At 39.4% G+C, this 72,089-nt stretch overlaps 2 protein-coding genes across 3 annotated transcripts; both read left to right on the plus strand.

Moving 5' to 3' along the window:
- The first annotated feature begins 17,688 nt into the window (after positions 1 to 17,688).
- mdm1 (Mdm1 nuclear protein) lies at positions 17,689 to 40,826 on the plus strand. 2 transcript variants are annotated; one of them, XM_052030435.1, is made up of 15 exons: positions 17,689 to 17,810; positions 19,797 to 19,911; positions 22,920 to 23,311; positions 24,996 to 25,130; positions 26,867 to 27,040; positions 28,903 to 29,012; positions 29,117 to 29,198; positions 29,560 to 29,598; positions 29,867 to 30,042; positions 30,465 to 30,740; positions 31,300 to 31,463; positions 32,199 to 32,332; positions 33,255 to 33,501; positions 36,235 to 36,303; positions 40,358 to 40,826. In XM_052030435.1, exons 1-15 carry the CDS (start codon positions 17,793 to 17,795, stop codon positions 40,471 to 40,473), a joined length of 2,247 nt encoding a protein of 748 aa, XP_051886395.1. In that variant the 5' UTR covers positions 17,689 to 17,792; the 3' UTR covers positions 40,474 to 40,826. The 2 variants fall into 2 exon arrangements, with proteins under 2 accessions (XP_051886395.1, XP_051886396.1); XM_052030436.1 differs by lacking the exons at positions 28,903 to 29,012; positions 29,117 to 29,198; positions 29,560 to 29,598 and having other exon boundaries at positions 40,358 to 40,805.
- A 14,022-nt stretch (positions 40,827 to 54,848) lies between these two features.
- On the plus strand, positions 54,849 to 56,340 carry LOC127578603 (interleukin-22-like). Its single transcript, XM_052030764.1, has 5 exons — positions 54,849 to 55,053; positions 55,147 to 55,212; positions 55,326 to 55,475; positions 55,703 to 55,765; positions 56,064 to 56,340. The coding sequence occupies exons 1-5, from the start codon at positions 54,892 to 54,894 to the stop codon at positions 56,163 to 56,165; spliced, it is 543 nt and encodes a 180-aa protein (XP_051886724.1). The 5' UTR covers positions 54,849 to 54,891; the 3' UTR covers positions 56,166 to 56,340.
- The last annotated feature ends 15,749 nt before the right edge of the window (positions 56,341 to 72,089 follow it).

Genomic DNA, 72,089 nt, shown 5'->3' on the forward strand with positions numbered 1-72,089 from the left:
GGTTTACAAATGAATAAACACATTAAGTTGATGGATGAAGCAATGTTTTTATTAAAAAATCACATTCTAGTTTTCAAATCCCCACAGGGCTTCAACCCCTTTCTGTGTGTAATCCCCCCCAGCCATCCAACCCTCTAATATCTGCACTCTGGAAATTCTGACCTCAGGACTATTGCTGATTTAATTTCTCCACCATTCAGATGCTAAGGCACTAAGCTCTGGAACTCTTTCCCTAAACCCGCTTGCCTTTTTACCTCTCTTTCTTCCCATATGACATGTTTTGAAACCTACCTACTCATGAAGCTTTTGGCCCATCATCTCATTATATGGTGTCAGATTTTGTTTGGTGATGCCTGTGGGATGCTTTACCACGTTATGAATGCCATAAGTAATATAAACTCATATTGTATTTGGAGTAAATGTCAAAGTGCTGATGACACAAAGGTAGGTAGGAATGTAAGTTTTCAAGAGGGCAAAGTGATGTAGATGGGTTAAGTGAGTGGCAAAGATATAGCAAATGGAGAATAATGTGGGAAAATATGAAATCATCCACTTTGGCAGGAAAAATCAAAAAGTTGTTCAGAGAAGGTTTAACTAGACTATTACCTGGAATGGGTGGGTTATCTCAAGAGATAGGCTCGGCTTGGTGATTTGATAGAAATTATGAGATCTTGAAGGATTTTGACAGAATGGATGAAGAGATGGCATTTCCTCTCATTGGCAAATCTAGAACTAAGTGTCACTGTGTAAAAATAAGGAGTCGCTCTTTTAAGACAGATGAGGATCTTTTTTTCTCTCAAAGAATCATAATTCTTTGGAACTTTCTTTATCAAAGGACAGTGACATGGAATCTTTATATGTTTTTAAGGCAGGGGCGATGAATATTTGTTAAATAAGGGGGCGAAAGATAATCACGGGTGAAAACCAATGCGGAATGAGATTATAATCAGCCATGATCAAATTAAATGGTGGAGTAGGCTCACTTCTGCTCCTGATTTGTATGATTGTATGTGTGAAATCAAAGGGAAGCAAGAAAACTACATAAATAATGGGGGCAACCTAATTATTGCAAAAGAAGAAATGCTTTTTATACAGTGCGATAGAATATTATACAGACATTCAAATGTAAAATACGATATAGTGCAATAGAATATTATAGAGATGTTTGGATGTATAGCACAAGCTGTGGCACTTAAATTCAGTTAATTAAAATAAATCTGGAATAATAAAAAAGTATTAGAAATAATGATCATGAAACTACCAGCTGTAATTAATGAAATACACAATGTGATCACTGATGATCCTCATAGAAGCAGTTCTGCTGTGCTTTTCCTGTTGGCCTGTATGTGGCTCTAGACCCTTTGAAATGGTCCAGGAAGCCACTTTGTGGTCTCAAGCAGTTACAAAAAATGTCAGAAAATGGACATGCTGAATATGACCAGTGCAAATATTGGCTCTGATGTAAGATCATTGATTTGACATTAACTCTGTTTGTCTCTCCACACTTGCTGCCTGGCCTGCTGGGTGTTCCGAGCATTTTCTGTTTATTTTTCAGCTTTCCTGCCTCTGCAGTTTTTTTTTTCGCTCTTTCTATAACATTAAAGCAGCTTTTGACAGTGGCTGTAAGGAGCTCTATGAAAATAAGTCGATAGAAATCAAGGAAAAATCTCCATGAACTGGAATTATATTTAACACAAAGCAAGAAAGTAAGGTACTTCTTAGGCTGGACATGACTCAGCTGCATATTGATAACCTTCCCTTCATCATAACGTCAAAAGTGGGAATGTTCACTGCTAATTGAATGGAATACAATTCCATTCATAAGTCCTAAATTGATGCTAAAAGAATGTGTCAACAGGGTAGGGGAGTCCAGAACGGAACTGAACCTTCCACATAAGTACTGTGGTTAAATGTACAAGTCAGCAGCTGGACATTCTGAGGAAAGTGGTTCATCTACTGACTCCTCAAGTATCTACAATGCACGAGTCAGTGGTGTGATTCCCCTGATGCACCGCAGTAACTCATGATGGCTTCTTCCATATCACCACGTACACGGGAAACTGCAACCTGAAAATTCTCCCCTTGGTTAGAGACTATCTCCATCACTGCTGGGTCAAAATCCTGAAGCTCCCCAAAGAACAACGAGCAAAGCGCCTTAAACGGATATCATCGTCATGAAAAGGCGTCGAACATATTTGCTCAGGTGAGAAGACAGAAATTTGACCGATTATCACGGCCATGTTGATATCACACAATGATTTTGAATCATCTCTTTTCTCTTACTAAATGAAAAAAAGGTTTGTCCTGTATTTCGTAACGAGGATGATGTCTTTAAAATGCAATCCATTACATAGTTTCAACATAACATCGTCTTTCGATAACTCCTTTCTTATGAAATCCTAAGAGAGGCGAATTTAATTCTTTTGGAGTCTATGACGCCACGTCAGATTGTGTTTGTATTATTTAGGCATTGGGAGAAATGTTTCTCCCGTCTGAGGAACTCCCCAATCCGGATGTTACTTAATGCCACCGTTTAAATTGCACGGCGATGTGCGCTTATGTGGGAAAAAAAGAAACTAGGCTTCTGAAATCCAAACTAACGCTCATTTGCCGACTATAATTATTGTTATTTGTGTGACACAAGATATGCTTTCATGATAAACTATAACAAAAATAGCTAATACTTATTACAATAACTGGTTCATCCGGATGCTCAATGTTCACAAAATATTTCCTCGGGAAAAATTCCTGACAGATTCTTTTCACACTACTTGCGTTTAGGTGATAATTCTTTATACGCGTTTTTATCAGCTCGTTTTAACAGGGAAAATATATTTTTCTTACTTAGGTTATTAACCAATTTGACACAAGCTTGGTGTTTTGGTGGATGTGGTCACAATTAAAATATTTGACATTATAAACCCTATAAAATCCAAAATAACTTTTCTTAGTTGATTCCAGCTTATCTTCCACGTTTAAAGGAAAAAAACTGCGTATTACAGTTGTGTTTTCCAACGACAATCTGGTATAGACTTATATTCGTGAAGGTTATTTGTTTTCGGAAGGAACCAGTTTTTGACCTTGCAACAAAATGTAGAACATTTCAAGATATTTTGCCATTGAGATAATGATTTCTGCATAAATCAGTTCTGTCACGTGTAACAAAAATTCATAGCATGAAAATTATTTCTAAGGTTTATTCAATTTGTTTTTTAAAGACACGATCTTCGACTTTCTGCCAAACACGAATAAAAGTGTATTACGTGACCATTAGCAATGCAATGTTGATTACTACACATAACTTACTGTAATTACAATGATGTGCATAACATTATACACAATAAATACACCAGAAATAAATATATTTCATTACTAAGTTAATAAAACGTGTTTTCGGGAAACTGTTACTGTTTCCTTGTGTCTTGAGTTATTTTCCTCATTCATCATTTCGTGGTTTCCCCTAGTGACCAGGTTTCCTTCCTGGCGTTGAACAGCGGCTCCCGATCTCCTGAAGGAGGATGAAGAGCTCCCCTACAACCTTGGCCTTACTCGCCTCGCCGAGCTGGAATAAAAGAGCGATAATAAAAATATCAGCGAAACGAATTCAGTGCAAGAAAATTAAGAATTGTTCTCCACGAGACATAGTGTCGGGAGGGTGGTTACAGAATGTCACATGAATGCTGAACTCCTCTGTTGGTTTCATCACAACGTTAAAACATAATCAGATATGTACAGGTGATTCCTGAGTATCAAACTACCAACATAACGGCTTTATGCCTATAATCTGATTTGCAGAATTCTTTGGAAATTACCTCGTCCACCTTCTGCTTCAGTTGTTCAATGTTTTTGTTGGCTTTCGTTTTATCTTCAGTATCCTGAAAAGAACACAATCCAATCATAAGAACTGGTTTCAGCCCCTGTTTCAGTCAGCGCAACTTTCGCTACATTCGATCTTGCTTCTACCACTGACCCTGGATCTGAGCTGTCTGCCCCCCTGCAGAGACATGACCATTAGACATAGGAGCAGAATTAGGGCAGGTGATCATGGCAGATTTATTTTTCCCTCTCAACCCCATTTCCTTCCCTTCTCCTGGTAGCCTTTGATGCCCTTACGAATCAAGAATCTATCAATCTGCGCTTTAAATATGCTTGGCCTCCACCGGCGTCTGTGGCAATGAATTCCACAGATTCACCACCCTCTAGCTAAAGGAATGTCTCCTCATATCTGTTCTAAGGGATGGCCTTTTATTCTGAGGCTGTGCCCCCCCGGTCCTAGACCCTCCCAGTACTGGAAACGTTCTCTCCACATCCACTCTAGCTAAGCCTTTCAATATTCAGTAGGTTTCAATGAGATCCCCCCTCATCATTCTAAACTCTAGCAAGTACAGGCCCAGGGCCATCAAACGCTCCTCGTACGTTAACCTTTTCATCCTCAGGATCATTCTCGTAAACCTCCTCTGGACCCTTTCCAATGCCAGCACATCCTTCATTAGACATGAGGCCCAAAACTGCTCACAGTACTCCAAATGTGGTCTGACCAATGCCTTCTAAAGCCTCAGCATCATATCCTTGCTTTTACATTCTAGTTCTCTCGACAGGAATGCTAACATTGCATTTGCCTTCCTTACTATCGACTCAACCTGCAAGTTAGCCTTGAGGGAATCCTGCACTAGGACTCCCATGTCCCTTTGCACCTCTGATTTCTGAATTCTCTCCCCATTTAAAACATAGTCTATGCCTTTATTCCTTCTACCAAATTGCATGACCATACACTTCCCTACACTGTATTCCATCTGCCACTTCTTTTGCCTATTCCCCCAACCTGTCCAAGTCCTTCTGCAGACTCCCTGCTTCCTCAACACTACCTGCCCCTCCACCTGTCTTTGTATCATCCACAAACTTGGCCTCAATTTCATCATCCAGATCATTAACATATAATGTGAAAAGTAGCAGACCCAACACTGACCCCTGCGGAACACCACTAGTCACCAGCGGCCAACCAGAAAAGGCTCTCTTTATTCCCACTCTTTGCCTTCTGCCAGTCAGTCAATATTCTAACCACGCTAGTACCTTTCCTGTAATACCATGGGCTCCTATCTTGTATAGCAGCCTCATGTGCGGCCCCTTGTCAAAGGCCTTCTGAAAATCCAAGTAATTAACATCTGCTGACTCTCCTTCGTCTATCCTGCCTGTTACTTCCTCAAAGAATTCCAGAAGATTTGTCACGCAAGATCTGCCCTTAAGGAAACCATGCTGACTTTGGCCTATTTTATCATGTGCTTCCAAGTAGCCCAAAACCAAACCCTTAATATCATCTTACCTACCACTGAAGTCAGGCTAACTGCCCTATAATTTCCTCTCTTTTGCCTTCCTACCTTTTTAAAGAGTGGAGTGACATTTGTGATTTTCCAGTCCTCTGGAACCATTTCTGACTCTAGTGATGCTGGATATTTAATTACCCCTTTGAAGAAGCAAGTGATATCTAGTCTAGGTTCTCCCGAGTTGGTTCAATCAGAACAGGAAACACTTACGCAAGCAGACATGTACCATTTCATCAGAATGGTGAGAAACTCCTTAACCTCTTTTAGATGCGAATATTTGGCATGCAATTTGTCAGATTTCAGAACGGTTCCAAGGTAGAAGTCAATCACCTCTTTAAGCACATAGCAACTACCAGATTCCTGCAAAATAAGTCATGGATCTTTCAGGTATTCTCCAAACAAAACTGATACTGCAAATTGTTAATTTGTGCTCGATGAGATTAAAGAGCATTACACCAATGAAATGTTTTACCTCTAGTCCTTGAAATAGGTCCTTTCCCACCAGTCTCGTCTCCGTGTCCTCGTCATGTTGTTCTGCCTGTGAAGTGGTTGATATGAATTAGTGTTATATTAAAAAGCTGGAAACAACATTAATTTCAATGCAGAGTGAAAGACAGAAACCTTTACTTACATCTTTAGACAGAGCATGGACCTTATGTCTCATCTGTCGTAGTAACTGTTCTTCTACGTGACAAACCGCATTTGAGCTCTTGGGTTGCAACCTTGGAGCACAGTTCACCAGGACTGCAAAGCAACCAAGTACCAACACAGCTACAGTCGTGAAGGAAAGCATTCTGAGAATAATCTATCAGACAGATCTGGCCCACTTGCAAATCAAAACTGTCTTACTTTCCTGCACCTCAATCAAGACTGAGATAAGGCTGACAATCAAAACTGAAAAAGATGTGTTGAGCTACAAACTTAACCACGCTATCTATTTTTCTGAATATACCACTGGTGTGCATTGTTTATATATCTATCAAAGGTAGTACAGAAATTTCCCTGAATGACCTGATGACGTATGGAGTTTACTCGCTAAATTTCCGCTTTCTAGCAGGTAATTTGTCAGGTTTGCTGACGATCGTGCAATCTAGTAAGGTCAGCGTTTCAAGCTAAAAAAAATTCTACTCAGATATTGGGTGTAATTATTTATTGACATATAGTGGTGGCTTTCCTAATTAGACATCACACCTTAGCTCAACTTTACTCAAGGCAAAAGCGCGAACATTTATTGTTAAAAACTCACGTGGCCCGACCTACCAACTCCATTAAATTTAGAGGGCTGACGGGCACATTTTTATTTGTCCTTTTTTTTTAGACAGGGTGGTTAGAAAGACATACCGAATGCTTTCCTCTCTTACCTGGGAGTGCAGGATATAAGAGCAAGGAGGCTCTGCTTCAAATTGTACACACACATGTTAAGCCCAGAGATAAATGAAAGTCAATATAGGCTGATATGGCTTACTGATAAGAAAGTGGCCAACTCAATCATCAAACGAGTTAAATGGGAAAATTTAATAGTACTTCAACCGATAAGAAATTTAAGTTACCTTCACCTTGGCTAAACCACAGCTTGAGTACTCTATGCAGTTCTCTTTACCAGATTACAGGAAAGACTTTGTAGCACTGGAGATTTACCAGGCTGATGGCAAGATCAGAAAATTTTACTAAATTAAAGATTGGATAGGTTGTTTTCTTTGGAATATGGGAGGCTGAGTGGAGACTTAATTGAGATGTCCAGGTTCCCTCATAATTTAACATAAAGTTGAAGGACCTGAGGAGTAAAAGGTCAGGTGACCATACTTAAACTAATTGGCAGAAGAATTGGAAGGAAGGCAAGGAGAATCTTTTTCACCTGGAAGGTGGTAGTGGTCTGGTAGTCACTGAATGAAAGGGAGGTAGAGGCAGAAACTCTCATCATATTCAAAGAGTGCCTGGAAGTGTGCTTGAGGAGTTTTGACTTGCACGACTGCAGACTTAGTGCTGGAAGTTGGGATTATTCAACTGGTACAGATGCAGCAAGCTGAATGGCATCCTTCTATGTTTTAATTTTCTCTGATTCACTAATTCAGTAATGTGAAAATAGGTATCTGTCTATGTTTCCTTTAGACATGGGCTCCAAAATCTGTCACAGTTAATATTTTTCAGCAAGATCATCACAAAAGCATTAGAGGATTTCCAGCTATTGGCATGGACTTTCTTCCCAAATAGCTCATTTATATCATTGCAGATACTTGAAATAAAGCAGCTTAACAATAGTGGTAGTTAGAAACATGATATACTTTTAAAGGGTTTTACCATCCTAAGTGTTAATTATTTTCAAGCCTAAATCCCTCTCTTGAATTTTGATTCATAATAGCCTGAGACAATACATGTTCTCCTTTCATCTCTTTCAACTCAATAAAACATGGGACTTTTCTACTATAAACCCAGAAGCACCTGCAGAAATTTAGAGGGGCACCTCAAACACACATATATGTTCGTGGAAGCCTGACCTTAACGTGCTTAATGATCATCAGAGCAGAGCACGCTGCTAGTACCCCTTATGAATGACAATATTTAATTGTAAAATACTTAAACTCAATAAACCTTGCATTAACAGGTCCAACACATGGCAAGAACTTGCTGGGGACTGCTAACTGAAGTCTTAAGTATCATCAGGTTCATAACTCTTCCGTGAATGCAGAAGCACCAAACCTGGTGGTCAAGTTCAGCTGGTAAATTTGAACTGGCTGAATTTTCTAGCACTTAGGCTGAGGAACCTGCCCATTAAACCTGTGCCAGATTAGACCTGGTACAAGATCTGTAATATTGATCTGCTTGGGTATAAAATCAAAATCCACTCATGGCCAATCTGAACCTGACCTGAATGCTTCTGAATGTCATAGGCATTTGGAAATGTACAAGAATCTAAAAGCTTCGAAAGGACACATTATCCAACATTTTGTTCTTGACGCAAGTGTCCTTGACTTCATTCCACACCATACAACTCAGTCCAGTTGTGTTGCCATCCCAGACTGATAAGAAGTTGAAAGGGCTATATGTCATCTGAAATGCAATAAAACCACAGAAGTATATATCCTCGCTGAACATCTTAAATTTGGCAGAGAAGAACTTCAGTCACAAATTCACAACCTCATCTGAGAAGAGGAGAATGTGACAGGGGATCTCTGAGACACTGATGACATGATCATCTTTAGGAAAGGAGGCAAATCAGGCGATGGTACCTACATGGGAAATCATTGCAGGAGTCCTCCTCAATTATGTTCTCCCAGAGGACTTTTGTCCTTATGGAAGCAAAATGGACAAAATCATCACTAATTAACAACTCTAAGAAAACTGTAAAGAGAAGCATTTTGGAGAATGTTTCTCAAAATTGGCTGCCCTTAAAAATTCACCTACATTAATCATTTGCTACATGGTGGCTTGCAAGCCATGATTCTAACTATAGGTCCAACACAGATTTAATCCCAGTTCATAATACGATCGAGACTGTGTCATTGCTCCAACACTTTTCCCAATCCTGATTTCCACAATATTGTACCTTTTAGTACATGCTGAAGTAGAGCTAAACTACAGGATGAATGGGAAATTGTTCAACCTCTGTTGCCTCCATTCCAGAGTCCAGGTTACCCCAACTTCAGGATGCAGATGGTGCTTGCCCATGCACACATTCCAAGGCCAAGCTACAACTCATTATTACGCATTTAATTAGGTGTATCAAAAAATTGGCCTTATGTTAAACATCCTCAGAAGGAAATATTTTACCAACATGTCCAAGACAGTAAAGATCCATGAAGAAATCCTGGAAAGTGTGGACCACTTTTCAAATCCCAGCAACCCCCTCTCAGTGAGGCAGGCATTGCTAATGAAATTAGTCACTGCATCCAATGTACCAGTGCAGCCTTTGGCCATGTGAGAAAAGCCCTCAAATCCAGCAGAGAGCTCATGACCTACCAAACGCCAATGACCCCACCTGCCTATACATTTCAGAGACAAGGACTACCTACAACAGACATCCTAGAGCACTGAAAAGGTACCACCAATGCTGTCTCCATATCCACTGGCAGGATAAGTGAACCAAGGTCAGCATCCTCTCCCAGGCCATCAAAGTTCCAGTTATATTCAGCTAGCTCCAATGATCACACCACATTATTTCCAAACCCAACACTAGACTCTTGAAACAGGTAATCTATTCCAAGATCTATCACAGAAAGAAAATACCAGAAGGTTGAAATAATTCCAGGATACTCTCAAAGCCTCCGTAAAGCATGTTACACCTTCACTGACCTATGGGAACTCCAGGCTCATAATTGCCCAAAATGGAATAGCACTGAGAACCTTGAATCTTTTGGGAAGCATTTTTAATTGTGGGAGAAGTGACAGAAAGAGCACACCACTTCCCTAAACTTCCCTCCCCACCAAAAACTTCTTGTCCTACTTGTGGCAGAGACTGTGGATCCCACATCGGCTTTAATCAGTCACCTCAGAGCCCACTGAACTAGGATAGAAACAAGTCATCCTTGAACTCAAGGATGCCCAAGAAGATCCAGTGTGGTGCAAACTATAGGGACTCGTGGAGTGTTTAAGAAAAGCAAGCAACTGCATGGCTCTTCAAGCAGATCGAAGTATCCTCACTGAAACACACAACCAAAGCCAGAAGTATACATTACATTTAAACCATGTAAAATAATGAAAAGTATAATTAAAGCACAAAGAGGATAAAATGTAAAAATAAAAGCAATTTTTAATTTTGTGTAGTCTCTAGCTCCAATTAAATTCTGATAGAATGAAATTCCATACTTGTAAAATTAAGTGTTCCGTACCATGAGGTTGTGTTAGTAATTACTATTTATCACACTGTTAAAAATTAATTTACACCTGAATACACCAGTTTCATCTATTCTGCATGTCTAGTGATTAATTTGTGGCCAGGTATGGCAACTTCATCCCATCACATGAATTTCAATCCTTAGTTTGAAATACTGGTATTGCAGATTTCTGCACCCTTAAATAAATATTGAAGACACTGGAAGGTGCTTTGATTTTGCTCGACTTCAACAATAGATGCTGTAAGCTTTACCATTCTTCAAATGTAAAAACACAAGTAAAACCAGTCTTAACATGATTGCTGTTCAAAGAACAGAGGCACAATGTGCTGAAAGGACAAATTCTGTGATCCATGAAAATCTGAAAGGCATCTATAAATATCACCATGATACAAATTTCACAGCATGGATTTAGGAATTGTGACAGATTACATAACTTGACTAAGTTGCATTAATAAATAAAATAAGACCATTTTTAAAACAGGCTCTGTGAAGCAGAAATTCCCCTCAAATAAGTAGAGAATATAAAACTTTAATCATTCCCATTTTCTAACTACTTCATATTGAAACATGAAATTCAAAGCCAAATATTTTTGAATTGCAGTCGCAATCACATTCACAAATTATTAGTTTTCTCCAAGCTGAGAATTATATAAAATTAATGATAAGAGCCCAGTTGTACAATGTTAAACTGTTCATTGTTATATTCTGTTATTATGTTATTTGTATGGGAGTGAGATAGGTCAGCTGGTTGAGTGGTGTCATAACAACAACCTCGTACTCAATGTCAGCAAGACAAGGAATGATTTGGAATTTAGGAAGGGGAAGTCAGGCGAACATGCACCAGTCCTCATTGAAGGGTCTGTGGTGAAGGGTGAGCAACTTCAAGTTCCTGGGTGTCAACATCTCAGAGGACCTATCCTGGGCCCAGCACATAGATAAAACCACTTTCCTCAGGAGCTTAAGGAGATTTGGCATGGCATCAAAGACTCTGACAAACTTCCACAGATGTACAGTGGAAAGCATTCTGACTGGTTGCATCATGGCCTGATATGGAAACTCCAATGCACAGGAATGCAAGATCCTACAGAGGGTGGTGGACTCAGCCAGTTCCATCACAGATACAGCTCTCCCCATCTTCGAGGACATTTACAAAAGGTGATGACTCTGGAAGGCAGCATCCATCACCAGGGACCCTGACCATCTGGGCCATGGCCTCTTCTTGTTGCTGCCATCAGACAGGAGCCTGAAGACCCACACCTCAAGGTTCAACAACAGCTTTTTCCCCACTGCCATCAGAATCGATCTTGGACTATATTTTTTTCTCTCTCAATCTTGCACGTTATGTTTTTTTTTGTTTATTTTGCAAATGTGTAAGTTATGTATGATTCACGTTGATTTAGGTTTGTCCTCGTCTTACAATGTACTGTGCTGCTGCTGCAAAAAGCTAATTTTCATGGCACTTATACCCTCTGTATGTATGCCTATGACAACAATGAACTTGAAGTTCTTAATTGTCTTATTGTCTTGTTTTGCTTTATACACACTTGAACATTTATACAGATTTATAGTCCTGATGAAAAAAAGATTGGTTGGAATATAGTATAAAAATATTCAATATTTACACTGTGAATATATAGAAGAGATTTTCTAGTGTTGAGCATTTGTTCCAGTGACTATTTGTGAGATGAATTAAGAATTCTTATACAGAATGCAGTCAATAACCAAATGTTGTAAAGCTTACAAAATAGTTAAATAACCGACTGTCACTGGATCAACAATACTACCTTGCATCAAAACCTTTCACACTTCAAATCCCACTAACACTACAGAAATTGCTCCTTTCTGTGGGTAAACTCTGTTTGAATTCCTTTAAGGTTTTATGGGTAAGGTATTAGAGTTTATAGCTCTAATTTATGGTATCAGCTCTCTATTGGAGGGTAACGTTCTCCTTCAATGGTTATGTTACTGTCACCTACCTGCTTTATCTGTTGGGATGTAACTTCTTTTCTCTTTGTAGTCTGTTCATTACTTTCTGTCAACATTTGACTCTCTAAAATTTTTGTTGCATGTCTAATGACCACATATTGACCTCACTGGAGAGTGAGGCTTCCTTTGCGGGAAGGCTATTTAGGGCACTATATTGTCTTTTAGTAGCTGAGGTAACTGTTACTTTTGGGAAAATCTGAATCTGATTCAGAGGAATTTCAGAATAAATTTTGTCAGAACATGCTATTCAAAATCCAGAAGAAATCCAGAAGAGTTAGCAATTTCTCTAGTCAACCTGGATAGATCAAGAAATGGAAAGCTCATGAAGAGATAAAGTGACCCCCTGGAATTGCGAAGAAATATGTTTCATCAGAACTCCCTATATTGAAGTTAATGTGCAGATCTTCTCTTTTCAATTTTAATAAAACAAGTCATTCTGGAAACCATTCATAGGACGAAGCCCAAATCTTTCACAACAGAAGCATATTGGTGAGAAGTAGACCAAGCATCACGTGATGTTGTTTCTTGGTACTACTATGCTAGACCCAAAACCTTAAGTTTAGGTTATGAGCATTTGAAATAATATGGATAAGTGCCCTGTGGGTCCTGTAGTGTCTGGCCTGCCAGTAGAAGAAAATACACATCTTATAAAGAATTCCACATTTGTGTCAACTGATGGAATATCCGGTTAAACAAAGTTCATTATCAAAGGTAGCTAGCTACAACTTATGAAGCGAATGCCGTGTTCTCCATAATAGCATATGAAATAGAGCAATCATATGACTGCTTATATGCTCTCCAATAAGACCATGACTGATCTTCTACACTAATTCTGCCTTCCTGTCCAACCTCCATAACTACTGATTCATTTGTTGACCAAAAATCTATTGATTTCAGTCTTGAATACACACACTGACTGAGCAACTTTAGCCCTCTAGGGTGGTGAGCCTGCTGAGAATATTTAGGATTCAATGGCCAACCCCTTATCGAGAGACTATAATTCACGTTATAGATGCTTTAGTCAGGGGAAACAGTATTCCAGCATCTAACTTGTCAAAAAGGACCCACAAAGATTTACACATCAGTATGGGCAGGCACGGTAGTGTAGCGGGTTAGTGTAATGCTATTACAGCACCAGCAACCCGGGTCAATTCCGGCCACTGTCTGTAAGGAGTTTGTACGTTCTCCCTGTGACTGCATGGGTTTCCTCGGGTGCTCCAGTTTACTCCCACATTCAAAGACATACAGGTTAGGAAGTTGTGGGTATGCTATGTTGGCACCGGAAGCGTGGCGACACTTGCGGGCTGCCCTTAGAACACTCTATGCAAAAGGTGCATTTCACTGTGTGTTTCGATGTACATGTGATTAATAAAGAAATCTTATAACTTGCACACAGGTGCATAAATATAACATACACATATGCATGCAAGTTACTCTTTTGTGTAAATATGATTGTGATATCAGCTGGTGCCACATTGGCTCACAGCATTGTCCTGGACCCCTGCTGCCAGAAGTAGGGAGAGAAATTAAAAAGGTAGCTGAAGGCATTGTTGAAGTGGTTTGACTTCTGAAAGGTTTAAACAGATGAACAATTCATTTAAGGCTATTTGTATAATAATTCAATTGAACAAATTGTAAAACTTGTGAACACATGCCAAGACTAAGTGTGAAGGCTACCTTGGTATGAATGAAGGTAAAATACTTAATAAATACTCAAAGAACATTTTCTGCCTTTGTGAGTGCAGCAGTGTTGATAAATTCCACAATCAAATCCCTACCAAAATCAACAACTCACATGATTATTCACTGGAAATTTCTTTTGCTGATATAAAAAGTTTAGAAAACAGCCCTGAATAAAACCAGATTGTTTTTTAAAAAAAGCTTCAAGAATGTGAAAAGATCGGATACTGGGCAGTACAATGTGTCAGACATTTTCAGATCTTGGCCTAGATTAGACAACTCCCAATTACTGGAATAAAATTCTCCTGTAAACATGAATTCAATGTGGGCAACCTCAGTTTGGTTATTTTTATGAACTCCCTGTACTTTGGCACTGAATGAACAACATCAATCATATTAATACAGGCAGTCCCCAGGTTATGTCAGGGTTCATTCCTGAGAAATGTTTGTAACCTGATTTCCCTGCAAGGCAGATGTGTTCACTTCTATATCTACCCATATCGTATCTATCTACATACACTTGCTATAATTCTTTCATTCATTGAATATTCACTCTAACACTACCCATAATTAAACTATTGGAATATATACTGTATCCAGACATTAATGAATACCATGAAACAATTTATGATTATTACTATCTTGAAAATCCTTAAAAATATGAGAGAATTTGCACGTTTGGATTTCCATAAGCCAGGTCATCCATAACCCTGGGGAGCCCCTGTATTGCATAACTTGGAAAGTGGAGGAATGCCACACCAGTATAATGGGGAACTATTCTGTTGCTCAGGATGAGATATAGCATTGAGTGATCTTTACACTGTAATAATGGTGTGATAGCTAACCTAATACTGTGAATGATTATGTCTAGAATGTGTAAGTGATTCACTTCATTGCACCAGTTAACTTTCACCTGAAAGTTCGAAACCAGTTTAGGACTGGAAATGAGAACATAATGTGATAAAAGCTTATGATAGATACTCAAAAATATAATATCCACCCACCACTGCAAAAATGATGCAAATGCTCTGTCAATGCTGGGTCTTGAAGCAAAATGTCTGATCTCAGGTTCTGTGGCAATAGCATGAATGGATATTGACAATTCTGTATATAGCAACTAATTGAGGGTAAGTTGTTATTAAGACTTGAGCTTAATGGTTCAGTTATTGACCATAAATGAGCAAAAGCAATCTACCTTAAGTTAATTAAAGGGAAGTGTTATTAATATGTATACTTTGTTTATTCTCACATCTGTTTTTCCAGAAATTTGACTCCCAGTATTTTCACTAAAATCTTTAATTACTACACGGGCTCCCTTTGCTACAGGTATTTCAGTAATCTAGAGGTAGATGTGATGTTAAACCAATTAAATCTTCGCAAACAAAAGGGGGACCAGGCTGCAGCTGTGCACGAGTTGCAGTTGCAATGTCCTCTCATTAAAGCTGACACTGCAGTGTATGAGCTTTTTATATCATTTAATTTTAATCATCTGCATTCACAAATAATTATGCCAACTGCTTAAGCTAAAAATTCCACAAAAATAAACCTTTTATATTAGAAATCAACTAAATTCATTGAGACTGTTACAGCATGAAAGTTAGCTAAATAATAATGTAATTAAAGTAGAGTAGTGGAGATCGATAAATATTGAATACCCTGTATTTCAATGTAGTTTCTTTTAAATCATAGGGTGTCTGCAGTAATTAGAATTACAAACAGCAAATCTATTTTGGTCCCTATTTTAGTGTCCTTCTAACGATAAAAGAGGATTACTAACATTTAAGTGCATTTTTGCCTCGACATGAATAAACCTGCTGCTGTGATTGAAGTTCTTAAAGCTGTCACTTTGAATCAACTTTAACATCATTATCTTCAGAAAAATAAACAAGAATTCTTACAGACAAAGATAAATCATCAGGTCCAAACAACCTAACCTGTTCCTGGCAGCTTTGAGTGAATATTACCATAGAAACAAAGAGTGCAGACGAAACCAGCTATCATAAGTCAGTCTGGATTCAATTACCTTGATTCTATGAAGAAACAAAGCTATTTCCAACACTGGTCAGTGAAAAGTCAACTCATGGATGTTAATTTAGTTTAGTAATTGGATATACACTCTTTTAGCTTATGTACCATGCAAGACAACATTACATAATCCCATTCAAAGTACAGTTATAACATCTAAAAAGTACATAGATGAGCACTTGAATTGTCAAGGCATAGAAGGCTATGGACCAAATGTTGATAAATGGGATAAGTATAGATGGGTGCATGATGGTCAGGATAGATATGGTGGGATGGAGGGCCTGTTGATGTGCTGTATGATTATGAAGATAATCGGCTGGATAAATAGCAGTTGCATTTTCTGTGTATCAGCATTAAATGGGTTTTGCTGAAAATGAGTGAACTGAACATATCAGTGATAATTTAGAATTTGAATAATAAGAGACTCACAGAAATGTAAAAACAGAGGCACTTCCACAGTGGGTGTAACATTGCTACTTGATACACACTGACACTGTCATAGAGGAACTGAGTGTAAAGGCCCATGGGGTCATGGTCACGGCCATGGCAAGTGGAGAGCCTGATGGAAGTCAATATATTACTAAAACTGTCAACTAATTACGACAAAAGTACCAATTGTGATCCATTTTCCTTCATTTGTGGCCTCATGAATTCTCTTCCTTCAGTTATCTTCAAATAAGTTTTTATGTAGTTTCAATACAGATGCATATTAATGAATACATTATGAGATTTATGATTGAGTTCTTCTGGTGTTGAGCTAGTTGTGGAAACAAAAGTAATAAGAGTGATCCCAGTGTGTCTGTGTGCAATGCTGCCTCTATCCCAATTACCTCAGCCCTCTCTCAGTTTCTCTCCCCATTTCCCCAGGTAATATTAAATCAATAGCTCTGTAGTTGCATTTGCAGTTTATATAAAATCAAGTATATTTTCATGTTGTAAATTGACCCTGATCATCAAATAATTGCTGAAATGAATAATGTAGTTTTGGAAAATATGTTGTCAATTATTGCCTACATCTAGCAGCTTTACATTAGCTTACTAAGATTGGTAGAGGTGGATTGAAAATATGTGTTCTTAATGAATACTTTTTATTTTAGTTTCATTGCATGAAGGGCACACACTTTTTGTATATTTAGACTAAGGTGCCTTAGAAATTAAACACAATCATTTACTAAAACATAAGATAATAGTGCTTTTCCCAAAATTATCCAAAAATTATACTGAAATTTAAGACAAACTCCGCAGTAAACATTTCAATTCCCTTGAAACTAATTTACTTAACATAAGCATCTCGCATAAAAGCATAAGTGTTGCGTACGTATATATTGCTGTTTAGCAGACGTGTAACTTTGGAAAATCAGCATGTGTGGAGTGTTAAACGCATGATTTTGAAGTGTGGTAGCACAGTTCTGAATCATTTAATAGCCTGGCACAGACCACCAAAATTTACATAATGTGGGCAGCAAAGTGTGAATCGCAGTTGAATCAGTATATTTGGTACATAATGTGACAATGAACTCAATGTTATAACTTACACTTCGTTCAAACTCTGATGCTTCAATTGATTGCTCAAGGAGGTACACTGTTCAGCCATATCACGCAATCCAGCTTCCCCCCCCCCCCCCCCCCCCCCCCCTTTCCCTTTTCCTTTTCCCTTTTCTTAATAGTGGATTTCAAGACAAACAAAGCATGGACAAGCACTAATACAACCTTGTGCCCTGGAAACCAGCCCGGTTGAACAGTGCGCCTGGTGGAAGTGCGGTCTCTTTAAGCGTGAAGCGCTCAGAAGCCAGGCTGCTGATGGTTAAGAGGCTGCCTCGCTCCTTGCGCATGCGCACGCCGGAGGACGCTGCTCTCGCCAAGGAAACGGGGAGAGAAACAGACGCAGTCGGAGGGCTGAGGTGATCGGGATAGAGGCAGCATTGCACACCGACACCCTGCATCCAGGATGCCCGTGCGATTCAAGGTAAGACCTCTGCTCTTGTTTATTAGGGGTTTTTACCATCCTGGCAGAGGCTGGTGTGGCGTCCGCCCAGACCCCAGACCCCAGGCCCTGCTCTGGCTGGGGTTCCTTCCCATCTGAACAATGGGGTGATCCAAACGGAGCCCAGCTTCCAGACCCCTTGCCCTGCAGCAGTGCTGACCGACCCTGGAACACGGCTCTGCTCTGCAGAAAAGCATGAAGTGAGGAACAGAACTTGTCATTCGCTTTAACACAGGAACTGTGCCAGAGGTTTGAGCACCTGATCTTGACAGGCTCTGGGAAAACAGCCACATATTTTGAAAGAAGTTATGAACGTCAGATAATAACCGCGGTAAAAATGAAATCGGTGTATAGTTTCTGCTTAAAAAGAACTTCCTATAATCCTGCAAAGCCATGCTTCAGTAGATGAGTATGATTACAGTATAGCTTCCCAGGATTATGCACAAACCTACAAAGGATTGAACCCAGCCACTGCAGCGCCAGACCTATATTTACACTCACCATCTGGCGTTACTTCAGGTCTGATGATAATTTTAAATTGATGTTTTGTCCCAAAGGGATTGTTACAACAGATTATACGCAAACATTTTACTTGTAAATTATACTTTATCTTTCCATTATACCATATTAAGTGGTTAAATCAGGTTGTGACTGGAAGATGGAAAAAGCAACAGATTTAAAAAGGGGTTATTACTGATACGTTTGAGGACAAATATAATCCAAGAAGCCAAATGTTGCTATTTCTAAAGCTGAGATCAAGATCATGAATGGATCAGCATTATGGAGGGCTCAGGATAATTTTGTTCTACAGATTAGGAAGGAAATTGGCATATGTAAAAACAAATTTACCAGAAAACAATTTACAAGGCAACAGAGAGAATAGTGAGTGGTGATGCAGTGGATCCAGGTTGTCAAATAGGCTTTGATAATGCTACACAATCGACTGATGAATAAGGTCATAGAATGCGGAATCAGGGGCATGTGGTAGAATGAATTCTTTACTGAGTTCAGGACAGAAAGAAGAGTAGGAGTAAATAATATCTAGTTGTTTGTGAGCTGGGTGAGCATGGCAGTTACTAAACTAAATTGGAATTTAGTACAACCATGTGACACATTATTCAGCTAGATAACTGCATAGTGTGCAGTAGTTGAGGAGATGAAGAGATCAGAGGGTACATCAAGAATCTCTGGTGGTGGAAAGTTTGGAGATGCATTTTCTTGGGAGTAGTTGGAGACTGGAGTCACATTTCTTGGGGGTGATGGAAAATCAGGAAGACATCCCTTGGTGTGGATGGGACTCTGAAAACACCTTTCTTGAAGGCATTGTGGAAATCAGACGGTGCATCCCTCAGGGTGGTGGGGAGACTAAAGATGCATCTCTCAGGATTGTTGGAAGATCAGGGGCAGTGCCTTCTTTGTAGACTGAATGGGAACCACAATTGTGCTCTGTTACAGAGGACCAAACTTTCACAAAGCAGGTGCAATAACTTCTGAAAATTGTGGCAAGTATCATGCTACAAACCCTTCAGGAATATGTCCAGACTTGGGCAGCAACCTTGTTCGCCTGTGCTAGGCCAACATTTAATTCTTAATCAGTAGCACAAAAAATTGTAAATGATTCTTTCTCTTAGTTTGTTTGTTAGACAATGCTGAATGAAAACTGCTGTCATACTATAATAATAATTCTATTACAAAAGTAATTCTTTGTGCTATGTTTTGGGGCACCCTTACATATGAAATCCATTCCTTTTTTACATCTTGTGTGAAAGATTTGACAAATTTGTTATTGGAAGATTTGCCTCTTTTAAATCTATTATTAGAATCCAGTAACCAATGTAGCTTGGTTCTTTATGTAAATTGAGTTTGAGAAAAATATTTTTGGTTTTCCAGTGATTGAAACAGAATTTGAACTTACGCTGATGTTTGATTTTTCTGTTAAATTTTATGCTATCTACTTACTTCTTTTAGGGTTTAAGTGAATATAAACATAACTTCAGTTGGAATGACTCCAAGAGATCACGCTCCAGTAGTCCTGTTTCTAAACAGAAAATACCATGGGCAGGTCTCCCTTCAGAACTGCTTGGTAAGACTTTTAATATCACAGATTCCCAAGGACCATTTCAGTTTAGTTGTTTATTTTGCATGGAAACCTCAGCATCCAAACTGTGATCTTATGCAGCAGTGTCAAGCAAGGCTGTATCGTGGCCCTATAAATTTTCCCAATCTTTCTCTCTGCAATGCTGCACCTTGCTTCTAATAAGCTTCTACTGGGCTAGAGCTAGTTTGCAGAATACATGGCAAACTGTTCAACCAACATCACCTCCACTCCAGAATTAAGATTACCCCTACCTCATTCATTAAGTTGAAGTATGTGGATCACACTTGTGTATGTGCAGGTTGAAGGCCAAGGCCATTGTCAACTCATACAGTGAAGTATATGAGAGAATAGACATTACACCTAATACCAGCAAAGCAAAGGTTCTTTACTAAACTTACCCCCACTATACAATTCTGCTCTCTGACAAGAAGATCCACAATGAGACCCTGAAAACATGGAACACTTCCTATATCTTGGAAGTCACCATCGATAATGAAATTTATCTTTGCCTTCAGTGTGACAGTGCAGTCTTTGTACATTTGAGGAAAAAAGGTATTTGAAGATCAAGTCTTCAAACCTGTCACGAGGGGTGTGCTGAGCAACAGTGTTTGCTGCCTTCTTGTATGCTTCTGAGACATAGACTTACAATAGGCAGAGGCACACCACCAATACTGTTTGTGTAACATCCTGCAAATCAACTGGCAGGATAAACCGACCAATGTCAGCATCTGTCCTAGATTAGTCATCTCTGATGGATAAGCCATGTAATTTGTATGATTAACACTAGACTTCCAGAGCAGACACTCTATTCCAAGCTAGTCCTAGCAAGGGATTACTAGATGGTCAGGGGAGAAAAAGTATCAAGGATGTTCTCAAAGCCTCCATGAAAAAGTATAACACCCTCATCGACTCATGGGCATTCCTGGCCCATAAGCACTCAAAATGGAGAGGCTGTATTCAGGTTTTGAGGATCATGATTTTTTTTTGGAGCACACAGATGTCCATTGTAAACAGCAAACAGAGCACACACCTCCCAGACTACTCACCTGCATGACCAGTCAATCAGGTCCCACATTAAACTCATCAGTCACTTCAGAACCCACAGCCCACAGAAGTGAGATGGAATCAAACTATCCAGAGTCCTGAGGGACTGACTAAGAAGAAGTACCAAGTGCATTGAAAATGGGCATCCAAGGTTATATTGTGCTGAAAACCAAAAATGTTGGAAAATATCCACAGATCCCTGAAAGTTGCCTCAAGGTGGATAGTGTAGTTAAGAAAGCTTATGGGATGTTAGCATTCATAAGTCGTCAGATCGAGTTTAAGAGCCGTGAGGTAATGATGCAGCTCTACAAAAGCTCTGGTTAGACCACACTTAGAGTACTGTGTCCAGTTCTGGTCGCCTCATTATAGGAAGGATGTGGAAGCGTTGGAAAGGGTGCAGAGGAGATTACTAGGATGCTGCCTGGTTTAGAGAGTATGCATTATGAGGAGACGAATAATAGAGCTAGGGCTTACTCTTTGGAGAGAAGGAGGATGAGAGGAGACATGATAGAGGTGTACAAAATATTAAGAGGAATATATAGCCAGCGCCTCTTCCCAGGGCACCAATGCTCAATACAAGAGGCATGGCTTTAAAGTAATGGGTGGGAAGTTCAAGGGAGATACTCAGAGGAAGGTTTTTGTACCCAGTGGTTGAGAGACTGGTTGGGGCATAGAATGCGCTGCCTGGGGCGGTGTGGAGTCAGGGACATTGGTCAAATTCAAGAGATTGCTAGATAAGCATATGGAGGAATTTAAAATAGAGGGATATGTGGGAGGAAGGGGTTAGATAGTCTTAGACGAGGTTTAAAGGTCGGCACAACATTGTGGGCCGAAGGGCCTGTATTGTGCTGTACTGTTCTATGATTCTATGATACTCATCAGGTTGGATAGCTTCTGTGGAGAAAGAAAGAGCTGCCAGAGGAAGTGCTTGAGGCAGGTACAATAATAACATTTAAAAGACATTTGGATAAGTACATGGCCAGGAGGGGTTTAGAGGGAAATGGGCCAAATGCTGGCAAATAGGACTAGCTTGGTGGGCACCGTAGTTGACATGGACGAGTTGGGCCAAAGGGCCTGTTTCCATGCTGTATTACTCTATGATTCTATTTCATTTGTCCTTTTATCTTAACCTCTTTATTTTCATAATTCATGTAAACAAATTTTACATTGATGATGAACCAAATTCAAGGGCATAGCAAACTATGAGGAAGCATGCAGGAGGTTAGCAGGCAGGTTACTACAGTAGATAGATAAATAGAAGGTGCAGAGCATTCCACAGAATGGGAACAGATATTTTGGGGAAAAGAGCTGAGAAAGGAAGTATTCCTAAATTGTAATAGTCCTAACAGTGGGGAACAGTGAGATGAAACAATGCTTATGTATTAATCTTTAAAAATAGAAAGGTCACATTAAGGCCAAATGGGATAACTGACTTCAAAAAAATGTTACACATTACAATGTCAAAAAGTCAAAGTAAGTTTATAAGACCCACTAATTAGATCATACTAGAATATTGCATGCCGTTATGGGTGTACCATCTTAGGAAAGATATTAGAGATTTGGAAAGGGTAGAGATATTATTGTAAGAGGAAGGATAGGAAACTTTGTTACCTTCTCACTTTCTTATCCATATACATTAGAATAGGGAAACAACATTTTGCAATTGTATGCTAACCACAATCTAGATAAATTTTCTGAGACATTTTGTGAATGCATTATAAGATATATAGGTGGTGATCCAAAGAAAGATGCATTAGCAGGGGTCATCAACAACTTGGTGAGAGATGTTGGGGAAAGGGTTGAAGGAGTTAAAAGTAGCTTTGACAACAAAGAGTTCTTGGAATATGCAAAGCACTGACACACTGTGATAGTGAGGAAGAATCTATAGCATGCTGTAAAATGGTTACTATAAAAAGGATTTTAAATACCTCTTTACATTTGTATTTCAGGAAGTACTAGAGAACCAAACTTTATCTCAAAGAAGCGAGTGCCATATTACAGACCTCAAGTTTCACAATCTTTTCATTGGGATGGAAGTAGTAATTCAAGAAGTACACTTCATAAACCATTACCAAATGTATCTGAACAAGTGAAATTGCAGTCTTCTGAATTCAATGGAAAAGTAATTGAGAAGAGTCAAGAGAGCCAGAAAGAATGTGAAACACCTGATGGTCCTCGAAAACCTAAAGTGCCCAGGTCACGGTCTGCAGACTGCCATTTGCACTCAGTGCAAGAACCAACTGTGGGGAAAGACAAGCAATTGGTTGCAGGTGCTCACAAAACAAAGGACAACAATAAATCTTGTAGGAAGGAAGTTGCGGATAAGGCAGTTGGTAATGATGTAAGTAGGAACAATAATTATTGAGTTGATTTATTAATTGCTTTTGGTCCTCTTTTGCAAGCTATGTTGAATAAAGCCAAAATGAAATTCTGTATTAAGATTTGTATTCTGAGTCTTTTGAAATTTTACAAAGGCAATGTTCAGACATTTTAAGAACATTTCTACCTTTTCTAATATAATAATTTGTTACACCTTGATGGAAACATTTAATCCCCTCGGTACAAGTGACAATAATAAACCAATACCAATTTGTCTACATCTTCCCATTTATTACGTGATAAGGGCCGCCAGCTTCAGTGTCTTGGCTTTGGATGATCCTAAGTAATGGATAAATGCAAAACACTTAGTTAAATTTCTGAACACAGTTACTCATGGGAACAGACTATTAAAAATGATTTATGATAGGTTGTTAGCCCTAAACTACAAATTACATTTTAAGTGTGCAGAGTTTCAATAAAGAATATTTGCTTAATATTTTGTATATTTTTTGTACTTCTGTATATATGCAATGTAATTGTGGAAATTGTTTAGAATTACATCATCGTCGAATGATACAAGTGGGAATTTTCTTCAATGCTGCCCACATTCCCCCCCCAAAATAAAAATTCTTCCAAAACAGAAAGGGAGCGTTTGTCAAATTTGATAAAGTCTTTGAATGTTCTGATTGTTTCTGAAAATGCTGTAAAAAAAATCAACCTTTTTTAAAATTGAAAATGATTTAAACAATTAAATCAATAAAATGTAAATTACCTTGTATTTCATTCATTATAGCCATTCATCTCCATTGAAAAGAATTGAGCTTGAGTTAGTTCAGAAAAGTGCTGGGGAATAGTCAGAAGCTCATATTGCACCACTGGTCTTCATGAGCTGTCCAGCAATTGAGTATAGTCGGTAAAGCCTCAGAAATACCTGTCAGAATGTTCAGGGCCTCTATTTGCTCACACTTGGTCAGAAATCTCAAAGCTCCTGACACTTATGCAAGAAAATGCTCACGTTTCTCCAGAAAATCCAGGCCTATATTTTTATTTTGGGACCAATGATTTAATGAGCCTTTAGGAAGTGGTGAACCCACTTTAATCCAAACATAAAAGCTAGTGTATGATAAATGGACTTGGAAGTTAGAGAATTTGTGGCTGATTCTCAGAGATGATGACTACTCACTCTCCATCTACTTTCAACTTCTCACACCTTTCCTGGTCCTTTTTCTTTTCTTTCCCTGTCAATTTTCTTCTGGCATTCTTGTGTTCTTCAGTTCTGTCCTTTGCTTTCTCTCTCACCTATTTCTCATTGCTAACAAACTTACACACAATTGTCTATTATGGCTGACACCATTTCATTTGGTCATCCACACTCCCCGTTAAGAATTTTTCAATTCTTGGGAGAAGAGAAATGCCTTGCCCAGACTGTTCTTTGGTAGCAAGTCCTTTAATTCTCCTGGCATATCAGGAAGGAAGGAATAGGTGCTCATGTGAGTTTAATGTCAAGACAACAGTTGTGTAGAATTTTATGTAAATAGTAGCAAAGTAATTTTAATCTCTATTTCAATTTAGCGAATAAGAACACAACTTTAGGAAACAATGAGTTTTGTTTTGCTATCTATAGTTCACTTTGTGCAGTAATTCAGTTTTCCTACTTCATTCTGTTCGCCAATGTTAAGGATGTGATTTTATTTTGTTATTTATAGGTTAGCTATGCACTCCTTAAAAAATCAGGATTGAAGACTGCACCACGGAAGAGTTTAGGGAGAAGCTCTGAATACCAACGGCAATTTGGTTGGAAAAATCAAATAGACAATTCCCCATTATTGGCTGCAGAACAGGTATTCTCCCCCTGGGGTCATATTTCATTGAGCAGTCTACTTAGGAAATATCCAGTTAACAATTTCAATTATTTAATGTAGACTACCAAAAGACAATCCAAAAAGATCTCTTAATTTAACCTGGTCTAAGAAATATGACCATTTAACTATAGTGTTAGTTCAAAAAAAAGAGTATCGTTTGTTGTTTTTAAATATCTTTAAATCTTGAGGTTAATTTTACCTTGCACATTTTAACAAAAATAGAATCAGTTCTCCAGTGAGCTGTTGTTATAATGAGTTTCTGTTGAAATGTTAAAATGTAATCTGGGAACTGTGTCAGTTCAAGCTGAGTGGAGATGCTTGATTATCCCTGGAATGTACATTCTATACCAGATTTTTGATACAATTGCAATACTTATGTGAATTTAAGGAATGTTGCCCTATAAATTGCAATAACAATTTGTTTTATATAGCATCTTTCACACAGGGAAACATTCCAAAGTGTTTCACAAGAGTAGAATTAAACAAAGATTATCACTTAGCTTCAGGAGGGATGACAAATGCTAGAGCAAAGAGTTAGGTTTTAAGGAGGATCCTAAGATGAAAGGGTGGCATGATTTATCGATTGCAATGTCTATAAACAGCTGAAGCAATGGTCACCAATTGTGAAGCAAAGGAAGTGCAGAGTTCTCAAGAGACCAGAGTTGGAGTAAAATTAAACTTAAAAAGTTGAATGTAACACTGCACTGTTTCTTTTTTATGACCAACTAGATAATAGGTTGAAGTTGGTAGTCAGGACTGTGGAGAGACTTTTATATGGAAATTTTAAATTTAAGGTTTTGGTGGATCAGGAACTTGCTAATAATCAGTGATTGGATCTTGGGGGTGCAAATCGGGATATGGCAGCAGATTATTGTCTGATCTGAAGTTTTTGAAGTTTTGCGAAAGGGAGTGTGGCTATGAGAGAATTTGAATTGTTCATTAGAGAGGTACAAAAGCCAGCATTAGGGTTTCAGTAGCAGGTAGGGTGAGGGAGAGCTGTGGAGATGGGTTATTATGGAGGGGGAAATAGGCAGATTTTATGATGGAAGTAGTTTCTTTGAGGTGCAGAGGTAAAAGAAAGTGGTGTTGCAAGGAGGGAAGGGGATAGGGTGATAAAGGATATGAGCAGACTCAATCCATGATTGAAACAATAAGATAGATGGCAAAGTGAAGAGGTTGGTTGTGAATAATGAGGAGAATTTATGGATTAAACAAGGCTGGAAAACAAAGTTGATGAGCAAATTTAGTTAAAAAGGAGGATGGAATCACGAGGGATGAGGAGTTACTCAATGCAGAAACTCGGGGAGGGATGGATTGAAAATATTTTGGTGAGAAGTTTGTGGGAAGTCAAGAATGAGGATCTTATAGTTGTTTTCTCTGTGCCCTTGAATCTTCAGTTATTATGAGTATTTTCACTTCAAGTTAAAACAAATATACAAATCTCAGTTGATAGATACTTACCATATGGAATATGTTATTAGTGGTCGTGGGGAGAAGGTGTTATAAGCATCCTGAATCAGTTGATGTAGACAAGTCTAATTAAGAGAACACATGTGGTATCGTCTAAATGAACAACATTATTACTTTGACGCACCAACAACTCTGTATCAGGCTTTCTAGTTAGATCAAATGAAAAAATGCTTTTGATAATGTTTTAACAATATTTGAATTCCATAAATTTTTTAGTTAAGCAAATGAATGTTGCCCCTCTCCAGATTATTCACACCAAAATTCAGGATATTCCTCCACTTCAAAAGGGTAAGATGACCAGTGAAACAGAATATTCAAGTCAGTTTAAAGGTATGCAACCACCTAAAGGACCACGGTTGCGTAAAGATTTTGAAGAAAAGGCTTTAGCATTGGAACTGGAAAGCCTTTCTCCACTGAAGGTAATTGTATATTACTCATAATAACTGGTTTGTAAATGGTCAAGAAAAAGAAAATTATTTGTAAATCTACTGAAAATCTCTCAGTGTGTTTGTGTCTCATTTGTTATGCTTTTGCTGCCCTTCTTCAGCAGGAAATATTGACGGGGAATGTGTTCTATAATTGATAGTTAGGCACGTGTTATTGACAATGGGATAGATTAGGAATTAAAACTGAAAATGTTCGAAATACTCAGCAGATGGGCAGCATCTGTGGAGAGAGAAACAAGTTAACATTTCAGGGCAAAGACCCTTCTGTTGACCCTTCCATAATCTGTATTTTTTTTAAAAATTCAGTTTCAGAAAAACAGAGTTAATATTTCAGGTTGGTGATTGGTCATCAAAACTTGATCAGGTAGATTAATTAAAATATATAAGGAATTCATGTTTACAAAGAAATATATTCCGTGGTACAGGATGTCAAACATACAAAGATATGAATTAGGAGTAGGACTGGGTCCCTTGAGCCTGCTCCACCATTCAGTCAGATCATGGCCAATTGGCGTGTAATCTCAACTACACCTTCCTGTCCACCTTTCACCACCTGCAAATCAAGGACCTTTCTACCTCTGCCTTAAAAATATGCAAAGATTCTGTTTCCACCATAGGAGGAGAATTCCAAAGACTCACAACTCTCATCTCTGTCTTAAATGGGTGATGTCTTATCTTTAGAGAATCCACATAGTCATATATTCTCCAATGATAGGAAACATTCTCTCCACATTCATCCTGTCAATTCTCCTCAGAATATTGGCACTCTTACTCTTCTAGGTTATAGCAGATAAAGGCTTAGCTTGTCCAGCCTTTCCTCATAAGACAACTTGCCCATCCCAGGTATTTGTCTAGTAAACATTCTCTGAACTGCTAATGCAATGGCATCCTTTTTGTTAGAAAACAAATACTGTGTACAGTGCTCCAGGTCTTGCCTCACCAATGTCCTATATAACTGAAGTATAACCTTTTATATTTAATTCTCCTAACAATAGACAATACTTTTCTCTTGGCTTTCCTAATTATTTGCTATTCCTTCATATAAACTTTTTTGCAAATCAAGAAATATGTTATCAATGCCTAGATCAAATGTGGAACCAATCTGATTTAACACTTTGGTATCTATTCTTGTAAAGAACCTCACAACTATTAAATGGATTCGAATTCCTTAATAAATGGGTCAGATATTTCTGACATGGATCCACCAAGTGCTATAATCACCTGTTGTCACCCCAAAATTGAGTTTATTTGATCTGGATATAGATAGCCTCTTTTGCTGGCCCAAAATGTCCCAGCCTCTGATTGGTGTCAGATCCTCGAATGGCACAGTTGAGAAGCCCCATCCTGATACTCCCTTGAAAACCTTCGCAGCTTGTGTAGCCTGCCGTCCCCTAATCCAGCCCAGGATATAGGAGCCAATTTCCCCAATATAAATGCTGGGGAATATCAGTAAACTCTGGAGCCTATACAGAGACAGAATAATTGAAAACTATGGCTCTTACTATCACTGCGTAATCTTGGGACTTTTGTTTTTAACCAGGGATAGATTTAAATCCTGGAGGTTTATGACACTTGCCAATAATCCATGCTAATTTTTTTTCCTTGTTTATTCTTTAAACACAAACTCCTCTCCCACTGAAATCCTGTTTTCATGGCGTCCTACTCTCTCCACAAGATAATATTTTATATGAAAATAAAGCTATTATATATAAAAATGAAAAAGAACTTTATTTTCTACAATGTTGCCTTAAAAAAATCAGTGAGTCCTTTGTTGCCTGTATCTGATTGAATTTTCATGTATTCAGAGTAATAACCTGAGGTCTGCCCTTCCTAAGTCAACAGGGTCGACCTCAAGGGACCAGAATCAAGAAACAGAGCCACAGGGCAAACAGCTTCTAAATGAACAGAATTCACAAAAAACTGTTCACTCAAACAAAGGACTTAGGTACACAACATTTACATTTAAAATACCATGTGTAACTCTAAAATATGATTTATCACATTCATTGATATAAATTATAATTAACACCATTTTGGTGTCTTTTCCAGAAATGTTAAGTCTGAATATAAGACTAATTTCAAGTCTCCTGCCCAGTATGATTATAGAGAAACAGAATATAGATCTGAAGGGGTAGGTAAATATTCACATTGAGTACTCGCTGCATGACATCAGTGCACTGTTATAATGCTAGTAAGTGCAATCCATTGGTGCCTTTTATAAAGTCAGTTCATTTATGAGTACCCTTACCTTTGCACTTAAATGCATCACTGATGATAATGATTTATAATTATTGTACCTTGTGAAGATTTGAATTAATTTCAATGCACTTTTAAAGTTGTTTTTTTAGGGGTTGTGATTTAACTATTGTGCAATTTTTTAATCACCGTATCCTGTGATTTCTTGTTGTTTCACCTCTTTTAATTTTGAATGTGTATTCTTCATTGAATTTACAAAAGTAAATTATTTTAAACCATACCATTTTTTAAAACAGGGAACTGAACCCAACCTAATTTCCCCTTGGTATGCAGAGGTAAGTTTTTTGACTAAATTTTGGATGGCTTGGTTTTTGTTTATACTAATACATATTTAGCAGGAAAAAAATATACTGCAAGCTGCTGTGCTACATTAGTAACAACTGTATTTTTTGTGGATAGAGGGATTATTATCTGAAAACAACCTGTTCTGATTTGAGTAAATTTTAAATCTACACTGTGTTGAGCACAATCCAAACAAAACAAGGTTATGTCCAGAAAAATATGATTTAAAAACTAAAATTTTCCTATGCTCTGATGTGACAGGTGAAGGAACTTAGAGAGAAAGCTAAAGCATATAAGAGGAGAGCACTTGGTACTCACTTCTCCCGGGATCATCTCATCCAGATTCTTTCTGAACAAAATAAGATGTGGGATGTGTCCTCAACATCTGATACTGAAGAATCAGTCAGTGATTGTGTCAAAGCTCTGGACCTTGCAAGGTATAATTAAGGATATGCATGATCTAGGGCAAGTTCATTAAAAAGGAATATTGATATTTACATCAACCAAGTAAAGAGCATACTTTCAGAGTTTGTTTTTAATCCATGCATTTGAGAAAAAAAAGGTCTAAGTATTTTTTTTGCCAACAGTTTATTAGTATCTTTTTTTCATTGTGTCTCGTAATGCTTTAGTTGGCAACGCTGCAAATGTTCCACTGCTTAACTTTGAAGATCCTTTAAAAATATTATTGTTAAATGCTATTACTATATATATGGACAAAAATATTGTGGCTTTATTCAATGAAATACATGTTATGAGTGACATGTGAATATTATATATCCAAGACATACAAATCATTCTATAATACTGATAACATCTACAGAATACTCCCTAGCAGTGAAATATCTGTTTATATTTATAGGGCCAGAGAAACACCCAACATTTCCAGCATGCAAAAAAATCATAGCTCTACAGAACAAAGTGCTACATTATCACCAAGGGCTACTACAAAATACAGTGAAACAGTACAGAACGGTATTTCAGATGTTCCTACTCTTCCAGTCAGCAGAAAATTGGCATGGAATAATGAGGAAGAGAAGCCACATGAAGCAGAACTAACAGAAGGTGACCACGAACAAAATTGTGAAGCTAAGGAGGTGGTTGAGGGGCATGCAGAAGTGGAAGCAGTTGTGGAAAGGTAGATGAAAATTTATATCAAATTGCACTGGAAGGGTGTTGGAGAGGGGCTGGCAAAGGAATTGGGAAAAAGGTACATAAATAAGGTCTAAACTTTGGGATAAAACTTCAGCCGAATTAATTTTTTTTATGTAGTCGAATTCACCTGACTTCTTTCAAATATGTACAAGTATACAATTTCCATGCAAGTGATCTTTATTTTTGTCTCCATATAATCGTTATAATACAAATGAAAAACACTGTGTGAAAATTTGACTGAAGATCTCAAAATTTAAAGTTGTCCCTATTGCTCCATTCCAGCTTTTCAAACTAAATGTAGCTGACAACTGTGATGTTGGAGCAGAGTTTTTGTTTTCATTAATTGTGTGGTCTATATTACTTTGGCATTCTGTGTTTTTTTTAAAAAAGACTTTTCTTCCATGGTTATTAATTGCACAATTTGGGAGAGCTGATTGTTGAAACATTTTATTTTCATGCATAAGTTCCTTTCTTGTTAATCAAAAGAACTAATTATTATAAGAGGTGTACAAAATTTATTGTTAACTTCATTAAACTTCTAGAGAAGCAGCCCCTGTAAATGGACAGGATGTGGTAACAGGAAAGTCAGACTCGAATGGACAGTCTGAGTTTGGATCTGATGCAGGTGGACGACTCCCCACTCCAAAGCTGAAGACAACTGGTGGAATCCAACGAACTCATCATGATCTGACCACACCTGCCATTGGTATGACCATTTCTTGCTGTAGTACAAATGCCCTTTTTTAGTAATGACTATACATTTTTATTAAATATTTATGCATGTAATTGTGTTGTCAAAAGTTGTATAAGTCTGCATGTGTAATAAAATGACTATCATGATACCAAATTTAAAGAATTTGTACACTATTTTGAAGTATCTCATTTAGCTTGCTCTGCTGTGTAGTGTATTTTGTTTCTGAGCCTATTCCAGCTTCTTAATTTCTTCTTGCTCACAGTGGCTGTTTCTTGCACCATGTTTCAACATCTTACTTTCTAAATCAGCATAACATAATGGCAAGCAAATGTATCCATGCTGGTTAGGATGGTCCTTAGCATAAATTTAACTAAATCTCCTCCTATGGAGAATCAGGGGAAATTAAAACAATACAGAAAGTGGAAATGTGGGAAAGAGGCAGCGTATTCTAAAGTTCTCCAAAGTTTCTTCGCATGAAAATTCATATGCGATAGGAGATTATAAGGACAGGCTAGGACTTCTAGGAGCTGGTTAAATGTTCCCTGGAATTTTAGATGAGTATAAAAGGTTTTGTGCAAAATGTAATTTCTGAAATCGTAGGTATTTGGTGTGTTGGAGGTTGGGGGGACAGGAGGAAGGAGAGGTGGGAGGGTGATAATAAAGAGAGAAATCTAAGTATAACCTACTAAACTCAGAAGACTACATGCAGGTAATTAAGTCTTAATCTTAATGATTTTGTTCTACCAGGAGGTGCTGTTTTGGTTGCTCCTCGCCAAGTCAAATCACCATCACCCATTCGTAGAAGGACTCAGCCTCCATTGGGAAAATCATATTCACCTTATAAATATTTATCAGAATCACCAAACAAAATACAGAAAAAGGTACAGAACTTCTATGTGAGGGATTTGAGAGACTACGATTCTCTTGGTTTAAATAATTTGCCAAAAATTCTGGATCTAGACTCTTCTGAGCAAAGTAATTAAAGGCATCTGGTACCCTAGGAACTGCTTTGCATTGTAGTACTACTTGCTTTACTTCCCCTTTGGGGAATGGAAGATCTTCCTTTACAAAGCCCTAAGATCTTTATACCTCCATTTTATACTTACCGTAAACCGCAGTCTGTAGTATAAACTATTGTGATGAGAAACTTGTACGGTCATTACACGTCTTAAAATCCCACTTAAATTATGCCATTTTTAAGCTTGTAGTTTGGTAAAAGTAACATGAAATTTAGATTAATAGAAAATACCATCTGATATATATGAAAATGCTTAAACATTTTATTAAAAGTGGCCCAAGTTAAGAATTAAATAACATTTGGGAAATAAACTAAAATACACATCTATAAATTTGCTTTAAGTTGGATAAAAGATGCTTGTATGCTGTCTGCTGCTATCTAATCCAAGGACTATACTTTGAAAATAAGGTGAGATAACAAAGGTTACTAATGCATTTGGTTTTAGTTAAACAGTTTTAGTTCTTCATATTCTTTTGCTTTTAAGGAAGAGTTACTTGATTACAAATCACAAGTGGGAACTCCGGATGATTTCCACTTCTTCCTACTTACCCAGATCCAGCCCAGTTGTGCTTCAGCTCTTTCTTGAGCTGAACTTAGATAACAGTAGACTTGGATTCAATCCTGTAACTTTTAGGCCTATGGGGTTCAGTATGACATTACATATCTAGTAAGTCATTGAGGGAAGGTAGTGCCTTAGGTAATTCTGTAATCTTTGTTTTTTAGTAGAACCATTATAGAAGATTTTAATAACATATAACCAAAAATGATGTTTCTTTACTACTTAGACTGAACTGCTGCGACAATCTCCAGCAGCTGGTGTTAAGACGTGTGATCCTATTCCTTTGAGGGAAGAATGCATGCCTGCAGATTACAGTACCCCATCCTATGGAATGTCTGTGCCTTCTATTCAAGCACCACTGATGTCTCATCCTGCTTTTGATCAGAATTCTGCTTCACTTACTACTTCACCATCTAGGAGCTTCCCACATCGGATACAAGGAACACTTAGACATCCGGAGTTCCAGCATAATGGTAACTTGTTAAAGGAGGACCTAAACAGGCTATTGAAATGGGCAAATGCAGATTAAATTCATTGCAGAAAGAGGAAAGGCAATATAAATCGAGGAGCTACAAATAGCTTGTACTTGGATTTCCAGAAGGCATTTGATAGGGAGCCAAGGCGAAGGTTATTGTGGAAAATAAAAACTCATAGTGCAGGAGGTAACATGTTGTTGTTGTTAAAATATTGATTGTCTAAAAAGAAGCAGAAAATAAGCATAAATTGATCTCTTTTCAGTTGACGAGATGTCATGAATAGCATGCCGCAGGGATGGATAATGGGGGCTAGTTTTTCAGAATTTATGTAAATGACTTGGATGAATGCACTGAGGGTATGATTGTTAAAATTGCTGATGGCACAAAGATAGGTGGGAAAATAAGTTGAGACTCGAACTAGGGGACATAGCCTCAAGATTTGGGGGAATAGATTTAGGATGGAGATGAGGAGAAACTGCTTTTCCCAGAGAGTAGTGAATCTGTGGAATTCTCTGCCCAGGGAAGCAGTGGAGGCTACCTCATTAAATATATTTAGGATGCAGGTAGATTTTTGCATAGTAGGGGAATTAAGGGATATGGGGAAGAGGCAGGTAGGTGGATCTGAGTCCACGGCCGAATCAGCCATGATCTTATTGAATGGCAGAGCAGGCTCGATGGGCTAGATGGCCTACTCCTGCTCCTATTTCTTATGTTCTTATTGTGAAGAAGATATAAGGACATAGAAGGATTCAGAGGGCCATTGCTAGGTTAAGCGAGTGAGTTTGAACTTTGCCATTTAATGAGAAGGGCTGAATGGAATGCTCCATATTCCTATGTTTGTATGTGACTAACATGTAAACTATGAAAATAAGATTCAACTCACACCATATGGTATATATTTAAATGAGCAATGTCTACTTCAATGGAGGTATCTGACTTGTGGGAAAGATTTCTGTTCTTAAGTTGAGGCTTTCAGTTCCCGGGCATCTGAAATGTCCTTTCTCAGGAAACGTGGTTTCCTCTCTGCTGTGGTTGATGGAGCCCCCACTCGCATTTCCTCTGCTCTTACTCCACCACCGCCCAGACAGAACAGCGATAGAGTTACCTTGGTCCTCATCTGTCACCCTACCAGCCTCCACATCTAGCATGTCATCCTTCATCATTTGGGCTAGCTGTGATTGGATCCCCACCACCAGTCACATCTTCCCTTCCCCAACCCTTTCTGCTTTCCACGAGGGCCACTCTCTCTGTGACCTCCTAGTTCGCTCATCCCTCCCCATCTATCCCACCCTGTCCCCTGGCGCTTTACCCTGCAACCGTAGGAGGTGCAATACTTGTCCCTACACCTCCTCCCTCACCATCATCCAGGGACCTTAACAAACCTTCCAGGTCAGGCAAAGATTCACATGCACCTACTCCAAACTTGTCTACCATATTCAGTGCTCCTGATGTGGCTTTCTCTACATCAGCGAGATCAAGTATATACTAGGCGACTGTTTTGTAGAGCACCTGCGCTCTGTCCACAATGGCCATCTTAAGCTCCCTGTTGCATGCCATTTTAACTCTCCTTCCTATTTCCACACTGACTTCTCTGTTCTCAGCCTTCCCACTATCAAGGTGAGGTCAAAAGCAATCTAGAAGATCAGTACCTCATATTCCACGTGAGTACTCTACTATCCATTGTTTGAACACTGAATTATTTCAGGTAACCTGCACCCCCTGTATTCCCTTCTCTCTCCTTCTGATCCACCCAGGTTCTCTCACCCCACTTCTACCCACCGCCCCCCTGTTACCCAGTTTTGTTTCTCCTTCCCCACCCGGTTCCATCTGCGTATTGCCCACACTCTTAACCTATCTCCTATCCCCTCCCCCAACTGATTCCATCTGCTTATCAACTGTACCTTATCTGGTTCCACATCACCTTCAGATTCCAGCATCTGCGGCTTCTTTTGTCTTTACTTATCACCTTAGAGTCTCTACCTTCATACTCTCCTACGCTCCCTTACCCCCCCCCCCCCCCCCACTCCCCACCTGGCTCCATCTGCCCCTTTTTTTTCTTTCTTCTTATCTGTATCACCCACAAGCCGTTGTCTCCCAACTCCAGCCCTACTCCACCTGGCTCCATCTGGCCATTAACCCCCACCACCACCAACACCCCCCCGCCTGGTTCCACCTATTGCCTGCCAATCCCTGCCACGCCTCTCCTTCTCACGTCTTTATACTGGCTATCTCCCCTCTTATTCTCAGTCCTGATACAGGGTCTCAAGCCAAAACATCGATCATCCTTCTGCCTTCATAGATGCTATCTGGCCAGCTGAGTTCCTCCAGCAGTTCGTTTTTGCTTGTAAAGATTTAACGTATGATTTTCTGCTTCCCTGGAATTTTCAGTTTGCTAGTATAGCACTCCATGGGTAGCAGTTCATGCCCCTTAATGTGGAATTATTGATGCACTGTCTGGTTCAGTTCTTTTGTAAACATTCATAGTGAATGTGATGTGTTGGGGTTTACTGGCACCCATGCTATGAATGGAATAAAATTTCACTGTAACCACTGTATTTTCTTGTAATATTTCTAGCATTAAGGGCATTATACTTGAAAAGATGCAAATAAGTATAGATATGTCCTTTAAAAAATACGCAGTTTTGCTGGAGGATAATGGGCATTTAAAAAATCTGGAGAGAACTCTGTAGTGAGAATCAATATTAACTTACTTTTGTAACTCAATTGAAGGTAATACTGGAGGACCAAGGACCGGTCTGCTGAGGTTACAAGCAACAGACCCAGCTGGTGCAGATAATGGTATTTGTATAATTTTTCAATTATAATTCAAATCACACTTGTTATATCATTTGAGCTATGATTATTATAGAATTTATGCCATGATATAACAAAGTTTTTATTGAGTTGGTACTGAAGTACTTCAGTGACTCCTCTCCATATTCTAACAACCACTGGAAGAAGTAGAGGGAATAATTACAGAAAGGAAAAAAGAAACATTAAAGATGAGTTTATTCAATAAACAATGAACTTATTTTGATGCATGATTGCCTTGGCCTGATATCAGAAAATGGCCAAGCCATTAAATTACAATAGGAGCATTTTATGGGTGTTTTACATATATTTATTGAATGACAGCACTTTTGGAATTTAGCATAACACTCTAGCTTAAAATGTTCCAGTTATTATGACAAGTGTATCTTAGCATGACTGTAAAATATTGATTGGTAGGCATAAGAAAGAATTAGATAGGTCAAGAAAAGATATTATGAACAGTCAGGATCAAATCTGTTAAGACCGAAGAAATGGTAAAAATTTTAATAGCATTTTAGGTAGTGAACAAAAGTGTTTTTTATTGTCTTTAAATGAAGTTTGTCTCTAACGTATTCCAACAGTGTTTCAATTCATTTGTTCAATTTGTCATTTATTGTTCAATATCTCTGCTTAGTGTATATAACCTACTGCACAACCTACTGACATTTAATTCCACTACCTTGTAAAGTTTAGTAAGGTTACTTGAGGTCTTATGATATAGTAAGTTAGATGCAATATACTGGAAAGGGTTATTACTCTGAACACTAACTTATCCAAAGATCATTTAAATACAAGGGAGATAGGGTATGTTTCAAATCATAAAGAGCAAGAACAGTCCAATGAGAGAGATTAAATTTTAACTTGGAAGAAAACCACAAGGTATAAGTTTGTTTATCCTCACATTGTAACCTCATTTTTTCCCCTAATCTTTTTTTTCACAGTATGCTTTTATTGCCAATAATTGTGAATTAGACCAGTGGCCTCGGGATAACCTAATATTAGGAGATGAAAAATGCACTGCCAGTGCTTCACTTGGGAGGCAGAACAACATACAATATAGACAATCCATTCAAAATGAAAAATACAAAATAAATATAAAACATTTTCCAATTTATTTAAATGATGATACAATTAACATCCCATGGTCTTGGATCGCAGATTTAGAATTGAAATTTTCATCTATTTCTAGTCATTTCTTCTGGGTTTAGGTAGAGATCTTTGCATTTATTTTCCATGTCAAATTGTTTTATGCTTAATAGTGGTTAAAACCTTATTTTTCACCTTTTTCTTGGGGCATTTGCATCTGATTGAAAGTGTTCTACTGGATGCTTATAAAATATTTCAATCTTTTTTTCATAAATTATCTTTGTTCCATAATTATTATGTACCATTTTGTCTACATTGACAAAGCTTTGTTGAGTTAACAAAATAACAAATGAATTTTCAATTACAGTTCTCACATTTTTTGCAAATGCAAATTAAATGAATTTAAAGTCAGTGATAGTATTACAAACTATAAATAAGAAAACTACTGAATTCATTTGAAATCACCATATTTTTATGATTATGATAGTAAAATAAGTTGTGAAGAGATGAGATTCTCTGAAGAGATTCCAATACATAGTGGGGATAAGTAGCTGCAGGATGTACAAGGCTGTCTACAGAACAGTCTAGTCTACAGAACAGAAACCAGTCATTTACACCAATTGGTCTAACCTAGACTTTGATCATGGGAACCATCACCCTCCCTCGCCCTTCATCTCATTTTATCAGCATAACCTATTCTGGTTGATTGTGTCTCAGGTTCTGATTGTAATCCATGTTCAGATAGGTTAACTTGGTTAAATGCAGCAACACGGAGATGAAAAATATGGATAGTCAGCGTGAATTTCAAAATGGAAATTCTTGCTTGACCAATTTTATTGGATTTTTTGAGGAGGTGACAGAAGAAAATGGTAATGCAGAAGGTGTAGGTAATCTAGATTTTCAAATGCCCTTCAATAAGATAATCCATAAAAGACTAACACATAAAGTCAGAGATTGTGAAGTTGGTGGTCAACCAGCAGAATGAATTGCTAGCTGGCTTCAGGACAGAAAGTAGAGAGAGGTACTAAAGGGCATTCACAGTGGAAGAAGATGGATAGTGTTGTTCCACAAGGATCAGTGCTGAGATCACTGCTGTTCATAATTTATATTTATGATTTAGGCTGGAATCAAAGATACAATACCTAGCGAGGTTTACTCAATAATGGGGGATGCAACACGTTATAGGAAGACATTGATAAATTTGCAGAATGGGTAAGTTATTGAGAAATGAAATTCAGCACAAGTAAGTGCAAGGAAAAGTAAGTCACTTATTACTCAGAAGGATGAGTATGAGAGGGGTAGAGGAATAAAGGGAACTTGAAGTAGAAATGCAATAATCATGAAAAGCTGCACCATAGGCTAACAAAGCCATTACAAAAATAAATTGAACCAGGCATCAGGGTTTGTTTTTAAAGAGAGGGAATTGAAAAAGTAGGGAAAATGTACCAGACCTCAAGCTATTCTGGTGAATGATCTTCCACCTGAAATGTTAGCTTTGTTTCCCTTTCCACAGACGCTGACTGACCAGCTTAATGCTTTCAGAATTTTCTAAATTTCTATTCAATTTGCAGTTTATTTTTAATTTTCATTCCATTTCGGACCTTGATTAGTCCAAACTTAGAGCCCTGCACACAATTCAGGTCACTGCATTTTTAAAAAGTTATAGAAACATTGGAGAAAGCGTAGAGAATATTTACAAGAATGATACCAGAAATGTTAAGGTATACAAACTGGAAAGCATTGATCAGACTGGGTATCTTTTGAAGAAAGACAGCTGAAGGGCTGAATGAAGTTCTTTTAAATTATGAAGGATATTGGTAGATGCAGTTAAGAGGAGGTTGGACAGCCATATAAAAGAGAAGGAAATAGAGATTTACGCTGCTGGAATTTGATGAGGAAGGATGGGAGGAGGCTCGAATGGAGCACAAAGTCTTCACTCAGAGGGTAATGAATCTTTGTAATTCTTAACCCCAGATGGCTGTGGAAGCTCAGACAATAGATTGACAGATTTCAGGGCATTAAGGAAATCAAGAGATATGGAGATGGTGCTGGAAAATGGCATTGATACAGAAAATTAGCCATGATTTTGATGAATGGCAGAGCAAACTCAAAGGGCCGTATGGCTTACTCCTATTCCTATTTCTTATGTTCTTAAATTGGTAAATTGGTTTATTATTGTAACATGTACCGAGGTACAGTGAAAAACTTTGTTTTGCATGCCATCCATACAGATCATTTCATTACAACGGTGCATTGAGGTAGTACAAGGGAAAACAATAACGGAATGCAGAATCAAGTGTTACAGTTACAGAGTAAGTGCAGTGCAGGCAGACAATAATAGTGAGATAGATTGTGAGGTCCCATCTTATCATACTACGGGACCACTCAATAGTCTTATACCAGCGGGATAGAAGCTGTCCTTGAGCTTGGTGGTACGTGTTTTCAGGCTTCTGTATCTTCTGCCTGATGGAAGGGGAGAGAAGAGAGAATGTCTGGGGTGGGTGTGGTCTTTGATTATGTTGGCTGCTTTACTGAGGTAGCAAGAAGTGTAGACAGAGTACATGGAGGGGAGGCTGGTTTCTGTGTCCACAACTCCCTGCAGTTTTTTCAGTCTTGGGCAGAGCAGTTGCCACAGGATGCATCCGGATAGGATGCTTTCTATGGTGCATTGATAAAAATTAGTGAGGATCAAAGGGTCATATCAAATTTCTTTTTTTCTTATGGACTGACAGGGCTGAATTGCCTATTTCTATTTTTAATATCCAATATAATTCTGAATTGTATATAATTCTAAATAAAGTAACATTACTTAAATCAGCATAGTGCTATTAAAACTAGGACTCTGCCCTTTTGTCCAAAGATCAGTCATGCATGAATTTGTAATAGTGAAGGTGGTTTACAAGTAATACAAAAAATACTAAAATGTGATTCAAGCCTGGTTTATTGTCTCTTTCAGAGGATGATCGAATGTCACAAATATCTGCACGATCAGCAGCATCCAGTTCGCTTGCCTCTCAAGTCCTTGAGCGTGCTCAGAAAAGGAGAGATAATTTCTGGGGCAAGAGCCCATGAACTTTCAAATAGTGGTTCTTACCAAGAAGGATGTGTGGCTTTTGGTAAGGTGTGAGATTTTTTAGTCGGAAAATTGCATCCTGTTCAGATTTGAATTAGAATTTTTGCTTCGTATGTGATAAATGTTACACTTTTCCCTTCTGTTTGTTATTTAAAAACATTTGATTTACGGTGTTCTGTGTGTAGATGCTGAGAACTAAAATTCAGATTTTGATGGTTGCTAAAATTTTACAATAATAAAGATACATAAAATCTAATTTCAGCTACACAGAATATAGTAAAAACATTACTAAATTTTAACGTCTGTAAAAATGGAATGTCCACAGAGTAATTTTAATAAATTATTTTTTTAGAAACATGAATGATAAACTTGTGTAAATGTAAGGTTAATTCTTAACTCGATGCTACTGCTATCACAATGGTGCATTCTTTTTGACACTGGTTTATTTACATAGAACTTATGTACAGAGGTCCAGCTTTCCTGACTTAATTGCTGATATAAATGGAAAAGCTAATATACACCTTTGTGAAGTAGACATGGTGCAGAACAACTCCGATCCAATTGACACTGGTTGAATCCAGTGCAGAACATGGCTGTTACATAGCTAAATTGTAGAAATATTTCAAGAACCTGATGTTTACCATAGAATCAGCACTACTACTGGCAAACGTTGGCAACAGCAGCCATTCCACTTTAAAATAATTGCATCACACTTGTTTAGTTGCTGATAACAACTATATCTCTGTACACAGTTAACACTGCCTTAACACTGCCACAGGTACCAATACAGTCCAGCTGGAAGCCTCAGGAGAGCCATATTTAAATAAGCAAATAACAATACTTGCAATATCAAACCTTGGGTAAATCCTGAATCAGAACAGGAACAAGAGCACTGGAAATACCATTAGTATAAATGAAACAGATTATCTGGGCTTTGACACTGCATCTTGTGCATGAGCATTCCATAGTTTACAGTTAATATTTGCACTCAATTCCTCAATTTATGAACAATTAATTTACAAATTTTTGTTATAAGACAATTGATTTTTTGGGATACCTGCCTTTGGTTTATGAAACTTTTCTTATAACAAATAACAGGTCACTTTCTGCATGTAAGAACATACTGCACACAATGCCCATAAGAATGTACTTGTCCAGCCTTTTTGATTATGAAATTCAACTCAACAAAATGTTTTCCAGAATGCATCCCTTTCTTAAATTGGGGAATATTTGTATTACACATTCTTATAGTGTAAGGTTCTCAGAGGATATTTAAAATTCTAATTTGTATTTCTATTAATCTGCAAATAATAATTTGCAATGTCAAACTTTGGGTAAATCCTGAATCAGAACCCAGGAACAAGAGCACTGGGTGAGCCCCCTCCATGTTCAGGACATACTGTTGGCATAAATGAAACGAGATGTCTGTTGGTGTGTAGCAATGCAGTGAATGAAGGAGAGTCCAATATGTTGTATGGGAGCTGATTTTGGAAGGAAGTGGTGGAGACTTTTGGGAGAAGCTCTTCTTGGACCATTGTCAGTTATAATAGAGCCCAGATTCTTATTTTAAGTAAGAGAACGTGGGATTCACCATCGACATTTTAACAGTCAGGAATGATAACAATATGCTTGGAAATTGCAACATGAGGATCCACTGTTAGAAATAACAACACTAAATCAGCTTTTAAGATAACCAGATTTTAAAAAGTCATAGAGATAAAGAATGGAAACAGGCTCTTCGGCCCATGGAGTTCACTCCTTTACACTAATCCTTCCCTACCCCATTTTATTCTACCCACATTCCCATCAACTCCCATTCCCGCCCTAGGTTCTATTACTCATCTACTTTAGGGCCAATTACAGTGGCCAATTAACCTACCATCCCGCATGTCTATGGGATGTGGGAGGAAACCGGAGCACCAGGGGGAAGCCCACCCGGTCAAAGAGAGAATGTGCAAACTCCTTACAGACAACACCCGACGCCTGTATGGAACCTGGTCGCTGGAGCGGTGAGGCCGCAGCTTACAGCAGCGGCGCCGCCCCTACCATCTAAGTTAAATATCGAGTGGATAAAAACAAGTTAATTTCTGATGTATTCCGTTTTAGTTGACGATTAATTAGTACAATATTTCATTTGATAGAGCATCTTTCTCTAATGTACTATTCCTGGTCCAAGCGAAACCACATTGATTTTTAAAAAGACCTTGGGTAACTTTCTTTTAAAAATGCATACTTGCAAATTCCTGCGCTCGTGCATCCGATTATGCCGAGAACTGACGCTTACTTGTATAATTTGCAAAATAAAAGGGTTTTTTTTTCGTCTAAGTAACCAAGGAAATTTGCATGCTTAAAGAACTTTCCAAGAAGACAGCGCGAGTCCTCCGACGCTTCCTTTATCAGCTGCGAGCAGTGGTTGAAAACTGTATGCTTTGGTTTCGGAGACGTTCCTCCCGCGGTACATGGGCAACTCAGTTGGAATCGCTGCGCTCATGGGGGGACACTGGGGAACTCCGCATGCGGGGCTGGGCTTCCTTTCCACCAGTACAGCTGGAAACGTTTCACAGCAGTGCCGAATGGACAGTGGCCCTAAATTGTGTGTTTGAATATCAGATACAAAACTGGTGTATGCGTACACACACGTGAAGAGACAATTGCATGTGCCAGTTCATATGCAAAATCACATTTCAATCCCTGTATTAAAAAAAACTATGACATTGTTCACAGATCGCTAATGCAGTAAATACTGGGAGTTACATGTAGATGTAGAGGCTACCTATCTACTGAGAAGTAAAATTAGAAAGAAGACCTGCATTTATGTTAAGTCTCACAACCGGTCTGGACGTCCAAACACGTTTGCCAGTCTTGAAATGTTGACCTTGTTACTGTGTACAGTTGCTTCCCATGTCCAACACAATGTTTTAACTCTGGAATTTTCGTTTTGGGGTTGGGCTGCACTATATTTTATGCCCTTAGCTTGAAAAATGTCTCTGCCACCTTGTATTTATTCCTCCTTAGGTTGTGGCTTTCACTGTCAATGCCATCGTTTATTGTACATCCCTAATTGTCTACAAAATGAAAAGGCAGTTAGGAATCAAGCATATTTGTGTATCTGATTTTTTTAATATATGGCAATACAATATTTTCATGATTACAGACTAGCTCTTTTTAATTTCCAGATTTTAATTAATTACTTATATTTAAATTCCCATCTGCCATGATGGAATTTGAACTCATGTCTTTGGATAAATGATCCAAAACTGACGTCTGGTCCAGTAAATTCACCACAGTGCTACTATACCCTGAATGTTGTGGATGTGTGCTTCAGTTTTTTACCTTTCTGTTCTGGAGATTTGAATCAATTTACAGGAACAGAAATCTGGTCATCAAAAGGCTCTACATACTTTATATCCTTTCTGGATGAGTTTACTTAGTTTCAATAGCACCACTGAAGCAATTTCTTGATTATGAGGAGGTTGACGGTGAGTGCTTAGTATTGTGGGAATAATAGCAGAGCTAAGTGATTAATTCAGAAACTTGTGGTGTTTCTCAACTCTCAGGATACCTTTTCCTCATCACAATTTGCTGGGACATTTACACCAGGTTAACATGCACTTTAAACTCACAATTTTACACTGGAGAGAGACTGCAAATGCTGGAATCTGGAGTAAAAAAACAAGATGCTGGAGGAACTCAGCAGGTCAAGCAGCATCTGTGGACGGAAATAGACAGTCGATATTTTGGGTCCAGATAAAGGGTCTTGATTCAAAACGTCAGCTGTCTGTTTTCCTTCACAGATGCTGCGTGATCCACTGAGTTCCTCCAGCATCTTGTTCTTGACTCACCATTTTCCACCCCACCCACCCCTGCTTTCATCAGCATATTCTGGTTTTGGAAAACTAGTATAAATTGTCATAGTTGAGTCACACTGCCTTGTTTACGCTGTTTTGCAGTCAGCAAAGTGAAAGAAGAAAATTGCATTTATATTGAATCTCAGAATTTCTTACTTGGTAATCAAGGATGTTGTTTTTAAAAATGTAATCTCTAAATACAGGAAAAATTGGCAGCAAATGTGTACACCACTAGGCCCCACACATAAGCAACTAGGTAATCTGATTTTGTAATATTGGCTAAGAGCTAAATATCAGCCAGGATAAGGAGTTATTGGATTCCAGTTCTTGAAGCATTAGACCATGATCTTGAATGCCTTATTAAAAAGGTTGCGACTCTACTCACTGGAGTTTAGAAGAATAAGAGGTCATCTCATAAGATTCTAAGGGGGCCTCTACAAATAGTGTCACGAGATCTTAAAGATGTTTTTAAGATTTTAAGACCAAATTAAGTAGAATATCATGAGATCTTAAAGATGTTCTTAGAATCTTAAAACCAAATTAAGTGGAAGCAGGAGTAGCCAATTCAGCCCTTCATAGCTGCTCCACCATTCAGTAGGAGTCAACATTCCTAAAGTCCACTTTCCTGCCGTTTCCCCAAAATCCTTGATGTAAGTGGAAAAGCTACTGTTCTCCTTACTGGTTAGAAATAATTCTAACTCAGCCTTAAATACACACATTGACTCTGCTCTCACAGCGAGGCATAACAAAGACCCACAACCCTATGACAGAAGAAGTTCTTTCACATCTCAGTCTTAAATGGGCACCCCTTTATTCTGAGACCATGCCTTCAGGTTCTGACTCTCCCATGAGAGGAAATGTCCTGTTAGCATTTACATTATCTAGTTCCCTAAGAATCCTATATGTTTCAACGAGATCATAATATAAGGGCAGATCAGTCCTCTCCCACCTGGAGAACATATACTGTTCAATATAATCTGTGAATATTAGTTAAGTCAACCACTAAATAAAAACAGAGAAGTGGAATATTGACATTTTAAAATAAAATGTAAATGACAAATTTGAACAAACATCTGGAAACTAGAATTTTAGTCATCGGTGTGACAGCTGCTGAAATTTAGGAGTCCGCTGAATACATTTTTCTAGTGTAATTATAGCACACAAGTTGTCCATCTGATACCAAAGCTGTTATGAACTATTGATTAAAACATTGGTATGAGATTGGTTATAATTGCTGCAATTGCTGAAGCCAAACTGACACATTTTGATCATCTCAGTGGAATCATATGTGTGTATTTGTATATTATATAGATATGGATCTTGGGATGGAGTTCCATCAACAAAGTCACCGTTTATTGTCCATTCCTAAATGCCCAGACTGACTGATGTGCCAGATCTGACATTCTGTAACAAGGTGTCCTAAAGCAACTCGAAGACAGAAACCACCAGCAAAAGCAGACAGACTGCAGTCTGCATTGTGAAATGCTCCCACAGCGTTGTTACAACAACTTGAAATTATAAAGTACTGTACCTATCAGTTAGTGAAAGGTGTTTCACAGGAACTTTATCAATCAAAATTTGACAAGAAGCCACATTAAGAAAGATAGGGACAGGTGTCCATATATCTGGACAATGAGTTAGGATTTAAAGAGGTATCTTAGTGTCATAGTGCCATACAGCACAGTAACAGGCCCTGCCAACCATCAAGTACTCACCTATACTAATCCCATTTCTAAGGAGGAAGAAATCTAATTTCTGGTCTGTAGCCATCTGTACTGATCTTAAAGGCAGAAAGAAAGGCAAAGAGGTTGTGTGGTTTGGGAATGGAATTGCAGACCTTAAGTGTCTTGTCAGTGGAAGGTATCATATTTCTTTATGAGGATAATCAAAAGGCCAGAATCAGAGGAGCACAACATCTCAGATCTACAGATCTAGAGGAGATTAGATAGATAAGCAAGATGAGACTGTGCAGCAATTTGAAAATGAGGGTAGAAGTTTAAAATTGAGCTGTTGCTTAAGTAGGAGCCAATGTGGGTCCACTCATCAAAAAATCAACTGCTGGAGGAACTCAGCAGGTCAGGCAGCATCTGTGGAGGCAAAGGAAATAGTTAACGTTACAGGCTGAAGGCCAAGTTGTTAGTGATGCTGGAGAAAGGTGATTTAAAGCTGATGTTGGGACAAAATATGACAATGAGGTTGTTAATATTGCAATCCAGTTTAGACAGTTGGCAGGGAGAAGTGTCAAGATGGTACCTGGGGAATGAAGATGATGACTTTGTGGGTCTAGGTGGTAATGTTTAAGGAGGAAGAAATCTAATTAGAGAAATTCAAGCAATTTGGGAAAGATGGACAGACATTAGGTAGGATGTTTAAAGAATTGAGAGGAAAGGGAAGTTGGAGATTAGGCAATTGTTTGCAAGGATAGGAAAAAAAAAGGGATGGTTGATACAGCAGATTTGATAGAGGGGATCAATATCTGAGGAGAGAACTGTAAATAATGTCAGCATATATAAAGGTCAGGAACAGGGTCAGGATACTTAAGTAAAAATGGTGTGTGGATTGGACTGAGGCTTCCATGGACTTGCATCTGTTTGTCCTCAGTTATGGAGCTATGGATCAGAAAGGTGCTGGTGAGAAATCATGGGGAAATTGCTGCTGGCATCCAATAGATATTGCACAGTGCAGCCACCAGTACACCCCTGATGAGGAAAGAAAGTTAGAATGGGGGAGGTGGTGTGACCCTGCGGACAGATTTGATGCTGTAGGGCTTCTTGATTGTTTGTAGTCACAGTTGTCCAAGCAACTGGAAGGGATTGTACCATACCTTACTTGTGCATTTTTATCTGTGGAAAGTGGGGAGTAAGGAATGGGCCACTCTCCACAGAATATATGGTCTCTGAGCTTGGGTTTGGGAGCCATGCAGGCTTTCTGGAGTTTTCTGGCAACAGTGGTAGCTGGAATGTTGATGTTTTGTTGATGCTGGCAAACAGTTACATCCAGGCAGAGGTGGTGAATGACAGATGCAAGTGGGACATTTGCACGTGGTCATTACCTGTCATTTCTGTGGTGCAACTGTTGCTACTTATCAACCTGTGCCAGGATACACGTGGACATACATTGCATTGTTACTTGAAGAGTTATGAATGGAGATGGGTACTTGCAATCATTGAAACTAAGCAGGCCTGGTGGAACCCAAACTGAGCATGGCTGCACATTTTTAGGAAACAAGTTCTGCTTAACGGGATTGTTTTTGATTCCTTGTGCCACTTTGCTAATAATATTAACTGAACAATAGTTATTTAATGGATATTAAGGGCAATTTCTACATTGTTGTGCAGATGGCAGGTTGCAGTTATATAAACATTAAGAACATAAGATAATAGGAGCAGGAGTAGACCACTCGGTCCCTCAAACCTCTCCTACCTTTCATTATGATCATGGCTGATCTGCCCCAGGCCTCATCTCCTTTTCTGTACCAATTTCACATAGACCTCAATTCCCTGATCATTCAAAGATTTATTTACTTCCTCTTTAAATAATGCCAATAATCTAGCAATAGCAATACAGCGATAGTTTGACTGAGGACATATCTATTTTTGGAGCATGGATCTTCAGCACTGCAACCATGATGTTATTCATATATACATTTTTAGTTGTGTCCCTTGCACTCAACTATTTCTTGATGTGAATCAATTTGATTGAAGATTGGCACTTGTGATGGTATGGATGGCGGAGACAGAGAAGGGTCATTGCTTAGAAATTTTGGCTGAAGATGGTTGCAAGTACTTTAGCCTTGTCTTTTGCATTCACATGTAAAGCTTCACTATCATTGAGAACATGGACCAAACAAGCCTCTTCCCCTTCAATACTTAATTGTTCATCACTATTTATGATGGGAGTAAGAGTGCAGAGCTTTAAAGGATGCAGTGGTTGCAAAAGCATTTGGTCCTCTCTGTGTCAAATCCAGTGGAGAGGTGAGCCTCCAATGCTGCTGCATGGACAGAGTGTGTGACCATAGCCCCTTCTCTCCCCTCTACTCTCTTTTTAGGCAGTCCTTCAGGACCAAGAATAACTTATTTCCACTCCAGTTTCGTGGGCTCTGAGGTTGCTATTGGGGTAAATGTGGTAATGCAGAGTCTTTCACAGATTGAGCAGGTGGCTAGTTTGTGAGGTGGTATGCCTGTTCCACTACTACGCAGCTCTTCTTCATGGCCTCAAGTTCCCAATACCATCCGTGTCTCCATCCTCCACTCAGGGCCAAAGATTCCCAGGAGTCAATGGGGATGTTGCATTTCTTCAAGAAGTCTTTGAACACATCCTTGAAATCTTTTCCTGTGTCCACCAAGTAATCTCTTACTGTAACAGAGCTCAGAACAGAGTATCTATTTTGGGGAATCTGGTGTTGGGCATGTGAATGATGTGACCTGCCCACCTGAGAAATCCACATGGCTGTCAAGTGACAGTAACGACAATGACCCCCACTGACCGGGGGACAGCATTGCTCCTCCAATCGGAAGTGATACTACTGTCAATCAAGGTGTGGCTCCACCCACCCCTCAGGTGTGAGAGTACCTTTTGCCTCTGAACTTGCCTGACCATTCTGAACCTGCCTGACCATCGGCTGTGGCAGGAACCTTTGTCTTTGACTCCCACACCATTGGTTTGTTTAAATCACAACAGTGGGGCTCCACCCAGTCTCCTAGCACCATAAAAAGAGTTGCGTCCCCTAGCCCTTCCTCTTTGATGACCCCAGGAGTAGTGAGACAACGCTGCAGAGATCATTGGTAAGAGTGCATCACCACGTGGTCAGGGAGCATTTCACTCAGACTCAGGGAGCGTTAGGGCCAATGCTAGTGTGGGTCAGGCATTGAAGTGTTATATCCTGAAGTTGTACATTGTTATTGTGTGCTTGTTTGTATCTGTGTGTGTGTGTGTGTGTGTGTGTGTGTGTGTGTGTGTGTGTGTGTGTGTGTGTGTGTGTGTGTGTGTATTTTACCCAGTTGCAATTCCCCTCTTGTGTTTGTGGTATCCTGTGCGTGAGTGAGTGTGTGTCTGTTCCCATCCATTCTGTCCCGCGTTGCCTTTGTGATTAAAACTAGTTTTGGTCTACAAAGCTCGTGTCCCAGAGTCCTTGATCCTTAAGGCAGAAAGAATGATTTCACACAACACCTACCCAATGCAGCAAATCCACCATACACACAAACTCATGTGCACACACAAACTCATCTCAACTTCAACATATATATTTCAAGAGCAATAAGATCTTCTTGCTATGTGGTATTAAATCACCCTATGTCCATATGTAAAGATAATCATGGTAAGATAGTTTTCACATTGTAACTTGTCAGATCAGTCTAAAATTCCTTCCATTGCTTACCAGTATTCTGTAAGGAAAGACTGTGAAGTTAAAAAAAATCAAGAACAATCAAGTTGAGAACAGTGCACCAACTTTTGTACCATAGCCCTGGTGTTGCTCTCAGCTAGTGGATCTTCATGCTTGACTGAATCAAAGTTGAACATTATGTTTGATAGTCCTAGAGGACTGATAGGCATGAAGTGACAGATTGCAGTGGTACATAGTCCTGTTGTTAACTGTCTACAGCATTGCATAGCTAGGTCAGTTTTTAATCAATTCCACCAAATATGACAGCAAGGTTAACAGAATTGAGGGAGGGTGAATTCATTTTAAAGCAAGACTTGGAGGCAGATCTTCTAAAGTCATTCTGATTGTTATACAAATAACTGAAGGCATTTGCCTAGAAATCTAGGTTTACACTCCAAATTGTTTTTAAGATAAGATATCTTTATTAGTCATATGTACATCGAAACACGCAGTGAAATGCACCTTTTGCATAGACTGTTCTGGGGGCAGCCTGCAAGTGTCACCATGCTTCTGGTGCCAACATAGCATGCCCACAACTTCCTAACCTGTACATCTTTGGAATGTGGGAGGAAACTGGAGCACCCGGACAACTCCAGACAAAATGTTTGGTTTCTATGGACACAGTTAAATAGTATCAGGAAGGTTGGCTGTTTTCTTGCATGGTTTATGACATCATTCTTATAGATTGAAATGAGAGATAAGCAAAAGGAAATCCTTAATCACACATATATTCGGAGGTAATAAATACAACAGTGGGGTTAGAAACCACTTTTATAATAAGTTTTACACTACAGCACTTTGCAAACTACCAGAAAGAAAGAGGGAAATCTAGCCATTTGACAGCTTTAACAGTTGGTGAAGCTGAGGCTGGGGTCCTGCCAGTTGTGAAGACTAGTCAAGAGTAGACAAGCAATTTATGGTCAGAAAGTCCCTGTGCTACACAGAATGTTGCCGATCAGCTGTGAGGTGGCTTCCCATCAGAACATTGAGCCCGTGCTAGAAGGAACAGAATGGTCCAAGGTTGAGTGACAGGTGGCTTGCTGGTCATCAGGAGATAGTACCAACAAAGTTACTGCCATAGGCAATCTTTTCTGTGGATTGGTGAGGAGAAAGTCAAATAATCTTCGCCCTAGTGTTTGTTCTCCGCACACTGTGGACTAATTGAGCTATATTTATACCATCTTCTTTTGTTCTGAAGCACTACAGGATAGACAGTAAAACATGCCCTATTAAATAACTGAGACACAAGAGATTCTGCAGATGCTGGAATCTGGAGCAACACACACAAAATGTTGGAGGAACTCAGCAGGTCAGGTAGCACCTATGGAGGGAAATAAGCAGTCGACCCTTCATCAGGACTGGAAAGGAAGAGGGCAGAAGCTGGAATAAGAAGGTTGGGGGAGGGGGAGGAGTACATACAGGCTGATGATAGGTGAGTCCAGGTGAGAGAGGGAAGGTAGGAGGGTGGTGGTGGGGGAGGGGGGTGAAATAAGAAGCTGAGAGGTGATAGGTAGAAGAGGCAGATGAAGAAGGGATCTGGTAGGAGATGGCACTGGATCGTGGAATAAAGGGAAGGAGGTGGTGAATAGATAGGCAGGTCATGAGGGTGAGGAAAAGGGAAAGAGAAGGGGGGAGGGGGGGCCACAGGAATGAGGGAAGACAAAGGAGAAAAATAGAGAAAGGGGAGAAGGGGGAGGGGTTACCGGAAGTTAGAGAAATCGATGTTGAGGCTGTCAGGTTGGAGGACTCCCAAGGTGAAATATGAGGTGGTGTTCCTCTGTCCTATGTCTGGCCTCAACGTGGCAGTAGAGGAGGCTGTGGATAGACATGTTGGTATGGGAGTGGGATGTGGAATGTGGATCCTTGCTTTCGTGGCAGACGGAACGAAGGTGCTCGATGAAGTGGACGCCCAATCTGCGTCAAGTCTCGCCGATGTATAGGAGGCCGCACCAGAAGCACTGGATGCAATAAATGACACCCTCAGATTCACAGGTGAAGCGGTTTCTCACCTGGAAGGACTGTCTAGGGCCCTGAATGATGGTGAGGGAGGAGGTGTAGGGACAGGTGTAACACTTTGCACGGTTGCAGGGATAAGTGCTAGAAGGGTCATCTGCAGGGACGGACAAGTGGACAAGGGAGTCGCAGAGAGCACAATCCCTATGGAAAGCAGAGAGAGGGGGTGAGGGGAAGATGTGCCTTGTGGTGGAATCCTGTTGGAGGCGGCGGAAGTTGTGGAGAATGATGTGTTGGATGTGGAGACTTGTGGGTGGTAGGTGAGGACAAGGGGAACCCTGTCCCTGTTATGTCAGGTGGTGGGGAAATGGGATGAGGGCAGACGTGCGGGAAATGGAGGAGATGCGGGTGAGGGTTGCATTGATGGTGGTGGAAGGGAAACCCCATTTACTGAAGAAGGAGGACATCTCGGATGACCTGCAGTGGAACGCCTCAGCATGGGAACAGATGCGGCGGAGGCGGAGGAACTAGGAGAAGGGGATGGCATCCTTGCAAGTGACAGGGTGGGAAGAGGTGTAGTCAAGGTAATGGTGGGAGTCAGTGGGTTTGTAAAAGATGTCTGTTGTTAATCTGTCTCCGGAGATGGAGACAGAGAGATCCAAAAAGGGGAGGGAGATGTCGGAGATGGACCATTTAAATTTGAGAGCAGGGTGGAAGTTGGAGGCAAAGTTGATGAAATTGCCAAGCTCAGCATGGGTGCAGGAAGCAGCCTCAATGCAGTCGTCAGTGTAGCGGAGAAGGAGTTGGGGAGCATTACCAGTGTAGGCCTGGAACATGGACTGTTCCACATAGCTGACGAAAAGGCAGGCATAGCTGGGGCCCACGCGAGTGCCCATGGCTACACCTTTGGTCTGAAGAAAGTGGGAGGAGCCGAAAGGGAAGTTGTTGAGAGTGAGCACCAGTTCTGCCAGACAGAGGGAGGTGGTGGTGGAGGGGAACTGGTTGGGTCTCTTGTCCAGAAAGAAGCGGAGAGCCTTAAGGCCTTCCTGATGGGGAATGAAGTGTACAGGGACTCGACATCCATGGTGAAAATGAAGTAGTCAGGGCCGGTGAACTGGAAGTTGTTGAAGTGATGGAGGGCATGCTAAGTTAAGTAGTTAAATAACTGTTTCTCATAGTGAGTCAAGCTGTAAAGTTCTATTATATTATGTAAGTCTGTACTTCCAAGTAGAAGATGCTGGGAATACATAACATTTTAATCAGTATCTGTAAAGAGAAAAGGCAAGTTATGATGTATTGATTGCAACTCCATCATCAGATCTATTGAAAGATGCACAACCAATTCATCATAATCTGTCATTTCTTCTTATTGGATGATTACCTCTGAATTTCAGATTTCCAATGTTTGTAGATTTTATTTTGTTTTATTTGTTCCCCTGTGTATTCATTCACTGCTATAATTGTGAACAGACATTTCCTTCTAAAATGAAGGAATTAAACACAACGATTTATTTTTAGAAACTGAGAAAATCTTTAGAGAGACATTTCCTTTCAGAAAAGAATATTTAAATAACAGCACCTTGCAATTATATTTCACCTTTGATGTGGGTAAACTGTGAAATGAAGCACACCGGAGAGCTGAGCACACAGTTTTGTGAATGAAGACCATAACATATAAGAATATAGGAGCAGAATTAGACCATTCGGACCATTGAGTCTGCTCCACAATGAAGGGATGCCTGAGATGGGGAAGTAACTGCCAAGAATAGACGGCTTATGGTGCTTTATTTTCTGAGGAGGTGATACAGTGACTGTAAAAAGAACAAGTAAAATGGTTAAAGAAAAGGTCTTATTGATGTTGACAGGATGGGTAACTGAACAGTTAAAAGTGCAACAGAGAGGATCATTTGGGGAGCAGGAACAGAATATCACAGAAAAATTTCTGCTCTGCAGAGGTTAGGGGCAAGAAAGTGTTGAACTTTATTACCAAGCTTATCCTTTCTTGTCAAGTGCCCACAATGATACAAATAAACCATCTGAGAAAAAAGGTCATGCCATTAGCTGGAAATCTGATGTTTTAGTGGTAATCTTTGTGAATGTGGCAGAATTCTGAGCCTGTTACTAAGGGAAAGAGATGGATATATGTTTTGCATTAATTAAATTGTAGGAACGTAGAAAATTTACAGCCTTGGAGTCCATTCAACAACCATCATGTTTGTGCCAGCTGGGAAAGTGCGACCCAGCCTAATTCCACGTTCATCAGTAGGTCAGTGACCATGCAGGTCAAGACTCCCTAAGTACACTTTCTCAGCTCCCCTCTATTGTGTTACCAATTACTTTAAATCCGTGCCCTTCCACCACCTCCCCTGATTTTGAAACCTCAGCTACAAGAAAAGAAGCTCCTTTGTATTTACTCTACCCAGGTCCCTCATAGTTTTAGTAATTTTAATTTTTCCCCATTACAAAATCCTGGTAAATTTCCTCTGTATCCAGCCAATCCAAACACATCTTCCCTGCAATGTGGTGAGCAGAACTGTTCAAGCTATGTCATAAGAAGGGTCGTATGCAATTCTAAAGGAGCATCCCTGATCTTACATTAATATAGTTCACAGACATTTTAACCACTTTATCATCCAATCCATTACCTTCAAGGATCCGTGGACTTTTTATCTTCAAATAGTCAAGGATGATTTTATTAAATTTCCGCCTGGGGGCTCCCTAGACTTGCTGGAGGCGATCGATCAAGCCGTATTAAACGCTTCTAACAATCAATGTTCATGATATTCCTTTGGCTAAAATTAAACTAGGGTGTGATATCATAAGAGACTAGATAGGCAAGCTACCATTATTGAACAATAATACAAAATAATTACATACAACACCTGAAAAATAATATTTCACTTTAAAACGCTGACATGACTTGAGAACGCTGCGAATTTGCACAATCGTCAAAAAATCCCGCAAGTTACCTGCTAGAAAGCGGAAATTTAGCGAGTAAACTCCATACGTCATCAGGTCATTCAGGGAAATTTCTGTACTATCTTTGATAGATATATAAACAATGCACACCGGTGGTGTATTCAGAAAAATAGATAGCGTGGTTAAGTTTGTAGCTCAACGCATCTTTTTCAGTTTTGATTGTCAGTCTTATCTCAATCTTGATTGAGGTGCAGGAAAGTAAGACAGTTTTGATTTGCGAGTGGGCCAGATCTGTCTGATAGATTATTCTCAGAATGCTTTCCTTCACGACTGTAGCTGTGTTGGTACTTGGTTGTTTTGCAGTCCTGGTGAACTGTGCTCCAAGGTTGAAACCCAAGAGCTCGAATGCGGTTTGTCACGTAGAAGAACAGTTACTACGACAGATGAGACATAAGGTCCATGCTCTGTCTAAAGATGTAAGTGAAGGTTTCTGTCTTTCACTCTGCATTGAAATGAATGTTGTTTCCAGCTTTTTAATATAACACTAATTCATTTCAACCACTTCACAGGCAGAAAAACACGACGAGGACACGGAGACGAGACTGGTGGGAAAGGACCTATTTCGAGGACTAGAGGTAAAACATTTCATGGGTGCGATGCTCTTTAATCTCATCGAGCCCACATTAACAATTCACATCATCGGTTTTGTTTTGGAGAATACCTGAAAGATCCATGGTTTATTTTGCAGGAATCTGGTAGTTGCTACGTGCTGAAGGAGGTGATTGACTTCTATCTTGGAACCGTTCTGAAATCTGACAAATTGCATGCCAAATATTCGCATCTAAAAGAGGTTAAGGAGTTTCTCACCATTCTGATGAAACGGCACATGTCTGCTTGCGTAAGTGTTTCCTGTTCTGATTGAACCAATTCGGGAGAACCTAGACTAGATATCGCCTGCTTCTTCAAAGGGGTAATTAAATACGCAGCGTCATGACTCTCCTAGTGGGCAGACAGCTCAGATCCAGGGTCAGTGGTAGAAGCAAGATCGACTGTAGCCAAAGTTGCGCTGACTGGAACAGGGGCTGAAACGAGTTCTTATGATTGAATTGATTGTGTTCTTTTCAGGATACTGAAGATAAAACGAAAGCCAACAAAAACATTGAACAACTGAAGCAGAAAGTGGACAAGGTAATTTCCAAAGCATTCATGCACATTTTGCAAATCAGATTAAAGGCATAAAGCCGTCATGTCGATATTTTGATACTCAGGATTCACCTTTACAGATCTGATTTATGATGTATCAAAGCCCCCGTGTTCTTAATATTGTAATAAAACCAAGAGTTGGAAAAAGAATTGATCTCAGCGAAGTTCAGTGGTATGACATTCTGTAACCACCCTTCCGACGCTATGCTTCGTGGAGAACAGTTCTTAGTCTTCTTGCACTGAATTATATTCACTGATTTTTTTTCTGGCCCATTTATTCCAGCTCGGCGAGGCGAGTAAGGCCAAAGTTGTAGGGGAGCTCTTCATCCTCCTTCAGGAGATCGGGAGCCGCTGTTCAACACCAGGAAGGAAACCTGGTCACTAGGGGAAACCACGAAATGATGAATGAGGAAAATAATTCAAGACACAAGAAAACAGTAACAGTTTCCAGAGAACACGTTTTGTTAACTTAACAATGAAATATATTTATTTTTGGTGTATTTATCGTGTATAATGTTATACACTGCATTGTAATTACTTACAGTAAGTTATGTGTAGCAATCAACATTGCATTGCTGATGGTCACTTGTAACATTATATTTTTAATCACATTCGGTAGAAAATCAAAGATCGTATTTTTATTGAATAAATACATATTTGAAGTGAAACAAGCTACTTGTTATTAATTCATTTTTTGCCCGAGTTACGTGACGGGAGAGTTTTCTCTACAAACCATTCTCTAAATTGCAAAACAGCCCACGAAGTGTTTTAGATTTTTTCTCGCAAGCTCAAACTCGTTCCTGTGGAAACCTGACAATTGTAATAATCATTAATTATATCGGGCCGCCACTAGTAAACACTGTAATACACACTTTTCTCTTTTAATTCTGAATGACACCGAGATGGAACTCAACTGAATGTAGAGAAGTTATTTGTTTTTTTTACTTAGTAGGCTTAATGGTAGAAAGTCATCTGTGACTGTATATCCACCAAAGCACCAAGCTTGAGTCAAGACAAGTTAACAATATGTTGGGGGTGGAGGTGGGAAAGGCTCACTCTACGTTAAAATTACCAGAGAAAGACACGCGTAAAAGCGAATGACTTGAGCTGATTTCCAACCCCCACCCCCCCCCCCCCCACCCCGTCTTATATCGACATAAACCTATTAGCTTTAGAGGAATCCGTAAGGAATCGCCATTTCCCGCAGATATAATGAGAAAACATTCATCATCCGGATGAAACAATGATCAGATAACGTAATGAGTTTTTGTTTGTAGTTTATCTCGAAAATATTTCTGTCACAGAAATAACTAAAATCATATTTTGCAAAAAAAAGTTTCTTCAAAGCTGAGTTACTGTTTTGCGCTGGGAAACATGTCACCTTGGAATTAAAACGGCGGTACAGGTAAAATTCTAATGGGATCAGAGAGTTCCTCTCAAAGTCGTAAGTAGGGAAAATATTCCTCCGATTGCATAAATAAATACTGGAAATTCAATCTGGCGTGGTGATTTAAGGTCACACAACGCACAGAAATGGCACGTCCATCAAAAGGAAGACATGAGGCTTGCTTGGCTGTCCATAAGGAAGACGGGCCATCGAAAGCAGAGCAGAAAGTTAATTGCAAATATATAATGGGGACATTATCCTACTTATGTGATGTGATGCCAGGATAATACATGACATTTCTCGCCATTCTCCATCCGAGGAAAAACTTTCGACATTAGTGGTAAAATCAAGGGGCAGTTGATGGGAACGTGGAGAGATTAAAACGGGACTAGAATGGGGCTTGGTGATCAGCATGGAGTTGGTGGGCCGAAGGGCCTGTTTCTGTATCACTTTATCATTTTTCCATGAAGATGATATCCGGTTAAGGCTACTTACCCGTTTCTCATTGATTTAGAATGGACAAATGCGGCAATAAAAGGGAAGTACTGTATTGTTTTTGGATTGGTGGAGTGGAAGACCTTTTAAAAGAAAATCAATGCTAATCCAGCGGAGAGTTTCCAAGCATGGAAAAGATTCAGGGTCCTTAATATGCTTTGTGTTAAATATGTTTCCATCTCATGGTGTCTCTCCCCCCGCCCCATTCATTCCTATTGACTTCAATTTCCACAGAGCTTCTTAAAGCCAACTGGTCAAATCCTGCTTTGATATCCATTGCAATCATTCTCATCTCACCTCCAGATTTTGGCTCTTGCTTGTGCTTGGTCTAAGGCTGTAATGGGTTTTGGAATTGAGTAATCTTGTCAAATCCCACATTGAATATTAGTGACTATTTAATAGCATTGTCAATGACTCCTTTCAATAACTGAGAATTCACTGATAGAATAGTAATTGGCTGATTTAGATTTCTCTTGCTTTATGTGGACATAGCTGAACAATTTGGTATTGTTATCGGTTTATTATTGTCACTTGTACTGAGGTACAGTGAAAAACTTGTCTTGCAAACCGATCGTACGGGTCAATTTATTGCACAGTGTATTGAGGTAGTACAGGGTATAAACAATAACAGAATACAGTAAAGTGTTACAGCTACAGAGGAAGTGCAGTGCAGGTAGACAATAAGGTATAAGGTCATAACAAGGTAGATTGTGAGGTCAAGAGTCCATCTCATCATATAAGGGAACCCTTCAATAGTCTTATAACAGTGGGATAGAAGCTATCCTTGAGCCTGGTGGTACATGCCCTCAGGCTCCTGGATCTTCTGCCTGATGGATGAGGGGAGAAGAGAGAATTACCCGGGTGGTTGGGGTCTTTGATTATGGTGGCCACTTCACCAAGGCAGTGAGAGGTATAGACATGGAGTCCATGGAGAGGAGGCTGGCTTCTGTGATATGCTGGGCTGCGTCCACAACTCTCTGCAGTTTCTTGTGGTCTCAGGCAGAGCAGTTGCCATACCAAGCCATGATGCATCCAGATAGGATGCTTTCTATGGTGCATCGATAAAAGTTGGTAAATGTCAAAGGGGACATGCCAAATTTCTTTAGCCTCCTGAGGAAGTAGAAGCGCTGTTTGAGGAGATACCACTTTTGTAAGCAATTCTGGAGCATGGCTTTAATACTACAGTGGTGGCCATATTAAATTCACTCAGCCATTGATTGATATCACAGGGAGTGCACTGGACTGGCTGAAGATTGGTTTCTCTGAGGGTGGGGATCTCAGGGGAGGCTGAAATGTATCATTCCTTTGGCACTCCTGTTTGAAAATGTCGCACACACTTGAGTTTTACAATCATGTGCTGGGCTATGCCATTACTGGAGATTAAGGTGCCCCTTGAGCACTTTCCTCCTATTAGTTGCACAGATGTGGCAAGATGATATCGCTATGATCTGATCCAATATTGTGGGGCTGCTTTGCTGCTTTGCTCTGAATATTGCAAGTTGCTTTTACTGTTTAAATACATTTAGTTCACCAGATTGGCATTTTCAGATGTTCTTCATTGCATGTGGATTTGTCATGTTCAGTGACCAGATCAATGCTGATCAATTTCTGCTTTTTTTTTGCAATAGTCTGACACCACATAAGAATTTACTGGGCCATTTCAACGGGCAATTAAGAGTCAAATTCATTGCTATGGATCTGGAGTCACATACAGGGTAAGCACAGCAGATATTGGACAAAGGATATTACTGATCATAATATGTATATTTTTATATGGCAGTCTGGTAGTTTCATAATCTCTGCTGTCATTTTCTTTATTTCTGATTTTAGTTTATTATCATAAGTTTACTTTGACTGTTGAAAGTATCCTGACTGGTTGCATTATGGTCTGGTACAGCAATTCAAATGCGCAGGAACATAAGAAGCTGCAGAGAGTAGTGGACTCTGCTCAATACATCCCTCCTCACCATCGGTAGTATCTACAGGAGGCACTGTCTCAAGAAGGCAAGATCCATCATCAAAGATTCCCACCATCCAGGCTATGCTTTGACTTTGATAACTTAATACTATTTAGGAATAGCTTGTGAAGTATACACAGGTACCATAAAGGAGATTATTGGAGACTGGGCAGCATGAAATGTAAGAAGTTTGACTGAAAGGTAAATAGAAGGAAATCAGAGGATTTAAGGGCACTTCTGCAGAGAGGCTGAGTGTAGATAGTGGGTTCTCTCAGGGTCGATGTGAACTCATTGTACTCCCAGAAGCATTATCAAACAAAATGTGACATCAGACCACATAAAATGATGATGGACCAAAAGCTTCATCAGTGAGGTAAGTTTCAAAACAGGTCTTAAGACAAGAAAGGGTGGTAGAAAAGCAGATATGCTAAGGAAAGACTCCCAGAGCTTAGTGCCTTGGCAGCTGAATGGTGGAGAAATTAAATCAGCAATACTCAAGTGGCCAGAATTTCCAGAGTTCAGATATTAGAGGGTTGAATGGGTGGGGGAGATTACAGACAGAGTGATTTGAAGCCATGTGGGGATTTGAAAAATAGAATGTGATATTTTAAATAAAGATGTTGCTTCATCCTTCGACTTCATGTGCTTATTCATTTAAGTAAACCATGAGTTAAGCCACCTACTATGCACAAACAGCTTATGCTGACAGTTTTAAAGAAGATGCAATCACTTATAGAGCCAAGAGTTGATTTGAATAAAACAGCTCATAAAGCAACTTGTTCAGTAATATCAGAAATAGAGTGGGGACAGATCATATCCAACTTAAAATAATTTTGTGAAGCTGTTTCACAGTGCTCAGAATATTGCTTCTTACAAAATTGTATGGGGTTCAATATTTGTTCTTTACCGTTGAAAATCTTTCATTAAATGAATGGTCTGTCAACCATCAAACCTCACAATCAGGATTTTGTCAACATATACGCTTGATACTATAGGGGTGATGCAGCAAGTTGCAAGATTTTGCTTTATAGTGATGAAGATCCTGCCATCTTCATAAAGTAGTTTTCCACTGTGTTCAGTTAAATTGTAAAATTCAGTTTGAAATTGCAGTCATCTATCAGTATAAGAATGAGAATGAAATAGTGTCATGAACCAAATGAAGGATTCTATTCTGAAGATTAAAGATATTAAATACAAGAATTGTGACGGTTGTGATACTATGTTTCATGCTTTATTAAATGGTTCAAACTCACTGAATAACAATGTGCTTTGCGAAAGGTGACCAGTTTTTTGCAGGTTTATGGAAAAGATGGAAGCTAATGAAAATGATCCCATATTCTGGGAATCTACAGCTTAGAGCAAGTATAGAATAAGCAAAATTGCTCTGCTTAAACCTTCTACTATTTACATCTCTTCCAGAAAGATTAACTGTGATTAACGAACCTTCACAAACCTCGTCATCACCATGTGTCATTCAGTCCCCCTTGGCCTCCAGTATATCATAGCCATTATCTTTGTTCTTTACACCTCTTCCCTTTATTGCAACTTAAGACATGCTTGTCTTTTAACTTTTCCTGTTTCTGATGAAGGCTCATCAATCTGGAATGTCAGCTCTGTTTCCCTCTTTGCAAATGCTTCCTGACCTTTCTGTCAGGGTGTTTTTTTGTTTTATATTTGAGCATCATCTTCATCAAGATTGGTGTGTGGTGAAGCTAGGCAGGATTTAACAACGAGAGAAATTGGACAGGGTTCAGATACTAGAAAGTACTTTAATTATCAATATATCGCTGTTTATTGCACAACCCTGGTGATCATTTGCTCCGTTTGTCTTTTATAAGAGATAACACATCCATTTATTTATTACTACTTTCTGGAATATTCAGAAGTTTTAAAATATGATGACTTAGATATGCTAGATGTACCTAACACAGCTAGGCATGAACCGATACATTCACTAGCTTGCTTATTTTGAAAATAAGACCAATGGCACTAGAGATTGTATCTAGAAAGGCTAGACACCACAGCTGTACAAGAAAAGTTCAAATCTTAAAATTGCATCAGTGGTGCTGGCACAGTTCTGGATTTACTACATGCAGTGCAATTGCCAGATGATGCACAGACTTACTGACTACAATACAGGCTGGATGGGGATGAGGCACAACAACTCTCCACCAAAGGCATCAAGTTTATATGATCATCGATTGACAGTATCAAAAAATGAAAGCTTTCTGTCCCAAATTATTTGCTACATAGTTGTTATTTAATTGGTAAAAGAAAATATTGATGTGAACTCAGTGTAATATGATCCACAATGTGTGTGCTTTTAAACTTGTAATAAGTTTATTTTATGTAATTCACCTTCTAGGACATGAAAATCCAATTGTAAAGTGCAACAACAACAGTGTTGTTTTAATCTGAATAGTTCTTGTGACAGCAAGCAGTGAGCTGCGGAATGAAGTCACTTCAGTGTTAATGCAAAAACACATCATATCCTGGTCTTCTTGAAAGTATTGACAAATGCCAGGAGTTTCCTAATCCTAAACTGCAGCTATGTCTCAGTTCTTCCACGTGCATTCCAGGGAGGTAATGGGTAGTATTTTTCCCAAGGAAGTAAACTACGTATCAAACAAAATAAAATAATCTGGAACTGACACCTCCTGTCTGTCGAATATTCAGAAGGTAAAGACAAATGAAAGTAGAATACCCTGGTTTGGTGACATCATAGAGGTGTAGTTATACTTCTAGCTCTGCGTTGTGAAAGTACAGCAAAAATCAATCCATACTCAAATCAATCTGTTGCCTGGGGGAATATCTGGCATTTCAAAGACAGTAGCTCAGTGCTTTAAATCATCAGTCAGTGAAAAACTCGGTGCAAAACTACATTTAAAAGTACTCAAGTAGATCACTGGATGAGCCGGAAATAGTTTACATTTTGTATCATGTTTAAATATTGGGAAAACAATTGCCACTGCTCTTTTCTAATATTCAAAGATACCTGCATTAAAGATTCAGTTATTGTGTAAAAGCAGCCTAAATCCTGAAAGAGGACCCAATCTGTCACTGGAGCAATTGGAAGGGATGCTTTATACTTCAGGCTGTTGAATTTATATAATTCATTTATTGGTTATTGGTTTATTATTGTCACATATACTGAGATACAGTGAAAAACCTTTGTTTGCATGCCATCCAGACAAATCATGCCATACATTAGTACATCAAGGTAGTAAAAAGAAAAACAGAATGCAGTTACAGAGAAAGTACAGTGCAGGTAGACATAATAGAATCCAGAAATTATGCTGGGAAATAACATGAATGTTGCAATTATATTTTCAGTAATGGTTTCACATTGGAATTTCCTCTCAGAAGTGCGTCCAATCTGCAAAATTTAAAATGATCCAGAAGTAGCTTTACACCTGGAGCATGGTTCATCAACCTGGATTTGGTCCTGACATTACAAAGAATTATGTCATACTGCATCCACATCTGACACAATTTAAAACTACCTGGTGCAGGTTATACTGTCACTTTTTCGGAGGATGTAATTGCATATGGCATTATCAATATAATATCATCAATAATAATGACATACTTAACTTGTCTATAATAAGAGAAATGGGGACAGGGACAAACTGAGATATTGAGATGTGAATCAAAGATCATTTAAAGACGGTCTCAAAGGAAAAGTAAAGAAATACTTGCAATTATATATATAGTGTTTCACAATGCCAAGGACATCTGAAAATGCATTACTGTCAAGGAAGCTCTTTTGAGTTGTAGTTGCTGATGTAATGGTGGAAATTTAGCAGCCAATTTACATATCATAAGCTTACACAAACAACAATTTAATAATGCCAACTTAAACTGGGTTCCTGCTGATGACTGGCAGTGCAGGGGTGAGTATTGACGAGGACGCCAGTGATAACTCCCTTCTCCCTAGTCTTCTCCCTCCTCCCCACTGTTCTTCAAAGTAGTGTCATGAGATACATTGAGAACCACGCATCCAAGAAGGGAAACTATTATCTCCATGGAATATATGCAGTAAGACTGAAGTGTCTTACTGGCAAGACCACAAATTTTACAGGATCAACATGCTGAGTCTGGGATTTGGAAAAACCTTATCCAAAGAAAGGGATGGTGAGGATCGGTACAATGAGGAGGAAAAACTATGATGTGAAAATAAATTATCTGCAGGACTTTTAACAGAGAAATGTAAGTATAAAAGTTTTACTGGCTGGGAGATGGTTTGAGTCTTGTTTTGAGCACAAAATCATGCAAGAATACCAAAGCTTGAGACTTGGCCTATGTTAGACCTGGGTCCTCAGCAGCATCTGTCCAGAGAGCTGTGAGCATCAGAGGAAGTTTGCAGTTGTGCACACCTCCAATTTGAATCAGCTGCCTCACCTGCAGTGGTCCTCAAGAGAATTCTTCCAAACCCACAAGAAGGTAGAGTATGTCTCAAAATGCATCACTTTGTGGAAGGCACTGCAATGGTCACAACAAGGATGTTGAGGAGCAGACCCAGCACACACTTCACACATCATTATTAATTCTTAGCACAGATAAATTTGCAAGCATGGGTCCTTACGTAGGCACCAGGCACCTCACTAACATTTGTAAGGGGACCATTTCTAGTTTAGGCTGTAAATTGAAATGCCATTTTTACCATATAACATGCTTATAATATAACTGTAGATTGGGAGTGAGGTATCCCAGACCAATATTAATCCTTTCTGACCTCATTTTCTGGCAGCAAGGACACAACCAGGATGGCTTTCTTCCCTTTTATCAATAATACAATGTAAATAATGTTTATGTATTGCCCAGCGGGTTTAAAGATAATTATTTGAGCCTTTGATTCTAATCATAATTATAAATCAATAACAGCTTTGCTTTCTCAGTATTTAACATACTGAGTTATATTCTGAGTTAATTTACTAAGAAAAATTATTTCATAAATTCAACATTACAAACTTATCTGTTGGAAAATTATTTTTACAGGAGATGAAATCATTTGTATGGAAGCCATAAATAATTTATGCAACTTCCAATCTGAAATGACCGAAAAATAAACCAATATCTCTTGCAACAACATATTTCACTGTGCTTTCTTGTACCATGGTAGGAATAGAACCTGGGTTGTTTGTGCCAAGTAATAGAGTTCTATGCGTAAGTACAGTAACATATTGAATAAACATTCTTTAACACAGTCTAAAATATGCACATTGAAAATGAAGGAGGTATTATCTGTCACTCCTTCGTTTTAAACCTCAAATACTTAACAGTAGAGATGCATTTCTATCTGGTAAATACTCACCAGACATATTACCTTGTGACCTACTTCTTCCTCCTTGGCAGTCCCTCAGATTCACGGAAAGTTTTTATTTCACTTTATTCTGTGGATTCTCAGATGGCTGATGACGCCTAGGTGTGATTCACATATTCTATCAGAGGTGAGGCAGAAGGTGGTGGATAAGCAGGTGGATGGGTAGCACGGAGGTGCTGTGTGTGTTGGGGTTCCATACATGATATTCGAAGATACTCAGTGTCAGCCTGGATGCTCCTTCCCCATTTTGATCAGTCAAGGGCCAGGGAACTCCACAAGTCAGTGAGGATGTTACATTCATTCCAAGGAGTCTTCGAGAACATCCCTGAGTTATTTCCTCTGATTGCTCTGGAGCTCAGAGTAAAGTATCTATTCCAAGAGTCTGGCATAGGGTAAACAAATGATGTTGCCAATAGCATTGGCTGAGTATAATTAGTTTATCCTACTAATGGATTTGGAATTTTTTGGAGACACAGTGTTTTGAGGTGCCTGTTGTATGTAGTCTATGTCTCTGAAGAATATATGACGATGGGGATCATGAATTTTGTTTGAGGCCTTGTTTTTCAAACACATTTTTCCTTAGGTGGAGAAAGGTTATGCTGGCATTCTGGAGGTAGTGTTGAATTTTATTATTGATGTCTGCTTGTTCTGAGAAGTGGCTTCAGAGATATGAAAAGTAATCTATGTTTTTCAGTGTCTCAGTGTGAATCTTTATTGTTGGGGGTGGTTTGTCCAGTGGGGGAGGGGGTTAGAGAACCTTGCTTTACAGAAGTTTAATGCAAGGCACATTCTCCAGTCCATTTTAGAGAATGAGCCAACAATGAACCAGATCTCAGCCTCCCAGTGCACATATACATAAGTGTCATCTGTGAGCTGCAGCTTGATGACTAAGGTTGGAATGGAGATGGAGTTCAAATAGTTTCTCATTCATCCTGTAGATTAGTTCCACTCTAACAGGAAGCTCATTAGAGATGAGGTGGTATGAAAAGTTGAGGAGAGGATTGGAACAATGATAGATCTTTGTTTGACCCCTGTCTGCACTGGGATTTGGTTTGTGCTGGATCCATTGATTAGAATTATGAATTGCATACTTTTTTTGGTTCTTTCAGATACGTCAGGCATGCTTATTTATCTTTAAGGAAAAGCCTCATTGATATGATGAAGTTTATGGTAGATGGAAAACAAACAAAAATTTATAAGTCTAAATTGCAGATGGAGAATCTGTCCCCCACATAAATGTTGGAAACACATGTATGTCTCTCATTTCCTTGGTTAAAAAAATGCTATTGCCACTGTCCACTACGTCAACAAGTGAGGTCCCTTCAGAGCATGTTAACTTTCTATTTTTTCCTGCAATTTATTTAATTTCAATTCATTATAATGGCTTTACTGAATATATAAATGGAATAACCAACTCAGCTGCATATTACTTTAAAGGGTTTGTTGCATTTTTAATAACACTGGATGCACCAGACAATTACATGGATTTGTAGCGGTTGCTACCGCGGAATAAAACAAGACTCACTCGGAGGATTGCCAAACAGAACTGGTTTATTTTCCCGCCTTGCGCGGGCCCTTTAAGGGAGAAAACTCCCGCCCAAAAAACCGGCAATGACGTAAGTACTACGTCATCAGGACTTCCCGCGCGCGGGTTCTCCCCGTCGCTCGGAAAGACGAGGCCCGTTGCCATCTTGGGCCTCGTCGCTCCGACACCGTGCGACCCGACTGCCGAGCCGGTTCGCCCGACTAGACGGTGAGTCGCCACACAACCCCCCCCAGAACCGGCGAGACAGTCCCCAAGGTCCGTGGGCTGTGCCAGCTGCCGCTTAGGGGGGCGGCCTCTGCGTCGCGGCGTGGCAACCTCGACAGGCTGTTGCAGATCCAAATGGGCCGGTTTGAGGCGGTCCACCGTGAAAACCTGTTCCCTGCCTCCAATGTCCAAAATAAAAGTGGATGTCATCGGGGAGCTGTTCGAGGAAGGCCTGTTCGAACATCAGGCATGGCTTGTGTCCCTCGGCCAATGCCAGCATCTCATTCATTAGGGCGGATGGGGATCTGTCCCCCAGGCCATCCAGATGAAGCAGGCGGGCGGCGTGCTCACGACGGGAGAGGCCGAAGGTCCAGATCAAAAGGTCTTTGAAAGCCGGGTACTTATCTTCCTCCGGAGGCGACTGGATGAAGTCTCCAACCTGGGCGGCTGTCTCCTGGTCCAGAGAGCTAACCACATGGTAGTACTTCGTGGAGTCGGAGGTGATCTGCCGAAGGTGGAATTGCGCTTCGGCCTGGTCAAACCAGACGCTGGGCCGAAGTGTCCAAAAGGTGGGCAGCTTGAGGGCCACTGCGTTGGCTGCTGCGCTGTCGTCCATTTCGCGGGTCCAAAAGCCGTTTGGACCGTCGGGGTCACCAATGTAGCGGTTGCTACCGCGGAATAAAACAAGACTCACTCGGAGGATTGCCAAACAGAACTGGTTTATTTTCCCACCTTGCGCGGGCCCTTTAAGGGAGAAAACTCCCGCCCAAAAAACCGGCAATGACGTAAGTCCTACGTCATCAGGACTTTCCCGTGCGCGGGTTCTCCCCGTCGCTTGGAAAGACGAGGCCCGCCGCCATCTTGGGCCTCGTCGCTCTAACACCGAGCGACCCGACTGCCGAGCCGGTTCGCCCGACTAGACGGTGAGTCGCCACAGATTGGGCTTTAACTTTCCATTCTAGTACTAATTCACTGATATGTGTACCTATTGTTGACATAAATTACTGCATTTACTCTTAAGATTTAAGACAAGTATCAGTGGTTGCCTGCAATGCACAAAATGTATTCATGCAAACTATGCAATTACCCCCACTCCATTCCCTATTCCATTGACAGGGCGATTGCTAAACTAAATTTGATACTTAAGTAGCCTTTCACTGCATCTTCTACATGTGTTGTTACAAAAAGTTGCAGCATTTAGGTTAATATCGGCCTCAGCTATGTTCCTTCCCCTTCCTTTACAACCTTTCACCCAAGGTCAATATATTTCACTCTCAGACTGGATATAATATAGATTAAACCCACAATTAAAGTATGAGTAGCATTTCCACTTTTTCTTTCAGCTATTTTATGATCACTCTGAACAATATTGATAAATCGGTAGAGCAATTCAATTCTAAAACCTTCCTTTCATATGGAGCAATACACTAAAAGCTGAAGGAACTCAGTGGTCAGGCAGCATCTATGGAGGGAAATAGAGTTCCTCCAGCTTTTGTGTGTTGCTCCAGAATGCAGCATCTGCAGTCTTTTGTGTCTCCTTTCATATGGAGCTTGTCTGAGGCAATCTTGAATTAATTTAAAATTTTCCACTTTTCACTTTACACTTTTCATAGCCTGTCAAATGTAGGAAAAAATGGATTAGAGAGATTAGAGATTAAATATATTGCAAAAATAATAGAAAGTTGACATGCTCTGAATGGACTTCACTTGTTGATGTCAGTGCCAATTGTATTTTGTTTAACCAAAGAAATTAAGGATATACAAGAATTTATAGTAGGGCTCTCCAATACTTTGAAAGCAAACAGCTCATGGAAAAAAGTACCTGAGTTGTTTCTAGAGATGGGTAGTTCTTCCTTGTTTTACCTGCAATTGTTGCCTTTAACTGCAAAGCTGTAATCTGGGTAATAGGCTCTGACACCATAACTATGAGAGAATTGATGTGTTGATCTTGTGGGCTTAATCTATATTGTATACAGTCTGAGAGTGAAATATATTGACCTTGAGTGCAAGATTGTAAAGGAAGGGGAAGGAACACAGTTGAGACCGCTACTAAATGGATTAACTGTTAACTAATTAAGATATTTGACTTCTAACAGGTAAATATCTGTTGATGGAATTGTGCCTCAGCCCTGGTTTCCCAATGATGCATGAATATTGATCTTTTTTGGGGATATGAAAGGTCCAGTATCTCCTTTAGAAGTGTAGACATATATCCAGCACATGACACTCATACTCTGTTTTTCCAAAGATGGATATATGAAGGTCTCTCCTGAGTTGAGCCAAGAGACGCTTCCTTAGAACTTTGGATCTACATAACTACAAAATGTCGTACATATGCATTTTCAACTGCAGTGAAATGAAAGTGCAAACTTAATGTGCCAACTTCTGTGGTTTTAGCTGTTAAAATCTAACCAGAAAGCCCCAATTCTAGGAAAGTGTTAACTGCATGGTGAGTAATTTTGATTTGTTATTCACTATTCACATAAGATTCACAATATTTCCAGTTTTATAGATGAATTTTTGTTTGTTCATGCTTATAAGCTCATTAAGGCCCATCAGGGTCTATGTGATAAATTATTTGCTCCAGTGATACCACCCTCTGCTAGATTTTACCTAATCACTTAGTCCTAAAGAAGGGTCCTGACCCGAAATGTTGACCGCCTGCTTTTCTCCACAGAAGCTGCCTGGCCTGCTGAGTTCCTCCAGCATCATCGTGTTTTTCAGCTAGATTCCAGCATCTGCAGTCCTTTGTTTCTCTTGTATAACGTTGATGTTCTTTTTGTTTGGCCATAAATACAGAGTCAAGGATGAAAATAGCTTGTGCAATATAAAGTATTAGATACTCATGGAAGAATGCCCAGCTCCTTACATGCATACTCCCTGGAACTGATTACAGACACTGTTTGGAAACCTGTATGTAATCAGGGAGAAATTCAACACACAACTAATTCGTGTGTTTGGTGAACAATGGTAACTAACCAAAAGGAGCTTGCCCACACCTGGGACCCTTATCTTTTTGTTTGTCACCTCTGTCATTTGCCATGGGGGATTTAAGAACATTAGGACATAAGAAATAAAGGCATGTGCAGGCCATTAGAGCCCTCATGACGGCCCTGCCATTCAATGAGATTGTGGCTGATGTTACGAGCCCAGGTTGCTACTTGGTCTTAAAGTAGCAGATCAAAATTTTTCTTTTTGGGGGGAGGCGTTGCGAGCCCAGGTTGCTACTTGGTGAGTGTCCCGTTAAGGTACCAGAACGGTAGCGTGTGGCTTTGTCTGACTGCTGCGAGTGGGAGCGGAGAGCTTCTATGACTGGGATAACTGGAATGCTGCAGGTGTCTGAAGGCTGATTCATTGAAGTGCTGGCAACTGCAGACATGTCTGAGAGCTGATTCTGGAATCCGGCCACAGAGAAGGAGAGAGAGAGAGAGCGAGAGAGAGAGAGAGACGTGAGAGTTGGTAGCACTGACTGCCAACCTCTGTATCTATGGGTGAAGCCCATTAGTTGAGTGACTGTCACTTTGCAATCCATACATGGATTTTTTGGAGCAATCTGTGGAGTCCATTTTGTCGCTAACCTGTACCGGGAAGCAGGTATCCTCGATGTGGCAGATATTTTGGATCAAAGCAAAGGAGATCTTTGGCGATTGTGGCATCGTATTGGTTCCAACGTGGAACTTGTGAAATTCGTAAACTCCTCCTCCCTACATTCTAGCGTGGTTGTCAGAAGCCTTTGCTCATCGTTTTGCTTCATGACTTGCTGAACTGAACTGGTTTGCCACCATAAAACTTTGAGAACTGTTCCTAGACTTGGTGGTTTGGGAACTAGCCACACACACTTCAGTTTATTTTGGTTCCTGTCTGATATCTAACATTTTTTTAATTACAAGTAGTTATTAATAAATAGGTTTTAACATTGAAACCTTGCTCATTGCATTTCTATTGCTGCTGGTACGTAACACTGATCTTTTATCTCAGCGCCATTTTTCTGCATTGATTCTTTGAATATCCTAAAGTCTATTAGTTGCTGCTGTGTGGAATATACTCAGTGACTGAGCCTCCACTGCCCACCTGGGTAGAGCATAGTGAAGAGATTTAATCTCATCTCAGTCCTAAGGGCTAACCCATCTCTGAGTCTGCAATCCCAGATTCTAAGTACCCCAGTCAGGGGAAACATCATCCTTACATTTAGCTTGTCAAACCTGTTAAGGCATTTTTATGTTTCAGTGATGTCAATTTTCATTCTTCTAAACTCTAGAGAATATATTCCCAGTCTATTGCTCTTTCTTCATAATACAATCCCCCATCCAAGGAATCAAATTGGTAAACCTTTGTTGCACTCCCTCTATTACAAATGTTTCCTTCCTTGGGTAGTAAGACCAGTCCTGTGTACAATATTCAGGATATATCTTTACCAAGGCTCTGTATAATTACAGTAAGATGGCTTTATTCTAATCTTCTTGCAATAAAGGCCAATGTACCGCTTGCCTTCCTAAAAATTTGCCATACCTGCATGTTAACTTTCAATAATGCATAGATGAGGACACCCAGGTCCCTCTGAGCATCAATTTTCCAGCTTAATATGGTCAACAAACTTGGACATATCATATTTGATCATGACATCCAAATCATGGATTTAAATTATGAACAGCTGTGGCTCCAGCGCTTGATCCTTATGGAACCCCAGTGGTCACAGCCCCCAACCTGAAATTGGCTATTTTTTGCAACCCTCTCTTTCCTCACCAATTTTCAATAAATTAATTCTATCTTTTTGCTCTAATTTTGTTTAATAATCTCTTATGCAGCACCTGATTTATTCCGCAAGTTACAAACTCAAGAAACTCAATTGATTTATCAAACATGATTTCCTGTTCATTAGCCTAATCCTTTTTTTTTAACTTCCTGTCCCCAATTCCTTAATAATAGATTTTCCTTATTCCTATGCCAGGCTAACTGGTCTACAGTTTCATGTATTCTCTCAAGCTCTTCTCTTAAATAATTGAGTCAGTTTAGATACCTTCCAGTCAAATCTGTGGGAATCATTCTACAGTCTATGGAATTTTATAAGATGACAATCACTGAATCCTCTACCTCTTTCAAAACTTTGGGTGCAGGTTATCTGGTCTGGGGGATTATTGGTTTTCAATCCCGTTTATTTCTGCAGTACCTTTTTTCCCAACGAAAGCTAACTTCTTTCAGTTTGTCACCCATTCTGAACTTATTGTTCCCCACTATTTTCAGAACTTTTCTATATCTTCTTCCAGAAAGACATACACAATAGATTTGTTTAAATTCTTTACCACTTCCTTTGTCCCCATTATAATTTGTCCCTACTTAGTACAGAACCCATAACAACATTTGCTGAATCTTTTCCTTTTTACATATCTACAGAAGTT

The sequence above is a fragment of the Pristis pectinata genome, chromosome 15 (assembly GCF_009764475.1).
Source record: "Pristis pectinata isolate sPriPec2 chromosome 15, sPriPec2.1.pri, whole genome shotgun sequence".
Taxonomy (NCBI): Eukaryota; Metazoa; Chordata; class Chondrichthyes; order Rhinopristiformes; family Pristidae; genus Pristis; species Pristis pectinata.

What these genes read in the sequence shown, in the direction of transcription:
- mdm1 (XM_052030435.1), top strand. An exon ending in ATAAGGCAGTTGGTAATGAT is followed by an intron (nt 23,312 to 24,995) that starts GTAAGTAGGAAC and finishes TGTTATTTATAG; the next exon opens with GTTAGCTATGCACTCCTTAA. An exon ending in CAAACAAAATACAGAAAAAG is followed by an intron (nt 32,333 to 33,254) that starts GTACAGAACTTC and finishes TTTACTACTTAG; the next exon opens with ACTGAACTGCTGCGACAATC.
- LOC127578603 (XM_052030764.1), top strand. Translation starts at nt 54,892, where the DNA reads ATGCTTTCCTTCACGACTGTAGCTGTGTTGGTACTTGGTTGTTTTGCA. An exon ending in TCCATGCTCTGTCTAAAGAT is followed by an intron (nt 55,054 to 55,146) that starts GTAAGTGAAGGT and finishes ACCACTTCACAG; the next exon opens with GCAGAAAAACACGACGAGGA. An exon ending in ACCTATTTCGAGGACTAGAG is followed by an intron (nt 55,213 to 55,325) that starts GTAAAACATTTC and finishes TTTATTTTGCAG; the next exon opens with GAATCTGGTAGTTGCTACGT.